The sequence below is a fragment of the Hyla sarda genome, chromosome 8 (genome assembly GCF_029499605.1).
Source record: "Hyla sarda isolate aHylSar1 chromosome 8, aHylSar1.hap1, whole genome shotgun sequence".
Classification (NCBI taxonomy): domain Eukaryota; kingdom Metazoa; phylum Chordata; class Amphibia; order Anura; family Hylidae; genus Hyla; species Hyla sarda.
The window spans coordinates 229781431-229848930 of NC_079196.1; the positions used below are offsets into that span (position 1 = coordinate 229781431).

At 45.2% G+C, this 67500-nt stretch overlaps 2 protein-coding genes across 2 annotated transcripts in view; both read right to left on the minus strand.

Moving 5' to 3' along the window:
* Positions 1-27297, minus strand: part of LOC130284679 (serine protease 27-like) — a 58494-nt gene extending 31197 nt beyond the window's left edge. The window contains exon 1 of the mRNA XM_056535304.1: positions 27253-27297. The gene's annotated coding sequence lies outside the window, so the exon portion shown is untranslated. The remainder of the gene's footprint in view (positions 1-27252) is intronic.
* A 12258-nt stretch (positions 27298-39555) lies between these two features.
* Positions 39556-48532, minus strand: LOC130285371 (serine protease 27-like). Its single transcript, XM_056536730.1, has 6 exons — positions 48490-48532; positions 48307-48402; positions 47245-47410; positions 42432-42706; positions 39891-40060; positions 39556-39753 (listed from the first exon to the last, which is right to left on the minus strand). The coding sequence occupies exons 1-6, from the start codon at positions 48530-48532 to the stop codon at positions 39556-39558; spliced, it is 948 nt and encodes a 315-aa protein (XP_056392705.1).
* Between the last annotated feature and the right edge of the window lie 18968 nt (positions 48533-67500).

Below are 67500 nucleotides of genomic sequence, written 5' to 3' on the forward strand. Positions count from 1 at the left end.
CCCCCAGTCACTATATACAATGTATCCAGAAAGTCTTCACCCCTGGTCACTATATACAATGTATCCAGAAAGTCTTCACCCCCCGGCCACTATATACAATGTATCCAGAAAGTCTTCACCCCCGGTCACTATATACAATGTATCCAGAAAGTCTTCACCACCGATCACTATATACAATGTATCCAGAAAGTCTTCACCCCCGGTCACTATATACAATGTATCCAGAAAGTCTTCACCCCCGGTCACTATATACAATGTATCCAGAAAAGTCTTCACCCCCGGTCACTGTATACAATGTATCCAGAAAGTTTTCACTCTCGATCACGATATACAATGTATCCAGAACGTCTTCACCCCCCGGTCACTATATACAATGTATCCAGAAAGTCTTCACCCCCAGGTCACTATATACAATGTATCCAGAAAGTCTTCACACTCGATCACTATATACAATGTATCCAGAAAGTCTTCACCCCCCGGTCACTATATACAATGTATCCAGAAAGTCTTCACCCCTGGCCACTATATACAATGTATCCAGAAAGTCTTCACCCCCCGGTCACTATATACAATGTATCCAGAAAGTCTTCACCCCCCAGTCACTATATACAATGTGTCCAGAAAGTCTTCACCCCCGGTCACTATATACAATGTATCCAGAAAGTCTTCACCCCTGGTCACTATATACAATGTATCCAGAAAATCTTCACACCCCCGGTCACTATTTACAATGTATCCAGAAAGCCTTCCCCCCCCCCCCGGTCACTATATTCAATGTATCCAGAAAGTCTTCACCCCTCGATCACTATATACAATGTATCCAGAAAGTCTTCACCCCCGGTCACTATATACAATGTATCAAGAAAGTCTTCACCCTTGATCACTATATACAATGTATCCAGAAAGTCTTCACCCCCGGTCACTATATACAATGTATCCAGAAAGTCTTCACCCCCAGTCACTATATACAATGTGTCCAGAAAGTCTTCACCCCCCGGTCACTATATACAATGTATCCAGAAAGTCTTCACCCCCTGGTCACTATATACAATGTATCCAGAAAAGACTCCCCCCCCCCCCCCCCGGTCCACTATATCCAATGTATCCAGAAAGTCTTCACCCTCGATCACTATATACAATGTATCCAGAAAGTCTTCACCCCTGATCACTATATACAATGTATCCAGAAAGTCTTCACCCTCGATCACTATATACAATGTATCCAGAAAGTCTTCACCCCCGGCCACTATATACAATGTATCCAGAAAGTCTTCACCCCCCGGCCACTATATACAATGTATCCAGAAAGTCTTCACCCCCAGTCACTATATACAATGTATCCAGGAAGTCTTCACACCCCCAGTCACTATATACAATGTACCCAGAAAGTCTTCACCCCCTGGTCACTATATACAATGTATCCAGAAAGTCTTCACCCCCCGGCCACTATATACAATGTATCCAGAAAGTCTTCACCCCCGGTCACTATATACAATGTATCCAGAAAGTCTTCACCGTCACTATATACAATGTATCCAGAAAGTCTTCACCCCTGGTCACTATATACAATGTATCCAGAAAGTCTTCACCCTCGATCACTATATACAATGTATCCAGAAAGTCTTCACCCCCGGTCACTATATACAATGTATCCAGAAAGTCTTCACCCTCGATCACTATATACAATGTATCCAGAAAGTCTTCACCCCCAGTCACTATATACAATGTATCCAGAAAGTCTTCACCCTCGATCACTATATACAATGTATCCAGAAAGTCTTCACCCCCGGTCACTATATACAATGTATCCAGAAAGTCTTCACCCCCGATCACTATATACAATGTATCCAGAAAGTCTTCACCCCCGGTCACTATATACAATGTATCCAGAAAGTCTTCACCCCCGGTCACTATATACAATGTATCCAGAAAGTCTTCACTCTCCATCACTATATACAATGTATCCAGAACGTCTTCACCCCCGGTCACTATATACAATGTATCCAGAAAGTCTTCACACTCGATCACTTTATACAATGTATCCAGAAAGTCTTCACGCCCGGTCACTATATACAATGTATCCAGAAAGTCTTCACCACCGATCACTATATACAATGTATCCAGAAAGTCTTCACCCCCGGTCACTATATACAATGTATCCAGAAAGTCTTCACCCCCGGTCACTATATACAATGTATCCAGAAAGTCTTCACCCCCGGTCACTGTATACAATGTATCCAGAAAGTTTTCACTCTCGATCACGATATACAATGTATCCAGAACGTCTTCACCCCCCGGTCACTATATACAATGTATCCAGAAAGTCTTCACCCCCGGTCACTATATACAATGTATCCAGAAAGTCTTCACACTCGATCACTATATACAATGTATCCAGAAAGTCTTCACCCCCGGTCACTATATACAATGTATCCAGAAAGTCTTCACCCCTGGCCACTATATACAATGTATCCAGAAAGTCTTCACCCCCGGTCACTATATACAATGTATCCAGAAAGTCTTCACCCCCAGTCACTATATACAATGTGTCCAGAAAGTCTTCACCCCCGGTCACTATATACAATGTATCCAGAAAGTCTTCACCCCTGGTCACTATATACAATGTATCCAGAAAATCTTCACACCCCGGTCACTATTTACAATGTATCCAGAAAGCCTTCCCCCCCCCCCCCCGGTCACTATATTCAATGTATCCAGAAAGTCTTCACCCTCGATCACTATATACAATGTATCCAGAAAGTCTTCACCCCCGGTCACTATATACAATGTATCAAGAAAGTCTTCACCCTTGATCACTATATACAATGTATCCAGAAAGTCTTCACCCCCGGTCACTATATACAATGTATCCAGAAAGTCTTCACCCCCAGTCACTATATACAATGTGTCCAGAAAGTCTTCACCCCCGGTCACTATATACAATGTATCCAGAAAGTCTTCACCCCCTGGTCACTATATACAATGTATCCAGAAAGACTCCCCCCCCCCCCCCCCCGGTCACTATATCCAATGTATCCAGAAAGTCTTCACCCTCGATCACTATATACAATGTATCCAGAAAGTCTTCACCCCTGATCACTATATACAATGTATCCAGAAAGTCTTCACCCTCGATCACTATATACAATGTATCCAGAAAGTCTTCACCCCCGGCCACTATATACAATGTATCCAGAAAGTCTTCACCCCCGGCCACTATATACAATGTATCCAGAAAGTCTTCACCCCCAGTCACTATATACAATGTATCCAGGAAGTCTTCACCCCCAGTCACTATATACAATGTACCCAGAAAGTCTTCACCCCTGGTCACTATATACAATGTATCCAGAAAGTCTTCACCCCCGGCCACTATATACAATGTATCCAGAAAGTCTTCACCCCCGGTCACTATATACAATGTATCCAGAAAGTCTTCACCCCCGATCACTATATACAATGTATCCAGAAAGTCTTCACCCCCGGTCACTATATACAATGTATCCAGAAAGTCTTCACCCCCGGTCACTATATACAATGTATCCAGAAAGTCTTCACTCTCCATCACTATATACAATGTATCCAGAACGTCTTCACCCCCGGTCACTATATACAATGTATCCAGAAAGTCTTCACACTCGATCACTTTATACAATGTATCCAGAAAGTCTTCACGCCCGGTCACTATATACAATGTATCCAGAAAGTCTTCACCCCCGGCCACTATATACAATGTATCCAGAAAGTCTTCACCCCCGGTCACTATATACAATGTATCCAGAAAGTCTTCACCCCCGATCACTATATACAATGTATCAAGAAAGTCTTCACCCTCGATCACTATATACAATGTATCCAGAAAGTCTTCACCCCCGGTCACTATATACAATGTATCCAGAAAGTCTTTACCCCCAGTCACTATATACAGTGTCCAGAAAGTCTTCACCCCCGGTCACTATATACAATGTATCCAGAAAGTCTTCACCCCCGGTCACTATACACAATGTATCCAGAAAATCTTCACACCCCGGTCACTATTTACAATGTATCCAGAAAGCCTCCCCCCCCGGTCACTATATACAATGTATCCAGAAAGTCTTCACCCTCGATCACTATATACAATGTATCCAGAAAGTCTTCACCCCTGGTCACTATATACAATGTATCCAGAAAGTCTTCACCCTCGATCACTATATACAATGTATCCAGAAAGTCTTCACCCCCAGTCACTATATACAATGTATCCAGGAAGTCTTCACCCCCAGTCACTATATACAATGTATCCAGAAAGTCTTCACCCCTGGTCACTATATACAATGTATCCAGAAAGTCTTCACCCCCGGCCACTATATACAATGTATCCAGAAAGTCTTCACCCCCGGTCACTATATACAATGTATCCAGAAAGTCTTCACCCCCGGTCACTATATACAATTCACTATATACAATGTATCCAGAAAGTCTTCACCCCGGTCACTGTATACAATGTATCCAGAAAGTTTTCACTCTCGATCACGATATACAATGTATCCAGACGTCTTCACCCCCGGTCACTATATACAATGTATCCAGAAAGTCTTCACCCCCGGTCACTATATACAATGTATCCAGAAAGTCTTCACACTCGATCACTATATACAATGTATCCAGAAAGTCTTCACCCCCCGGTCACTATATACAATGTATCCAGAAAGTCTTCACCCCTGGCCACTATATACAATGTATCCAGAAAGTCTTCACCCCCGGTCACTATATACAATGTATCCAGAAAGTCTTCACCCCCAGTCACTATATACAATGTGTCCAGAAGTCTTCACCCCCGGTCACTATATACAATGTATCCAGAAAGTCTTCACCCCTGGTCACTATATACAATGTATCCAGAAAATCTTCACACCCCGGTCACTATTTACAATGTATCCAGAAAGCCTTCCCCCCCCCCCCCGGTCACTATATTCAATGTATCCAGAAAGTCTTCACCCTCGATCACTATATACAATGTATCCAGAAAGTCTTCACCCCTGGTCACTATATACAATGTATCCAGAAAGTCTTCACCTTCGATCACTATATACAATGTATCCAGAAAGTCTTCACCCCCGGCCACTATATACAATGTATCCAGAAAGCCTTCCCCCCCCCCCCGGTCACTATATACAATGTATCCAGAAAGTCTTCACCCTCGATCACTATATACAATGTATCCAGAAAGTCTTCACCCCTGGTCACTATATACAATGTATCCAGAAAGTCTTCACACTCGATCACTATATACAATGTATCCAGAAAGTCTTCACCCCCGGCCACTATATACAATGTATCCAGAAAGCCTTCCCCCCCCCCCCCGGTCACTATATACAATGTATCCAGAAAGTCTTCACCCTCGATCACTATATACAATGTATCCAGAAAGTCTTCACCCTGGTCACTATATACAATGTATCCAGAAAGCCTCCCCCCCCCCCCCGGTCACTATATACAATGTATCCAGAAAGTCTTCACCCTCGATCACTATACACAATGTATCCAGAAAGTCTTCACCCCTGGTCACTATATACAATGTATCCAGAAAGTCTTCACCCACGATCACTATATACAATGTATCCAGAAAGTCTTCACCCCGGCCACTATATACAATGTATCCAGAAAGCCTTCCCCCCCCCCGGTCACTATATACAATGTATCCAGAAAGTCTTCACCCTCGATCACTATATACAATGTATCCAGAAAGTCTTCACCCTGGTCACTATATACAATGTATCCAGAAAGTCTTCACTCTCGATCACTATATACAATGTATCCAGAACGTCTTCACCCCCGGTCACTATATACAATGTATCCAGAAAGTCTTCACACTCGATCACTATATACAATGTATCCAGAAAGTCTTCACCCCCGGTCACTATATACAATGTATCCAGAAGTCTTCACCCCGGTCACTATAGACAATGTATCCAGAAAGTCTTCACCCCTGGTCACTATATACAATGTATCCAGAAAGTCTTCACCCCCCAGTCACTATATACAATGTATCCAGAAAGTCTTCACCCCCGGTCACTATATACAATGTATCCAGAAAGTCTTCACCCCTGGTCACTATATACAATGTATCCAGAAGTCTTCACCCTCGATCACTATATACAATGTATCCAGAAAGTCTTCACCCCCGGTCACTATATACAATGTATCCAGAAAGTCTTCACCCCCGGTCACTATATACAATGTATCCAGAAAGTCTTCACCCCCCGGTCACTATATACAATGTATCCAGAAAGTCTTCACCCTCGATCCCTATATACAATGTGTCCAGAAAGTCTTCACCCCCGGCCACTATATACAATGTATCCAGAAAGTCTTCACCCCCGGTTACTATATACAATGTATCCAGAAAGTCTTCACCCCTGATCACTATATACAATGTATTCAGAAACTCTTCACCCCCCCGGACACTATATACAATGTATCCAGAAAGTCTTCACCCCCGGTCACTATATACAATGTATCCAGAAAGTCTTCACCCACGGTCACTATATACAATGTATCCAGAAAGTCTTCGCCCACGGTCACTATATACAATGTATCCAGAAAGTCTTCACCCCTGGTCACTATATACAATGTATCCAGAAAGTCTTCACCCACGGTCACTATATAGAATGTATCCAGAAAGTCTTCACCCCCGGTCACTATATACAATGTATCCAGAAAGTCTTCACCCTGATCACTATATACAATGTATCCAGAAAGTCTTCACCCACGATCACTATATACAATGTATCCAGAAAGTCTTCACCCCCGGTCAATATATACAATGAATCCAGAAAGTCTTCACCCCTGGTCACTATATACAATGTATCCAGAAAGTCTTCACCCCCCGGTCACTATATACAATGTATCCAGAAAGTCTTCACCCCCGGTCACTATATACAATGTATCCAGAAAGTCTTCACCCCGGTCACTATATACAATGTATCCAGAAAGTCTTCACCCCCCGGTCACTATATACAATGTATCCAGAAAGTCTTCACCCTCGATCACTATATACAATGTATCCAGAAAGTCTTCACCCCCGGCCACTATATACAATGTATCCAGAAAGTCTTCACCCTCAGTCACTATATACAATGTATCCAGGAAGTCTTCACCCCAGTCACTATATACAATGTATCCAGAAAGTCTTCACCCCCCAGTCACTATATACAATGTATCCAGAAAATCTTCACCCCCGATCACTATATACAATGTATCCAGAAAGTCTTCATCCCCGATCACTATATCCAATGTATCCAGAAAGTCTTCACCCCAGTCACTATATACAATGTATCCAGAAAGTCTTCACCCCCGGTCACTATATACAATGTTTCCAGAAAGTCTTCACCCCCGGTCACTATATACAATGTATACAGAAAGTCTTCACCCCCCCGCTCACTATATACAATGTATCCAGAAAGTCTTCACCCACCGGTCACTATATACAATGTATCCAGAACGTCTTCACCCCCGGTCACTATATACAATGTATCCAGAAAGTCTTCACACTCGATCACTTTATACAATGTATCAAGAAAGTCTTCACCCTCGATCACTATATACAATGTATCCAGAAAGTCTTCACCCCCGGTCACTATATACAATGTATCCAGAAAGTCTTCACCCCCAGTCACTATATACAATGTGTCCAGAAAGTCTTCACCCCCGGTCACTATATACAATGTATCCAGAAAGTCTTCACCCCCTGGTCACTATATACAATGTATCCAGAAAGCCTCCCCCCCCCCCCCGGTCACTATATCCAATGTATCCAGAAAGTCTTCACCCTCGATCACTATATACAATGTATCCAGAAAGTCTTCACCCCCGGTCACTATATACAATGTATCCAGAAAGTCTTCACCCTCGATCACTATATACAATGTATCCAGAAAGTCTTCACCCCCGGTCACTATATACAATGTATCCAGAAAGTCTTCACCCTCGATCACTATATACAATGTATCCAGAAAGTCTTCACCCCCAGTCACTATATACAATGTATCCAGAAAGTCTTCACCCTCGATCTCTATATACAATGTATCCAGAAAGTCTTCACCCCCGGTCACTATATACAATGTATCCAGAAAGTCTTCACCCCCGGTCACTATATACAATGTATCCAGAAAGTCTTCACGCTCGGTCACTATATACAATGTATCCAGAAAGTCTTCACCCCCGGTCACTATATACAATGTATCAAGAAAGTCTTCACCCTCGATCACTATATACAATGTATCCAGAAAGTCTTCACCCCCGGTCACTATATACAATGTATCCAGAAAGTCTTCACCCCCAGTCACTATATACAATGTGTCCAGAAAGTCTTCACCCCCGGTCACTATATACAATGTATCCAGAAAGTCTTCACCCCCTGGTCACTATATACAATGTATCCAGAAAGCCTTCCCCCCCCCCCCCCCGGTCACTATATCCAATGTATCCAGAAAGTCTTCACCCTCGATCACTATATACAATGTATCCAGAAAGTCTTCACCCCTGGTCACTATATACAATGTATCCAGAAAGTCTTCACCCTCGATCACTATATACAATGTATCCAGAAAGTCTTCACCCCCGGCCACTATATACAATGTATCCAGAAAGTCTTCACCCCCGGCCACTATATACAATGTATCCAGAAAGTCTTCACCCCCAGTCACTATATACAATGTATCCAGGAAGTCTTCACCCCCAGTCACTATATACAATGTACCCAGAAAGTCTTCACCCCTGTTCACTATATACAATGTATCCAGAAAGTCTTCACCCCCGGCCACTATATACAATGTATCCAGAAAGTCTTCTCCCCCGGTCACTATATACAATGTATCCAGAAAGTCTTCACCCCCGATCACTATATACAATGTATCCAGAAAGTCTTCACCCCCGGTCACTATATACAATGTATCCAGAAAGTCTTCACCCCCGGTCACTATATACAATGTATCCAGAAAGTCTTCACTCTCCATCACTATATACAATGTATCCAGAACGTCTTCACCCCCGGTCACTATATACAATGTATCCAGAAAGTCTTCACACTCGATCACTTTATACAATGTATCCAGAAAGTCTTCACGCCCGGTCACTATATACAATGTATCCAGAAAGTCTTCACCCCCGGCCACTATATACAATGTATCCAGAAAGTCTTCACCCCCGGTCACTATATACAATGTATCCAGAAAGTCTTCACCCCCGATCACTATATACAATGTATCAAGAAAGTCTTCACCCTCGATCACTATATACAATGTATCCAGAAAGTCTTCACCCCCGGTCACTATATACAATGTATCCAGAAAGTCTTTACCCCCAGTCACTATATACAGTGTCCAGAAAGTCTTCACCCCCGGTCACTATATACAATGTATCCAGAAAGTCTTCACCCCCGGTCACTATATACAATGTATCCAGAAAATCTTCACACCCCGGTCACTATTTACAATGTATCCAGAAAGCCTCCCCCCCCCCCGGTCACTATATACAATGTATCCAGAAAGTCTTCACCCTCGATCACTATATACAATGTATCCAGAAAGTCTTCACCCTCGATCACTATATACAATGTATCCAGAAAGTCTTCACCCCCAGTCACTATATACAATGTATCCAGGAAGTCTTCACCCCCAGTCACTATATACAATGTATCCAGAAAGTCTTCACCCCTGGTCACTATATACAATGTATCCAGAAAGTCTTCACCCCCGGCCACTATATACAATGTATCCAGAAAGTCTTCACCCCCGGTCACTATATACAATGTATCCAGAAAGTCTTCACCACCGATCACTATATACAATGTATCCAGAAAGTCTTCACCCCCGGTCACTATATACAATGTATCCAGAAAGTCTTCACCCCCGGTCACTATATACAATGTATCCAGAAAGTCTTCACCCCCGGTCACTGTATACAATGTATCCAGAAACTCTTCACTCTCGATCACTATATACAATGTATCCAGAACGTCTTCACCCCCCGGTCACTATATACAATGTATCCAGAAAGTCTTCACCCCAGGTCACTATATACAATGTATCCAGAAAGTCTTCACACTCGATCACTATATACAATGTATCCAGAAAGTCTTCACCCCCGGTCACTATATACAATGTATCCAGAAAGTCTTCACCCCTGGCCACTATATACAATGTATCCAGAAAGTCTTCACCCCCGGTCACTATATACAATGTATCCAGAAAGTCTTCACCCCCAGTCACTATATACAATGTGTCCAGAAAGTCTTCACCCCCGGTCACTATATACAATGTATCCAGAAAGTCTTCACCCCTGGTCACTTTATACAATGTATCCAGAAAGTCTTCACCTTCGATCACTATATACAATGTATCCAGAAAGTCTTCACCCCCGGCCACTATATACAATGTATCCAGAAAGCCTTCCCCCCCCCGGTCACTATATACAATGTATCCAGAAAGTCTTCACCCTCGATCACTATATACAATGTATCCAGAAAGTCTTCACCCCTGGTCACTATATACAATGTATCCAGAAAGTCTTCACACTCGATCACTATATACAATGTATCCAGAAAGTCTTCACCCCCGGCCACTATATACAATGTATCCAGAAAGCCTTCCCCCCCCCCCCACGGTCACTATATACAATGTATCCAGAAAGTCTTCACCCTCGATCACTATATACAATGTATCCAGAAAGTCTTCACCCCTGGTCACTATATACAATGTATCCAGAAAGCCTTCCCCCCCCCGGTCACTATATACAATGTATCCAGAAAGTCTTCACCCTCGATCACTATATACAATGTATCCAGAAAGTCTTCACCCCTGGTCACTATATACAATGTATCCAGAAAGTCTTCACCCACGATCACTATATACAATGTATCCAGAAAGTCTTCACCCCCGGCCACTATATACAATGTATCCAGAAAGCCTTCCCCCCCCCCCCGGTCACTATATACAATGTATCCAGAAAGTCTTCACCCTCGATCACTATATACAATGTATCCAGAAAGTCTTCACCCCCGGCCACTATATACAATGTATCCAGAAAGCCTTCCCCCCCCCCCTGGTCACTATATACAATGTATCCAGAAAGTCATCACCCTCGATCACTATATACAATGTATCCAGAAAGTCTTCACCCCTGGTCACTATATACAATGTATCCAGAAAGTCTTCACTCTCGATCACTATATACAATGTATCCAGAACGTCTTCACCCCCGGTCACTATATACAATGTATCCAGAAAGTCTTCACACTCGATCACTATATACAATGTATCCAGAAAGTCTTCACCCCCGGTCACTATATACAATGTATCCAGAAAGTCTTCACCCCCGGTCACTATAGACAATGTATCCAGAAAGTCTTCACCCCTGGTCACTATATACAATGTATCCAGAAAGTCTTCACCCCCCAGTCACTATATACAATGTATCCAGAAAGTCTTCACCCCCGGTCACTATATACAATGTATCCAGAAAGTCTTCACCCCTGGTCACTATATACAATGTATCCAGAAAGTCTTCACCCTCGATCACTATATACAATGTATCCAGAAAGTCTTCACCCCCGGTCACTATATACAATGTATCCAGAAAGTCTTCACCCCCGGTCACTATATACAATGTATCCAGAAAGTCTTCACCCCCCGGTCACTATATACAATGTATCCAGAAAGTCTTCACCCTCGATCCCTATATACAATGTATCCAGAAAGTCTTCACCCCCGGCCACTATATACAATGTATCCAGAAAGTCTTCACCCCCGGTTACTATATACAATGTATCCAGAAAGTCTTCACCCCTGATCACTATATACAATGTATTCAGAAACTCTTCACCCCCCCGGACACTATATACAATGTATCCAGAAAGTCTTCACCCCCGGTCACTATATACAATGTATCCAGAAAGTCTTCACCCACGGTCACTATATACAATGTATCCAGAAAGTCTTCGCCCACGGTCACTATATACAATGTATCCAGAAAGTCTTCACCCCTGGTCACTATATACAATGTATCCAGAAAGTCTTCACCCACGGTCACTATATAGAATGTATCCAGAAAGTCTTCACCCCCGGTCACTATATACAATGTATCCAGAAAGTCTTCACCCTGATCACTATATACAATGTATCCAGAAAGTCTTCACCCACGATCACTATATACAATGTATCCAGAAAGTCTTCACCCCCGGTCACTATATACAATGAATCCAGAAAGTCTTCACCCCTGGTCACTATATACAATGTATCCAGAAAGTCTTCACCCCCGGTCACTATATACAATGTATCCAGAAAGTCTTCACCCCCGGTCACTATATACAATGTATCCAGAAAGTCTTCACCCCCGGTCACTATATACAATGTATCCAGAAAGTCTTCACCCCCCGGTCACTATATACAATGTATCCAGAAAGTCTTCACCCTCGATCACTATATACAATGTATCCAGAAAGTCTTCACCCCCGGCCACTATATACAATGTATCCAGAAAGTCTTCACCCTCAGTCACTATATACAATGTATCCAGGAAGTCTTCACCCCAGTCACTATATACAATGTATCCAGAAAGTCTTCACCCCCCAGTCACTATATACAATGTATCCAGAAAATCTTCACCCCCGATCACTATATACAATGTATCCAGAAAGTCTTCATCCCCGATCACTATATCCAATGTATCCAGAAAGTCTTCACCCCCAGTCACTATATACAATGTATCCAGAAAGTCTTCACCCCCGGTCACTATATACAATGTTTCCAGAAAGTCTTCACCCCCGGTCACTATATACAATGTATACAGAAAGTCTTCACCCCCCCGCTCACTATATACAATGTATCCAGAAAGTCTTCACCCCCGGTCACTATATACAATGTATCCAGAACGTTTTCACCCCCGGTCACTATATACAATGTATCCAGAAAGTCTTCACACTCGATCACTTTATACAATGTATCAAGAAAGTCTTCACCCTCGATCACTATATACAATGTATCCAGAAAGTCTTCACCCCCGGTCACTATATACAATGTATCCAGAAAGTCTTCACCCCCAGTCACTATATACAATGTGTCCAGAAAGTCTTCACCCCCGGTCACTATATACAATGTATCCAGAAAGTCTTCACCCCCTGGTCACTATATACAATGTATCCAGAAAGCCTCCCCCCCCCCCCCCCCCCCGGTCACTATATCCAATGTATCCAGAAAGTCTTCACCCTCGATCACTATATACAATGTATCCAGAAAGTCTTCACCCCCGGTCACTATATACAATGTATCCAGAAAGTCTTCACCCCCGGTCACTATATACAATGTATCCAGAAAGTCTTCACGCCCGGTCACTATATACAATGTATCCAGAAAGTCTTCACCCCCGGTCACTATATACAATGTATCAAGAAAGTCTTCACCCTCGATCACTATATACAATGTATCCAGAAAGTCTTCACCCCCGGTCACTATATACAATGTATCCAGAAAGTCTTCACCCCCAGTCACTATATACAATGTGTCCAGAAAGTCTTCACCCCCGGTCACTATATACAATGTATCCAGAAAGTCTTCACCCCCTGGTCACTATATACAATGTATCCAGAAAGCCTTCCCCCCCCCCCCCGGTCACTATATCCAATGTATCCAGAAAGTCTTCACCCTCGATCACTATATACAATGTATCCAGAAAGTCTTCACCCCTGGTCACTATATACAATGTATCCAGAAAGTCTTCAACCTCGATCACTATATACAATGTATCCAGAAAGTCTTCACCCCCGGCCACTATATACAATGTATCCAGAAAGTCTTCACCCCCGGCCACTATATACAATGTATCCAGAAAGTCTTCACCCCCAGTCACTATATACAATGTATCCAGGAAGTCTTCACCCCCAGTCACTATATACAATGTACCCCAGAAAGTCTTCACCCCTGGTCACTATATACAATGTATCCAGAAGTCTTCACCCCCGGTCACTATATACAATGTATCCAGAAAGTCTTCACCCCCGATCACTATATACAATGTATCCAGAAAGTCTTCACCCCCGGTCACTATATACATGTATCCAGAAAGTCTTCACCCCCGGTCACTATATACAATGTATCCAGAAAGTCTTCACTCTCCATCACTATATACAATGTATCCAGAACGTCTTCACCCCCTGGTCACTATATACAATGTATCCAGAAAGTCTTCACACTCGATCACTTTATACAATGTATCCCAGAAAGTCTTCACGCCCGGTCACTATATACAATGTATCCAGAAAGTCTTCACCCCCGGCCACTATATACAATGTATCCAGAAAGTCTTCACCCCCGGTCACTATATACAATGTATCCAGAAAGTCTTCACCCCCGATCACTATATACAATGTATCAAGAAAGTCTTCACCCTCGATCACTATATACAATGTATCCAGAAAGTCTTCACCCCCGGTCACTATATACAATGTATCCAGAAAGTCTTTACCCCCAGTCACTATATACAGTGTCCAGAAAGTCTTCACCCCCGGTCACTATATACAATGTATCCAGAAAGTCTTCACCCCCGGTCACTATATACAATGTATCCAGAAAATCTTCACACCCCGGTCACTATTTACAATGTATCCAGAAAGCCTCCCCCCCCCCCGGTCACTATATACAATGTATTCAGAAAGTCTTCACCCTCGATCACTATATACAATGTATCCAGAAAGTCTTCACCCCTGGTCACTATATACAATGTATCCAGAAAGTCTTCACCCTCGATCACTATATACAATGTATCCAGAAAGTCTTCACCCCCAGTCACTATATACAATGTATCCAGGAAGTCTTCACCCCCAGTCACTATATACAATGTATCCAGAAAGTCTTCACCCCTGGTCACTATATACAATGTATCCAGAAAGTCTTCACCCCCGCCACTATATACAATGTATCCAGAAAGTCTTTACCCCCCGGTCACTATATACAATGTATCCAGAAAGTCTTCACCACCGATCACTATATACAATGTATCCAGAAAGTCTTCACCCCCGGTCACTATATACAATGTATCCAGAAAGTCTTCACCCCCGGTCACTATATACAATGTATCCAGAAAGTCTTCACCCCCGGTCACTGTATACAATGTATCCAGAAAGTCTTCACTCTCGATCACTATATACAATGTATCCAGAACGTCTTCACCCCCCCGGTCACTATATACAATGTATCCAGAAAGTCTTCACCCCCGGTCACTATATACAATGTATCCAGAAAGTCTTCACACTCGATCACTATATACAATGTATCCAGAAAGTCTTCACCCCCGGTCACTATATACAATGTATCCAGAAAGTCTTCACCCCTGGCCACTATATACAATGTATCCAGAAAGTCTTCACCCCCGGTCACTATATACAATGTATCCAGAAAGTCTTCACCCCCAGTCACTATATACAATGTGTCCAGAAAGTCTTCACCCCCGGTCACTATATACAATGTATCCAGAAAGTCTTCACCCCTGGTCACTATATACAATGTATCCAGAAAATCTTCACACCCCGGTCACTATTTACAATGTATCCAGAAAGCCTTCCCCCCCCCCCGGTCCACTATATTCAATGTATCCAGAAGTCTTCACCCTCGATCACTATATACAATGTATCCAGAAAGTCTTCACCCCTGGTCACTATATACAATGTATCCAGAAAGTCTTCACCTTCGATCACTATATACAATGTATCCAGAAAGTCTTCACCCCCGGCCACTATATACAATGTATCCAAGAAAGCCTTCCCCCCCCCCGGTCACTATATACAATGTATCCAGAAAGTCTTCACCCTCGATCACTATATACAATGTATCCAGAAAGTCTTCACCCCTGGTCACTATATACAATGTATCCAGAAAGTCTTCACATTCGATCACTATATCCAATGTATCCAGAAAGTCTTCACCCCCGGCCACTATATACAATGTATCCAGAAAGCCTCCCCCCCCCCCCCCGGTCACTATATACAATGTATCCAGAAAGTCTTCACCCTCGATCACTATATACAATGTATCCAGAAAGTCTTCACCCCTGGTCACTATATACAATGTATCCAGAAAGCCTTCCCCCCCCCGGTCACTATATACAATGTATCCAGAAAGTCTTCACCCTCGATCACTATATACAATGTATCCAGAAAGTCTTCACCCCTGGTCACTATATACAATGTATCCAGAAAGTCTTCACCCACGATCACTATATACAATGTATCCAGAAAGTCTTCACCCCCGGCCACTATATACAATGTATCCAGAAAGCCTTCCCCCCCCCCCCCCGGTCACTATATACAATGTATCCAGAAAGTCTTCACCCACGATCACTATATACAATGTATCCAGAAAGTCTTCACCCCCGGTCACTATATACAATGTATCCAGAAAGTCTTCACCCCTGGTCACTATATACAATGTATCCAGAAAGTCTTCACCCTCGATCACTATATACAATGTATCCAGAAAGTCTTCACCCCCGGTCACTATATACAATGTATCCAGAAAGTCTTCACCCCCGGTCACTATATACAATGTATCCAGAAAGTCTTCACCCCCCGGTCACTATATACAATGTATCCAGAAAGTCTTCACCCTCGATCCCCTATATACAATGTATCCAGAAAGTCTTCACCCCCGGCCACTATATACAATGTATCCAGAAAGTCTTCACCCCCGGTTACTATATACAATGTATCCAGAAAGTCTTCACCCCTGATCACTATATACAATGTATTCAGAAACTCTTCACCCCCCCGGACACTATATACAATGTATCCAGAAAGTCTTCACCCCCGGTCACTATATACAATGTATCCAGAAAGTCTTCACCCACGGTCACTATATACAATGTATCCAGAAAGTCTTCGCCCACGGTCACTATATACAATGTATCCAGAAAGTCTTCACCCCTGGTCACTATATACAATGTATCCAGAAAGTCTTCACCCACGGTCACTATATAGAATGTATCCAGAAAGTCTTCACCCCCGGTCACTATATACAATGTATCCAGAAAGTCTTGACCCTGATCACTATATACAATGTATCCAGAAAGTCTTCACCCACGATCACTATATACAATGTATCCAGAAAGTCTTCACCCCCGGTCACTATATACAATGAATCCAGAAAGTCTTCCACCTGGTCACTATATACAATGTATCCAGAAAGTCTTCACCCCCGGTCACTATATACAATGTATCCAGAAAGTCTTCACCCCCGGTCACTATATACAATGTATCCAGAAAGTCTTCACCCCCAGTCACTATATACAATGTATCCAGAAAGTCTTCACCCCCCCGGTCACTATATACAATGTATCCAGAAAGTCTTCACCCTCGATCACTATATACAATGTATCCAGAAAGTCTTCACCCCGGCCACTATATACAATGTATCCAGAAAGTCTTCACCCTCAGTCACTATATACAATGTATCCAGGAAGTCTTCACCCCAGTCACTATATACAATGTATCCAGAAAGTCTTCACCCCCCAGTCACTATATACAATGTATCCAGAAAATCTTCACCCCCGATCACTATATCCAATGTATCCAGAAAAGTCTTCACCCCCAGTCACTATATACAATGTATCCAGAAAGTCTTCACCCCCGGTCACTATATACAATGTTTCCAGAAAGTCTTCACCCCCGGTCACTATATACAATGTATACAGAAAGTCTTCACCCCCCCGCCTCACTATATACAATGTATCCAGAAAGTCTTCATCCCCGATCACTATATCCAATGTATCCAGAAAGTCTTCACCCCCAGTCACTATATACAATGTATCCAGAAAGTCTTCACCCCCGGTCACTATATACAATGTTTCCAGAAAGTCTTCACCCCCGTCACTATATTACAATGTATACAGAAAGTCTTCACCCCCCCCGCTCACTATATACAATGTATCCAGAAAGTCTTCACCCCCGGTCACTATATACAATGTATCCAGAACGTCTTCACCCCCGGGTCACTATATACAATGTATCCAGAAAGTCTTCACACTCGATCACTTTATACAATGTATCAAGAAAGTCTTCACCCTCGATCACTATATACAATGTATCCAGAAAGTCTTCACCCCCCGGTCACTATATACAATGTATCCAGAAAGTCTTCACCCCCCAGTCACTATATACAATGTGTCCAGAAAGTCTTCACCCCCGGTCACTATATACAATGTATCCAGAAAGTCTTCACCCCCTGGTCACTATATACAATGTATCCAGAAAGCCTCCCCCCCCCCCCCCCCCGGTCACTATATCCAATGTATCCAGAAAGTCTTCACCCTCGATCACTATATACAATGTATCCAGAAAGTCTTCACCCCCGGTCACTATATACAATGTATCCAGAAAGTCTTCACCCTCGATCACTATATACAATGTATCCAGAAAGTCTTCACCCCCCGGTCACTATATACAATGTATCCAGAAAGTCTTCACCCTCGATCACTATATACAATGTATCCAGAAAGTCTTCACCCCCAGTCACTATATACAATGTATCCAGAAAGTCTTCACCCTCGATCTCTATATACAATGTATCCCAGAAAGTCTTCACCCCCGGGTCACTATATACAATGTATCCAGAAAGTCTTCACCGCCCGGTCACTATATACAATGTATCCAGAAAGTCTTCACGCCCGGTCACTATATACAATGTATCCAGAAAGTCTTCACCCCCGGTCACTATATACAATGTATCAAAGAAAGTCTTCACCCTCGATCACTATATACAATGTATCCAGAAAGTCTTCACCCCCCGGTCACTATATACAATGTATCCAGAAAGTCTTCACCCCCAGTCACTATATACAATGTGTCCAGAAAGTCTTCACCCCCCCCCCCCGGTCACTATATACAATGTATCCAGAAAGTCTTCACCCCCCTGGTCACTATATACAATGAATCCAGAAAGCCTTCCCCCCCCCCCCCCCGGTCACTATATCCAATGTATCCAGAAAGTCTTCACCCTCGATCACTATATACAATGTATCCAGAAAGTCTTCACCCCTGGTCACTATATACAATGTATCCAGAAAGTCTTCAACCTCGATCACTATATACAATGTATCCAGAAAGTCTTCACCCCCCGGCCACTATATACAATGTATCCAGAAAGTCTTCACCCCCAGTCACTATATACAATGTATCCAGGAAGTCTTCACCCCAGTCACTATATACAATGTACCCAGAAAGTCTTCACCCCCTGGTAACTATATACAATGTATCCAGAAAGTCTTCACCCCCGGTCACTATATACAATGTATCCAGAAAGTCTTCACCCCCCGATTCACTATATACAATGTATCCAGAAAGTCTTCACCCCCGGTCACTATATACAATGTATCCAGAAAGTCTTCACCCCCGGTCACTATATACAATGTATCCAGAAAGTCTTCACTCTCCATCACTATATACAATGTATCCAGAACGTCTTCACCCTCGGTCACTATATACAATGTATCCAGAAAGTCTTCACACTCGATCACTTTATACAATGTATCCAGAAAGTCTTCACGCCCGGTCACTATATACAATGTATCCAGAAAGTCTTCACCCCCGGCCACTATATACAATGTATCCAGAAAGTCTTCACCCCCGGTCACTATATACAATGTATCCAGAAAGTCTTCACCCCCGATCACTATATACAATGTATCAAGAAAGTCTTCACCCTCGATCACTATATACAATGTATCCAGAAAGTCTTCACCCCCCGGTCACTATATACAATGTATCCAGAAAGTCTTTACCCCCCCAGTCACTATATACAGTGTCCAGAAAGTCTTCACCCCCCGGTCACTATATACAATGTATCCAGAAAGTCTTCACCCTCGATCACTATATACAATGTATCCAGAAAGTCTTCACCCCTGGTCACTATATACAATGTATCCAGAAAGTCTCCACCCTCGGATCAATATATATAATGTATCCAGAAAGTCTTCACCCCCAGTCACTATATACAATGTATCCAGGAAGTCTTCACCCCCCAGTCACTATATACAATGTATCCAGAAAGTCTTCACCCCTGGTCACTATATACAATGTATCCAGAAAGTCTTCACCCCCGGCCCACTATATACAATGTATCCAGAAAGTCTTTACCCCCGGTCACTATATACAATGTATCCAGAAAGTCTTCACCACGATCACTATATACAATGTATCCAGAAAGTCTTCACCCCCCGATCACTATATACAATGTATCCAGAAAGTCTTCACCCCCGGTCACTGTATACAATGTATCCAGAAAGTCTTCACTCTCGATCACTATATACAATGTATCCAGAACGTCTTCACCCCCCGGTCACTATATACAATGTATCCAGAAAGTCTTCACCCCCGGTCACTATATACAATGTATCCAGAAAGTCTTCACACTCGATCACTATATACAATGTATCCAGAAAGTCTTCACCCCCGGTCACTATATACAATGTATCCAGAAAGTCTTCACCCCTGGCCACTATATACAATGTATCCAGAAAGTCTTCACCCCCGGTCACTATATACAATGTATCCAGAAAGTCTTCACCCCCAGTCACTATATACAATGTGTCCAGAAAGTCTTCACCCCCCGGTCACTATATACAATGTATCCAGAAAGTCTTCACCCCCTGGTCACTATATACAATGTATCCAGAAAATCTTCACACCCCGGTCACTATTTACAATGTATCCAGAAAGCCTTCCCCCCCCCCCCGGTCACTATATTCAATGTATCCAGAAAGTCTTCACCCTCGATCACTATATACAATGTATCCAGAAAGTCTTCACCCCTGGTCACTATATACAATGTATCCAGAAAGTCTTCACCTTCGATCACTATATACAATGTATCCAGAAAGTCTTCACCCCCGGCCACTATATACAATGTATCCAGAAAGCCTTCCCCCCCCCGGTCACTATATACAATGTATCCAGAAAGTCTTCACCCTCGATCACTATATACAATGTATCCAGAAAGTCTTCACCCCTGGTCACTATATACAATGTATCCAGAAAGTCTTCACATTCGATCACTATATACAATGTATCCAGAAAGTCTTCACCCCCCGGCACACTATATACAATGTATCCAGAAAGCCCTTCCCCCCCCCCCGGTCACTATATACAATGTATCCAGAAAGTCTTCACCCTCGATCACTATATACAATGTATCCAGAAAGTCTTCACCCCTGGTCACTATATACAATGTATCCAGAAAGCCTTCCCCCCCCCCCCCGGTCACTATATACAATGTATCCAGAAAGTCTTCACCCTCGATCACTATATACAATGTATCCAGAAAGTCTTCACCCCTGGTCACTATATACAATGTATCCAGAAAGTCTTCACCCACGATCACTATATACAATGTATCCAGAAAGTCTTCACCCCCGGCCACTATATACAATGTATCCAGAAAGCCTTCCCCCCCCCCCCCCCCGGTCACTATATACAATGTATCCAGAAAGTCTTCACCCTCGATCACTATATACAATGTATCCCAGAAAGTCTTCACCCCCGGCCACTATATACAATGTATCCAGAAAGCCTTCCCCCCCCCCCCCTGGTCACTATATACAATGTATCCAGAAAGTCTTCACCCTCGATCACTATATACAATGGTATCCAGAAAGTCTTCACCCCTGGTTACTATATACAATGTATCCAGAAAGTCTTCACTCTCGATCACTATATACAATGTATCCAGAAAGTCTTCACCCCCCCCCCCCAGTCACTATGTACAATGTATCCAGAAAGTCTTCACACTCGGATCACTATATACAATGTATCCAGAAAGTCTTCACCCCCGGTCACTATATACAATGTATCCAGAAAGTCTTCACCCCCCGGTCACTATAGACAATGTATCCAGAAAGTCTTCACCCCTGGTCACTATATACAATGTATCCAGAAAGTCTTCACCCCCCAGTCACTATATACAATGTATCCAGAAAGTCATTCACCCCCGGTCACTATATACAATGTATCCAGAAAGTCTTCACCCCTGGTCACTATATACAATGTATCCAGAAAGTCTTCACCCTCGATCACTATATACAATGTATTCAGAAAGTCTTCACCCCCGGTCCACTATATACAATGTATCCAGAAAGTCTTCACCCCCGGTCACTATATACAATGTATCCAGAAAGTCTTTACCCCCCCGGTCACTATATACAATGTATCCCAGAAAGTCTTCACCCTCGATCCCTATATACAATGTATCCAGAAAGTCTTCACCCCCCGGCCACTATATACAATGTATCCAGAAAGTCTTCACCCCCGGTTACTATATACAATGTATCCAGAAAGTCTTCACCCCTGATCACTATATACAATGTATTCAGAAACTCTTCACCCCCCCGGACACTATATACAATGTATCCAGAAAGTCTTCACCCCCGGTCACTATATACAATGTATCCAGAAAGTCTTCACCCACGGTCACTATATACAATGTATCCAGAAAGTCTTCGCCCACGGTCACTATATACAATGTATCCAGAAAGTCTTCACCCCTGGTCACTATATACAATGTATCCAGAAAGTCCTTCACCCACGGTCACTATATAGAATGTATCCAGAAAGTCTTCACCCCCGGTCACTATATACAATGTATCCAGAAAGTCTTCACCCTGATCACTATATACAATGTATCCAGAAAGTCTTCACCCACGATCACTATATACAATGTATCCAGAAAGTCTTCAACCCCCGATCACTATATACAATGAATCCAGAAAGTCTTCACCCCCTGGTCACTATATACAATGTATCCAGAAAGTCTTCACCCCCGGTCACTATATACAATGTATCCAGAAAGTCTTCACCCCCGGTCCACTATATACAATGTATCCAGAAAGTCTTCACCCCCCGGTCACTATATACAATGTATCCAGAAAGTCTTCACCCCCCGGTCACTATATACAATGTATCCAGAAAGTCTTCACCCTCGATCACTATATACAATGTATCCAGAAAGTCTTCACCCCCGGCCACTATATACAATGTATCCAGAAAGTCTTCACCCTCAGTCACTATATACAATGTATCCAGGAAGTCTTCACCCCCAGTCACTATATACAATGTATCCAGAAAGTCTTCACCCCCCCAGTCACTATATACAATGTATCCAGAAAATCTTCACCCCCGATCACTATATACAATGTATCCAGAAAGTCTTCATCCCCGATCACTATATCCAATGTATCCAGAAAAGTCTTCACCCCCAGTCACTATATACAATGTATCCAGAAAGTCTTCACCCCCGGTCACTATATACAATGTTTCCAGAAAGTCTTCACCCCCGGTCACTATATACAATGTATACAGAAAGTCTTCACCCCCCCGCTCACTATATACAATGTATCCAGAAAGTCTTCACCCCCCCGGTCACTATATACAATGTATCCAGAAAGTCTTCACCCCCAGTTACTATATACAGTGTATCCAGAAAGTCTTCACCCCTGATCACTATATACAATGTATCCAGAAAGTCTTCACCCTCGGTCACTATTTACAATGTATACAGAAATTCTTCACCCCCCCCGGACACTATATACAATGTATCCAGAAAGTCTTCACCCCCGGTCACTATATACAATGTATCCAGAAAGTCTTCACCCCGGTCACTATATACAATGTATCCAGAAAGTCTTCACCCTCGATCACTATATACAATGTATCCATAAAGTCTTCACCCCCGGTCACTATATACAATGTACCCAGAAAGTCTTCACCCCTGGTCACTACATACAATGTATCCAGAAAGTCTTCACCCCCCGGTCACTATATACAATGTATCCAGAAAGTCTTCACCCTCAATCACTATATACAATGTATCCAGAAAGTCTTCACCCCCGGCCACTATATACAATATATCCACAAAGTCTTCACCCCCAGTCACTATATACAATGTATCCAGGAAGTCTTCACCCCCAGTCACTATATACAATGTATCCAGAAAGTCTTCACCCCCCAGTCACTATATACAATGTATCCAGAAAGTCTTCACCCCCGGTCACTATATACAATGTATCCAGAAGTCGTCACCCCTGGTCACTATTTACTATGTATCCAGAAAGTCTTAACCCCCGATCACTATATACAATGTATCCAGAAAGTCTTCACCCCCGGCCACTATATACAATGTATCCAGAAAGTCTTCACCCCCGGCCACTATATACAATGTATCCAGAAAGTTTCACCCCCAATCACTATATACAATGTATCCAGAAAGTCTTCACCCCCGGTCACTATATACAATGTATCCAGAAAGTCTTCACCCCCGATCACTATATACAATGTATCCAGAAAGTCTTCACCCCCCCCCCCGTCACTATATACAATGTATCCAGAAAGTCTTCACCCCCAGGTCACTATATACAATGTATCCAGAAAGTCTTCACCCCCGGCCACTATATACAATGTATCCAGAAAGTTTTCACCCCCAATCACTATATACAATGAATCCAGAAAGTCTTCACCCCCGGTCACTATATACAATGTATCCAGAAGTCCTTCACCAGCCCCGAATCACTATATACAATGTATCCAGAAAGTCTTCACCCCCCCCCGTCACTATATACAATGTATCCAGAAAGTCTTCACCCCCGGTCACTATATACAATGTATCCAGAAAGTCTTCACCCCCGATCACTATATACAATGTATCCAGAAAGCCTTCCCCCCCCCCCCCCCGGTCACTATATACAATGTATCCAGAAAGTCTTCACCCCCGATCACTATATACAATGTATCCAGAAAGTCTTCACCCCCGGTCACTATATACAATGTATCCAGAAAGTCTTCACCCCCGATCACTATATTCAATGTATCCAGAAAGCCTTCCCCCCCCCCCCGGTCACTACATACAATGTATCCAGAAATTCTTCACCCCCGGTCACTATATACAATGTATCCAGAAAGTCTTCACCCCCGATCACTATATACAATGTATCCAGAAAGCCTTCCCCCCCCCCCCGGTCACTATATACAATGTATCCAGAAAGTCTTCACCCCCGATCACTATATACAATGTATCCATAAAGTCTCACCCCGATCACTATATACAATGTATCCAGAAAGCCTTCCCCCCCCCCCCCCCCGGTCACTATATACAATGTATCCAGAAAGTCTTAACCCCCGATCACTATATACAATGTATCCAGAAAGTCTTCACCCCCGGCCACTATATACAATATATCCAGAAAGTCTTCACCCCCGGCCACTATACACAATGTATCCAGAAGTTTCACCCCCAATCACTATATACAATGTATCCAGAAAGTCTTCACCCCCGGTCACTATATACAATGTATCCAGAAAGTCTTCACCCCCGATCACTATATACAATGTATCCAGAAAGTCTTCACCCCCCCCCGTCACTATATACAATGTATCCAGAAAGTCTTCACCCCCGGTCACTATATACAATGTATCCAGAAAGTCTTCACCCCCGGCCACTATATACAATGTATCCAGAAAGTTTTCACCCCAATCACTATATACAATGTATCCAGAAAGTCTTCACCCCCGGTCACTATATACAATGTATCCAGAAAGTCTTCACCCCCGATCACTATATACAATGTATCCAGAAAGTCTTCACCCCCCCCCCCCCCCCGTCACTATATACAATGTATCCCAGAAAGTCTTCACCCCCGGTCACTATATACAATGTATCCAGAAAGTCTTCACCCCCGGTCACTATATACAATGTATCCAGAAAGTCTTCATCCCCGATCACTATATACAATGTATCCAGAAAGTCTTCACCCCCGGTCACTATATACAATGTATCCAGAAAGTCTTCACCCCCGATCACTATATACAATTTATCCAGAAAGTCTTCACCCCCGGTCACTATATACAATGTATCCAGAAAGTCTTCACCCCCCGATCACTATATTCAATGTATCCAGAAAGCCTTCCCCCCCCCCCCCCCCGGTCACTATACACAATGTATCCAGAAATTCTTCACCCCCGGTCACTATATACAATGTATCCAGAAAGTCTTCACCCCCGATCACTATATACAATGTATCCAGAAAGCCTTCCCCCCCCCCCCCCCGGTCACTATATACAATGTATCCAGAAAGTCTTCACCCCCCGATCACTATATACAATGTATCCAGAAAGTCTTCACCCCCGATCACTATATACAATGTATCCATAAAGTCTTCACCCCCGGCCACTATATACAATGTATCCAGAAAGCCTTCCCCCCCCCCCGGTCACTATATACAATGTATCCAGAAAGTCTTCACCCCCGATCACTATATACAATGTATCCATAAAGTCTTCACCCCCGATCACTATATACAATGTATCCAGAAAGCCTTCCCCCCCCCCCCCCCGGTCACTATATACAATGTATCCAGAAAGTCTTCACCCCCGATCACTATATACAATGTATCCAGAAAGTCTTCACCCCGGTCACTATATACAATGTATCCAGAAAGTCTTCACCCCCGATCACTATATTCAATGTATCCAGAAAGCCTTCCCCCCCCCCCCCCCCCCGGTCACTACATACAATGTATCCAGAAATTCTTCACCCCCGGTCACTATATACAATGTATCCAGAAAGTCTTCACCCCCGATCACTATATACAATGTATCCAGAAAGCCTTCCCCCCCCCCCCCCGGTCACTATATACAATGTATCCAGAAAGTCTTCACCCCCGATCACTATATACAATGTATCCATAAAGTCTTCACCCCCGATCACTATATACAATGTATCCAGAAAGCCTTCCCCCCCCCCCCGGTCACTATATACAATGTATCCATAAAGTCTTCACCCCCGATCACTATATACAATTTATCCAGAAAGTCTTCACCCCCGGTCACTATATACAATGTATCCAGAAAGTCTTCACCCCCGATCACTATATACAATGTATCCAGAAAGCCTTCCCCCCCGGTCACTATATACAATGTATCCAGAAAGTCTTCACCCCGGTCATTTCACAGGAAATACTCATCATGGTGTCCAGCTTAAAGGAGAGAAAAGTTGTACTGTGCAGGAGAGATCAAGTTCACAGGAAATATGCAACATGGTGTCCAGCATACAGGGAAGAGAAGTTGTACTGTGCTAGGATCATGTTCACAGGAAAAACCTCAACATGGTGCCCAGCACACAGAAAAGAGAAGTGTTACTGTGCGGGCCTGCTAGAATGTTCTAAGAGTGACACCCAACATACCGGGCAGAAGTGATACTGTGCTAGTATCCAGTCCCAGGAGCTTCATTGTGATCTCTGCTCTGGATGTATTCAGTTTCATCCTCTTTTTACTTTTTCACTGTCATTTGTGACTTTATTTTCACAGTTGTATCGCCCTCTAGTGGTCTGTATAGGTGCTGCACATAAAAATGAATGAGGATTTTATAGAAAGTACCTTATGAAGGCTTCAGGTGGAAAAGAGCATGTAGTGCAGTGTTTCCCAACCAGGGTGCCTTAACTACATGCAAAGCTACATTTTCCAGCATGCTTGGACAGCCTTTGGAGAAGCTATGCAGCCAGTTTGCCATAACTTTTCAGCACTAAACACCTGATGAACGATGGTCCAGTATCCACCCTCCGCTGAGTCAATGCTCCACTCCCTCTGCCAGCACTACCGCTGCAAGAGGAAGGAGCAGCCGCATCTTCACACTGTAGTACATGATGACAATGTTTTTACATTCGGTATTCCACCCTGTCATATATCGTCACCAAAGAGATGTACTACTATTACCAGCCAGGCCTAAACGTAGACAACCCGCCGTGGTCCCAAAAGAAGGGATACATTTTTCAAATGTTTTAATGTTTACAAAAGCTATTTCTCCATCACTATTCCTGTTGCTACTCCCAAACAGGATAATATTTGGAACTCTAGGGAAAAAAATAATTTTCTTCCGATACCTCCGTGTACATTATAACACCAGCAGAATCTACCGAAAACCTGGGATACTTTATTTTAGTTTTAAAAAGCATTCAAAATCCACTCATCCACGCAAGCATTGGAAATGGTGCATTAGTTACCATGGGTTCCCACATGTCTCCGTGGATGAGAGAATATACAAAAAAGGAGGATAGCGCCTCGTGTAACTCGGTGTGATCAGTGGGTCCCTAGGTGACTTCGGATGGTATCATGCTCACCTTGGGTTCATTCGTATAACCCCTCCGTTTTGGGGTACAGATGTGCGATCAGGAGCTGCAGCCCGTTGGTAAAGGTCGATGTCTTCGAGGGGTCGGCAGGTCAGACGGCAGTGGAAGTAGAGGAAAAGGAAACCGATGATAGCGCTGCTCGATCAGGTAGAATTCACAAGGAGTCCAGATGTAAAGAGTATCAAATTTAATGGCACAAAATACAGTAGGACAGAATATGACAGAGAACAAGACGCGTTTCAGGAGTAACTTCTCCCTTCTTCAATTGTGTAGGGACAGACAGCTATTCCTCACAATTGAAAAAGGGAGACGTTACTCCTGAAACGCGTCTTGTTCTCTGTCCTATTCTGTCCTACTGTATTTTTTGTCATTACATTTGATACTCTTTACATCTGGACTTCTTGTGAATTATGAATACCAAAGTCCTAAAAAAATACACCATACACTCACATGTGCCCCAATGGCACCCATAGGGGAGTGTGTACTAATCCTGTCAAGGACAGGGGAACTCCATAAATGAATGTATACAGAGAAATTGGAGTTATAACACCACCTTAAGTATAAAACGTATAAATCTTTATTGAAAATGTTTTACATAAAAAACATATAGATGCAAAAAAGTGAAGTATTGCAATGGAAATCCAACACAAAAATATCTGGCGCAGAGTAAGAATAATACATACAAATGAGTACATAGAGATTGTCCACACCCTGTATATAGCAATCTATGGAATAATACAGTTTAGCCACTGTGGGCTATCCATACAAATGCTGCATAATAATGTATCAGGATTAGCTAGTAATATAACCCAGAGCTGGTATATAGCCAGGTCTGAGAGTGCATAGTGAAATACAATGATATTGGGGACAACATGTCTAAGTATTCAGTGTATTCACTGAATACTTAGACATGTTGTCCCCAATATCATTGTATTTCACTATGCACTCTCAGACCTGGCTATATACCAGCTCTGGGTTATATTACTAGCTAATCCTGATACATTATTATGCAGCATTTGTATGGATAGCCCACAGTGGCTAAACTGTATTATTCCATAGATTGCTATATACAGGGTGTGGACAATCTCTATGTACTCATTTGTATGTATTATTCTTACTCTGCGCCAGATATTTTTGTGTTGGATTTCCATTGCAATACTTCACTTTTTTGCATCTATATGTTTTTTATGTAAAACATTTTCAATAAAGATTTATACGTTTATACTTAAGGTGGTGTTATAACTCCAATTTCCTTGTGAATTATACCTGATCGAGCAGCGCCATCGCCAGTTTCCTTTTCCTCTACTTCCACTGCCCCATGTCTCCATCAGTGGCGTTGCGACCCGGGTGCGGGGGGTGCGGCCCGCACCGGGTGACACCAACCTAATGGGGGTGACACCAAGACGCTCTGCAGCAACCACCACCCCCTCTCCAGCTACACCGACACCCCCCATCTGTGCCGACCGGCCTCCCCGTCCATCAGCACCCCCCCCCCCCCGGCCTTCACCTGTGCGCCCGTCCTTCAGCACCCCTTGACCCCCCCCGGCTTTCACCTGCACTGTGCGCCCGTCCGTCATCACCCCCCCTCGCCTTCACCAGTACTGTGCCCGGCCTCCACGGCCTGACGTCCCACCGCAGGGCGCCCGGAGAGAAGGATCGCTGCGCTGGATGGGTGAGTGTGTGTGTCTTTCTCTGTCTGTCTCTATCTCTGTCTGTGTGTCTCTGTCTGTGTGTGACCATCCCGTGTGTGACCGTCTGTGTGTGACGCTGTGTGTGTGTGTGTGTATGTGACTCTTGTGTGTGTGACTGTGTGACTCTGTGTGTGTGACTCTGTGTGTTAGGTATGTGACTCTGTGTGTGTGTGACTCTGTGTGTGTGACTCTGTGTGTGTGTGTGTGACTCTGTGTGTGTGTGACTCTGTGTGTGTGTGACTCTGTGTGTGAGTATGTGACTCTGTGTGTGTATGTGACTCTGTGTGTGACTCTGTGTGTGTGTGACTCTGTGTGTGTGTGACTCTGTGTGTGAGTATGTGACTCTGTGTGTGTGTGTGACTCTGTGTGGTGTGTGTGTGTGACTGTGTGACTCTGTGTGTGAGTATGTGACTCTGTGTGTGTGTGACTCTGTGTGTGTGTGACCTCTGTGTGTGAGTATGTGACTCTGTGTGTGTATGTGACTTCTGTGTGTGACTCTGTGTGTGTGTGACTCTGTGTGTGTGTGTGACTCTGTGTGTTAGTATGTGACTCTGTGTGTGTGTGACTCTGTGTGTGTGACTCTGTGTGTGAGTATGTGACTCTGTGTGTGTGTGACTCTGTGTGTGTGTGACTCTGTGTGTGAGTATGTGACTCTGTGTGTGTATGTGACTCTGTGTGTGACTCTGTGTGTGTGTGACTCTGTGTGTGTATGTGACTCTGTGTGTGACTGTGTGACTCTGTGTGTGTGTGTTTGTGTGACTGTGTGTGACTCTGTATGTGTGTCTCTGTGTGTGTCTGTCTGTGAGCATGTGTCTCTCTGAAGGGGTGTGTCTGTCTGTGAGCGTGTGTCTCTCTGACTGTGTGTGTGTTTGTGTGTGTGTCTCTCTGTGTTGTATGTTTTTTTTTTTTTTTTTTTTTGTGGAGGGGGGGGGGGGGGGGGTTGAACCAGCGATCTAATGTGGGGAGACTTTGACCCATTGTGGGGAACCTGCAAGGGAACCTGCGGCCTAATGTGGGGAAACTACTACCAAATGTGCGGAGTCTATGCTACCTAATGTCGGGTGTCTATGCTAAATAATGTGCGGAGTCTATGCTACCTAATGTGGGGAAACTGCTACCTAATGTGGGGAATCTGTGCTACCAAATGTGGGGAATCTATGCTACCTAATGTGTCTGTGTCTGACCACAGTGCTCTGTGCTGACACCTCTGTCCATGTCAAGAACTGTCCATAGTAGGAGCAAATCCCCATAGCAAACCTATGCTGCTCTGGACAGTTCCTGACATGGACAGAGGTGTCAGCAAATAGCACTGTGGTCAGACTGGAAAGAACTAAACAACTTCCTGTGGAGCATACACCAGCTTATAAGTACTGTAAAGGTTAAGATTTTAAATAGAAGTAGTTTCAAAATCTGTTTAACTTTCTGGCACCAGTTGCACCAGTTGATATAAAAGTAAATGTTTTCCAGTGGAGTACCCCTTTAAGTAATTATGGGAGCTGTATATTTAAATGGTGAAAACTTCTTTAACACTTTCCTATTCTGTGGCAACTGGTATATCTGATTATTATACTGGAATTTCTCACAATGCGCTACAACAGTGGTGTCTGTCACAACAGGCTAAAAACTTACTGGGGGGAGGGGATAGGTATGGGGTGACACCATTTTCTACTGCACCGGGTGACACCAACCCTAGCAACGCCACTGCTCTCCATAACTTGGCCTTAAAACAATTCAAGACTACTTGGATACATTCATTGGTGATCCTAGTAGTGTTATACAGAGCTTTTTGCATTATGATTTGCGTAGAACTTATTTGTTGCAAAAAAATGTAAGGTGGACCTTGCACTATTATCCAATATGAATTAAAGGGGAACTCCACTCCTATGCATTTTATCCCCTATACAAAGGATAGGGAATAAGATGTCTGATCACGGGGGTCCCGTGAAAGAACCCACAATCTCGGCTGTGGCACCCCAGACATCAGGTGCACAGAGCGAATATCGCTGCATGCCGGATGACTGGAGATGCAGGGTGGAGGATCGTGACATCACGTCCACGCCCCCTCAATGCAAGTCTATGGGAGGGGGCGTGATGGCCTTCACACCCCCTTCTATTGACTTGCATTGAGGGAGCGTGGCTGTAATGTCACGAGCACCTGATGCTCTAAAGGAATGCCAGGTGCAGCGGGGAGATTGTGGGGGTCCCAGTGGTGGAACCCCTGAAATCAGACATCTTATCCCCTGTGCTTTGGATAGGAGATAAGATGTCTAGGGGCGGAGTACCCCTTTAACACCAACCAACAAGTCTGCAAATATTGCACATACTGCTAGAGTATAGACTAGTAAAGGAGCACTACTACGACTGCAACTATTGAAGGGACTCTACTACACCTGAAATTTGTAAAGGGGCACTTCTATACCTGAGAATAGTGAAGGGACACTACTACACCTGAGAATAGTGAAGAGACACTACTACATCTGAGACTAGTAAAGGGGCACTTCTATACCTGAGAATAGTGAAGGGGCACTACTACACCTGAGAATAGTGAAGAGGCACTACTACACCTGAGAATAGTGAAGAGGCACTACAACAATTGAGACTACTGAAGGGATACTACTACACCTGAGAATAGTGAAGGGATACTACTATACCTGAGACTACTGAAGGGACACTACTACACCTGAGAATAGTGAAGAGACACTACTACACCTGAGAATAGTGAAGAGGCACTACTACACTTGAGACTACTGAAGGGATACTACTACACCTGAGAATAGTGAAGAGGCACTACTACACTTGAGACTACTGAAGGGACACTACTACACCTGAGACTACTGATGGGATACTACTACACCTGAGACTACTGAAGGGAAACTACTACACCTGAGAATAGTGAAGGGACACTACTACACCTGAGAATAGTGAATGGACACTACTACACCTGAGACTACTGAAGGGATACTACTACACCTGAGAATAGTGAAGGGATACTACTATACCTGAGACTACTGAAGGGACACTACTACACCTGAGAATAGTGAAGAGACACTACTACACCTGAGAATAGTGAAGAGGCACTACTACACTTGAGACTACTGAAGGGATACTACTACACCTGAGAATAGTGAAGAGGCACTACTACACTTGAGACTACTGAAGGGACACTACTACACCTGAGACTACTGAAGGGATACTACTACACCTGAGACTACTGAAGGGAAACTACTACACCTGAGAATAGTGAAGGGACACTACTACACCTGAGAATAGTGAATGGACACTACTACACCTGAGACTACTGAAGGGATACTACTACACCTGAGAATAGTGAAGGGACACTACTACACCTGAGAATAGTGAAGAGACACTACTACACCTGAGAATAGTGAAGAGGCACTACTACACCTGAGAATAGTGAAGAGGCACTACTACATCGGAGACTACTGAAGGGACACTCCTACACCGGAGACTACTGAAGGGATACTACTACACCCGAGAATAGTGAAGAGCCACTACTACACATGAGAATAGTGAAGGGGCACTACTACACATGAGAATAGTGAAGAGGCACTACTACACCTGAGACTACTGAAGGGAAACTACTACACCGGAGACTACTGAAGGGACACTACTACACTCGAGAATAGTGAAGAGGCACTACTACACCTGAGAATAGTGAAGAGGCACTACTACACTTGAGACTACTGAAGGGATACTACTACACCTGAGAATAGTGAAGGGACACTACTACACCTGAGAATAGTGAAGGGACACTACTACACCTGAGACTACTGAAGGGATACTACTACACCTGAGAATAGTAAAGGGACACTACTACACCTGAGAATAGTGAAGAGACACTACTACACCTGAGAATAGTGAAGAGGCACTACTACACTTGAGACTACTGAAGGGATATTACTACACCTGAGAATAGTGAAGAGGCACTACTACACTTGAGACTACTGAAGGGATACTACTACACCTGAGAATAGTGAAGGGACACTACTACACCTGAGAATAGTGAAGGGACACTACTACACCTGAGACTACTGAAGGGATACTACTACACCTGAGAATAGTGAAGGGACACTACTACACCTGAGAATAGAGAAGAGACACTACTACACCTGAGAATAATGAAGAGGCACTACTACACCTGAGAATAGTGAAGAGGCACTACTACACCTGAGACTACTGAAGGGAAACTACTACACCTGATAATAGTGGAGAGGCATTACTACACCTGAGAATAGTGAAGAGGCACTACTACACCTGCGAATAGTGAAGAGGCACTACTACACCTGAGAATAGTGAAGAGGCACTACTACACCTGAGACTACTGAAGGGAAACTACTACACCTGATAATAGTGGAGACACTACTACCCCTGAGAATAGTGAAGAGGCATTACTACACCTGAGAATAGTGAAGAGGCATTACTAAACCTGAGAATAGGGAAGGGGCACTACTACACCTGAGAATAGTGAAGGGACACTACTACACCTGAGAATAGTGAAGAGGCACTACTACACCTGAGAATAGTGAAGAGGCACTACTACATTTGAGAATAGTAAAGGGACACTACAACACCAGAGACTACTGTAGGGGCACTACTACACCTGAGACTACTGAAGGGGCACCACTACACCTGAGACTACTGAAGGGGCACTACTACACCTGAGAATAGTGAAGGGACACTACAACACCGGAGACTACTGAAGGGGCACTACTACACCTGAGACTACTGAAGGGACACTACTACACCTGAGACTACTGAAGGGATACTACTACACCTGAGACTACTGAAGGGATACCACTACACCTGAGAATAGTGAAGGGACACTACTACACCTGAGAATAGTGAAGGGACACTACTACACCTGAGACTACTGGAGGGATACTACTACACCTGAGAATAGTGAAGGGACACTACTACACCTGAGAATAGTGAAGAGACACTACTACACCTGAGAATAGTGAAGAGGCACTACTACACCTGAGAATAGTGAAGGGACACTACTACACCTGAGACTACTGGAGGGATACTACTACACCTGAGAATAGTGAAGGGACACTACTACACCTGAGAATAGTGAAGAGACACTACTACACCTGAGAATAGTGAAGAGGCATTACTGCACCTGAGAATAGTGAAGAGGCACTACTACACTTGAGACTACTGAAGGGATACTACTACACCTGAGAATAGTGAAGAGGCACTATTACACTTGAGACTACTGAAGGGATACTACTACACCTGAGAATAGTGAAGGAACACTACTACACCTGAGAATAGTGAAGGGACACTACTACACCTGGGACTACTGAAGGGATACTACTACACCTGAGAATAGTGAAGGGACACTACTACACCTGAGAATAGAGAAGAGACACTACTACACCTGAGAATAGTGAAGAGGCACTACTACACCTGAGAATAGTGAAGAGGCACTACTACACCTGAGAATAGTGAAGAGGCACTACTACACCTGAGAATAGTGAAGAGGCACTACTACACCTGAGACTACTGAAGGGAAACTACTACACCTGATAATAGTGGAGAGGCATTACTACACCTGAGAATAGTGAAGAGGCATTACTAAACCCGAGAATAGGGAAGGGGCACTACTACACCTGAGAATAGTGAAGGGACACTACTACACCTGAGAATAGTGAAGAGGCACTACTACACCTGAGAATAGTGAAGATGCACTACTACATTTGAGAATAGTAAAGGGACACTACAACACCAGAGACTACTGTAGGGGCACTACTACACCTGAGACTACTGAAGGGGCACTACTACACCTGAGACTACTGAAGGGGCACTACTACACCTGAGAATAGTGAAGGGACACTACAACACCGGAGACTACTGAAGGGGCACTACTACACCTGAGACTACTGAAGGGACACTACTACACCTGAGACTACTGAAGGGATACTACTACACCTGAGACTACTGAAGGGATACTACTACACCTGAGAATAGTGAAGGGACACTACTACACCTGAGAATAGTGAAGGGGCACTACTACACCTGAGACTACTGAAGGGATACTACTACACCTGAGAATAGTGAAGAGACACTACTACACCTGAGAATAGTGAAGAGGCACTACTACACCTGAGAATAGTGAAGAGGCACTACTACACTTGAGACTACTGAAGGGATACTACTACACCTGAGAATAGTGAAGGGACACTACTACACCTGAGACTACTGAAGGGATACTACTACACCTGAGACTACTGAAGGGATACTACTACACCTGAGAATAGTTAGTGGGACACTACTACACCTGAGAATAGTGAAGGGACACTACTACACCTGAGACTACTGAAGGGATACTACTACACCTGAGAATAGTGAAGAGACACTAGTACACCTGAGAATAGTGAAGAGACACTACTACACCTGAGAATAGTGAAGAGGCACTACTACACTTGAGACTACTGAAGGGATACTACTACACCTGAGAATAGTGAAGGGACACTACTACACCTGAGAATAGTGAAGGGATACTACTACACCTGAGACTACTGAAGGGATACTACTACACCTGAGAATAGTGAAGAGGCATTACTACACCTGAGAATAGTGAAGAGGCATTACTAAACTCGAGAATAGGGAAGGGGCACTACTACACCTGAGAATAGTGAAGGGGCACTACTACACCTGAGAATAGTGAAGAGGCACTACTACACCTGAGAATAGTGAAGAGGCACTACTACATTTGAGAATAGTGAAGGGACACTAGAACACCAGAGACTACTGTAGGGGCACTACTACACCTGAGACTACTGTAGGGGCACTACTACACCTGAGACTACTGTAGGGGCACTACTACACCTGAGACTACTGAAGGGGCACTACTACACCTGAGAATAGTGAATGGACACTACAACACCGGAGACTACTGAAGGGGCACTACTACACCTGAGACTACTGAAGGGGCACTACTACACCTGAGACTACTGAAGGGGCACTATTACACCTGAGACTACTGAAGGTACAGGGCTCAGTCTTTGTAGACTTCAAGACATCCCAAAATCACACAAGCTCAAGGATTTCTGTTGGTGGAGATTATGGTGGAATCTAGGTGAGACCTCGGTGAAGAACACTCCGGTCAAGGGTTCCATCCTTTCGGTAGCATTGGATACAGTGGTGGATTATTTTATGACTTTCATTGTACTAGTGATGATGTTAGTAGAATTATGGGAGAAGTATAAGACCGAGGAGGATCAGCAGGAAACGATCCATTAGTAAAAAGATGCAAATGGCTTCATAGTTGACCAGAAGTTTCATCTTGGACTCGGTAGCGTTACCAGTTATAATCCTACTCTCTATAAGGTTTGAACACATAGACTATAAGACTACTATTTTCTGGATACAATGTTGTATCAAACTTTTGCAACAGGTGAACACTCTTCAGACTATCCTTGTCCCTAAAACAATTTCTGTTCTGTTAAAGGGGTACTCCAGGAAAGTATATTATATCATCCTAACTGATATGCCGGGCTTCTGTGGCCTCTTACATTTTCTGGCTGCTTGATGTTCTTTGCCATCCTTCCCTTCCCTTCGGCATGAAAACTACATTTCCCGGCAGCCATTGCAGCTCTTACTGTCAGCCAGCTTCCTCTCTGAGAGCAGTCCCCACCCTCTTAGTCTGAGAAGCAGAGAGCTGTTCAGTGTGTGATTAGCTGAGGCTGCACACATCTCACAGTTCTCAGCACTAGAGGAATCATGACTCTCAAGAGAGTGGGGGCTGCTTTCAGAGAGGGACTTGGACAGAGACACGTTGGATGGCTGGATGACTATTTTCCTAACTCCCTGCATATAAGTGAAAATTAAAGTGGGGGAACTAAACTGCTCTATATAGATAATGAATGATATTTAGACAATTAAATAGGTTGGCGAGAGGGAAAGGATGGGCTATGGGCTTAGTTCCCTTGGTGTACCCCATGGAAGATCTCAGAGACCTGATGGCAGCATCTTTGGAGTAGATTTCTTAGATGCTGAAATGCAGCAGAAGTCCTTGGGACAAATTCACACATGTTCAATGTGTCAAAGATAATTATGTATGATCCTACACCCTTCTGATTTTTTTTTTTTAATAATTAACAATGTTGAGCAAGCGAACGATGTGGATGTCACAGGAGTCTTGTAGTCCAGTTGTGTAGTCCAGTTGTGTGTCTGGTACCTGGTACAATGGACATTTTAACGTGTCTCTGGTGGAGACTCTCCCATTTGAGGATTCGATCAGCAGATTTTCAATACAGTTATGTCTGTATAGTGTTGTTTTGTATTCTCACAGTGGTGTTCAGAAACTTTATATCTTTATATAAATAGATCATTCTTAGGTTTATGGTGGGATCAGATGTATTGAATCTGTCATGGAACAGTGTAAAAGAAAAAAAAAAGGCATTTCTTGTTGGTGGAGGATCACAACACATTAGGTAAGAGAACGATAAGAACCGCTTACCCAATTCAGTTGTGTCGCCATATTATACACAACAATGGAATGCGTGTGTGTGGAATAATAATTCCCATCTGCAGGCTTCCTGCGCGAACATGGATGGCAGCAATAACACTACGAAGGGAACAAGGATCTGAACGTCGCTGAACAGGAACAGGACTTCAACGATAAAAAAGACATGTAGCTTTATTGACCAACATCAATCTATTATTCATCAATTATTGAGTGATTATCGGTTGGAGACCTTTATATTACTCACAGTACTTTTTGAAGCACTGTTTTTTCTGCAATTAACTATTTGAACCTCATGTGCTTTTGTGTGCTGCTATATTTCACACCATTGTTTGTACATTGTATCCGTCTGGTTGACCCCTGAAGAATCCTCCTACGTGGCGGAAACGCACTGTGTATATGGTTGTACCAGTGAAAGGGTGTGCTTGCACTTTAGGGATTTTGTAGGTTGAGTCCAAGGGGTAGCTCGTGGCAGGGGTTGCCCATTTTAGGGCGAGTGCCCCGACGGTTCCCTGTAGGAGTAGGGGTAGTCACAGTCCATCTTCCTGTTATGGTGTTCAAGGGATAACATTGCACACCCTAGGCCCTGCTACGCCACATACTCCTCCCCACTACGTTATCCCAAGGTAAACATCATGGATGTGTAACATTCACCATCATCATTCACTGTTTTGATGATCTAACCTGTGTTAAGTAGAGGTTCTATTTATGATCACTAGGGCCCTACACTGTTGTCCTGGCTTTTTTTTTTATTAATATGAGTGGGATTATTATGGTATTTTAAGTGCCTTTTATTAAAATCTAAGTTTTAATTGAGTACCTCTCGCATGCGTTGCATGTTGGTCAATAAAGCTCCACGTCTGTTTTATCGTTAAAGTCCTGTTCAGTGTGGTTTGAATCCTGGTTCCTTTCAAAGTTTTGTTGCTGCTATGGAACATAGTTAGTCCAAATGCAAAAGATGTCGTCTATGTAGCGGAGGTAAAGTAGGCCAAGAGTTTGATGTTTTTACCGAAAGAGAAATAATTGTGCATAAGGCTAAATGTAGTGACTTGTTGTAAAGTTTCAGAAGCAATACCAGCAGACAGGCAGTCAAGATGCCATATCAGATTTTAGAATTGCAAGATGCCATATCCACGGTGGCTAGGAAGTCACTATTGTTGAGAAGGTCTATGGTTATCATATGGTATCATCAATGCAGGATTGTGTCTCTGACAGCAAGGAGGTTACATGTTCCTGGATCCAGGGCAAGTAATATGTGACTCTTGTATAGACACCAGGACGGTTGGGCTCGGCACATCCAAAACCCCAGCTGCTAATGCCTATCTGCACCCAGACACAATCCACATTGCATACAAGTGGTCCACCGGAGTCACCCTGTAAAGAACACATTTTTTTTTTGTTGAATACATACATTAACATTATATGAGAAGATTTTTTTTAGGATAAACCTTTGTTCATTTCTCCATAGGACGAGAAGATGACTCACACAGTAGTAATATATCTCCACATACCATGCATGAATCTTTCTTTCCTTCCTTGTAACCAGCACAAAGCATGTCCTCCTGAATTAAAGTCAATTTGGATTTGTAGCCCAAGCTGGATTGGTACATGGATTCACAGTTCTTGCTGTCTATCAGAGCGAGTTGGACCTCCTGGAGAGTCTTGGGGTTGGCCAGTGGCTCTGTTAGGAGAGGATATCTTTATTACAGCCTGATAAATGTCTAATGGTGCCCCATAGGATGATGCTGCCCCCTCCCCCCGCATAGAATTCCTACCTAATTGCTTATATTTCCCTTTCCTTTGAAATATTAAATGGGCACTGTCAGATATAAAGCATGCAAAACCAATAGGTTTTGCAATTGCTTTCATAAAAAAAAAGTATTGCATACTGGAAAAGCCAGCAAAAAACTTCCTCCCTGCCTCCTGGGATACATACCAGCCTGGCTGTGTCCACTAGTCATCACCTACATCATGGACCCACTTCATGATTGACAGGTCTGCAGATCTAAAGCTGCAGTGATTAGCTCCCTCACTGTCTGTGTTTACTTCACAGTCTCCTTGTGTGAGGAGAAGACGGGAGGGGCGGGAGTACACTGCTGCCTGTGAGGAGAATGCGGGAGGGGCAGGAGTACATGGCTGCCTGTAAGGACAAGGCGGGAGGGGCGAGAGTACATGGCTGCCTGTAAGGACAAGGCGGGAGGGGCGGGAGTACACTGCTGCCTGTGAGGAGAAGGCGAGAGGGGTGGGAGTATACTGTTGCCTCTGTGCAGACAATGAAAGATGCTGGTGAATGAAGATGGGGACTGAATGGAGGATTTTTAGTTTAAATAGTGAGTGTCCCTGCAGGTATATATGTGTGTGTGTGTGTGTGTGTGCGTGTGTGTATATATATATGTATGTGTGTAAATCTGTGCTGTCTAGGTAATCTGCATGTGTATGAATAAATGAAGTCAATGTGTGTGTCTGCTGTAAATCTGAGTTTTACCAATCATAAGCCTCCAGCTGTTGCAAAACTACAACTCAAAGGATGTGTGGACATGCTGGGAGCTGTAGTTTTGCAAAAGCTGTAAGCACACAGTGTGTGTTTATAGCATAAAACCAGAAAGGAAAGGGTTACAGATGCTCACTCCTCAGACCAGTGACTGAGGAGAGTGAGGGAGGGGGGGGGGGAGTGGTTATCTCCTGAGGAGAAAAAAGGGACCCGCCACCCTGCTTCTGGTCGACAAAACTAAGGTAATTCAGAAATAAAGCTAATTCTGAGAGAAATATAGGCCATAGACACATAAAAATGATATGTACATGATCAGAATGATTTTTGGGTGATCTGACAGGTACGCTTTAAGCCTTTATGCTTAGATGACTTGATATCTTAACATGCCAGTGACCATTAATACAATGTGATCTGATTGTCCTCAAATGCACAATTATAGGCAAGCGCAAACTAATAACACACAGACAGATGGGCTGTTTATGTCTGATATTGAGCACACTGAGTATACATCCACAGTGCAGGGAGAAACAATAAGTAAACCCTTGAACTTAGTAACCTATAGATCACCAATCAGCAGCAAACACTTCCGTCAAATGTTTCATTTAGCTTCACATAAGATATGAAAAACATTGAGGAGCAGGTCTTTTGTTCTATTTCACCTCTTTCAGGATCACCCGTTGGGATCTTAACTGGACCTTCGCTCCTTAGGAAGAGCAGCCATAGTGCTGAATTTCCTCCATTCGCAGACAATTAAAAGACATCTGCAGCAAAATACAACTTATCCCCTATACACAGGATAGGGGATAAGTGTCTGATCGTGGGGGATCCGACCGCTGGGATCCCCCGCGATCTCCCAATGGTACGCTCCCTCCCCATACAGTTTTATGGGAGAGGCAGGGAGGCACGAAGCCTCCCCGCCTCTCCCATAGAGATACATGTAGGTGGCGTGTCGACCGTGGCATCACACTGTGGCCGACACGCCTCCAACACAGGAGAGCCGCGGCAGAGCCGTGGCCCCGTGCAGTAGATCGCAGTAGTTCCATCGGTCAGACCCCCCGCGATCAAACACTTATCCCCCCTGTGGATAGGGGATACATTGTATTTTGCTGCAGATGTCCTTTAAAGTAACTAGATATAATTGACGTACCCCCAGTGTTGATCTCTTGTAGCCTTTGCATTGAAAGTGTTTTGCCTTGAGGTACGATTCACACTAATCATTCTTTCTTGAGTAGAACAGATTTGTCAGTAACCAGTCTTTGTGTATCTGGAGTAAAGTCCCAATGATCCCCTTACTCCACATCTCATCTCCTTCATGGATTAACCATTTACCATTAGTTCTTGGAGAAGTTCACCTACTTTTTCTCCCTGCACATTGAATATTTTCTCTCTTACTTTTTGTACAATTGTATGATGATTATGATGCTGTATCTGTAGATGATCAGCTATGCTACCCAATACCCAGTCTGTCTGTCTACTGATCCTCAACACCTAGATCACAACTCGTGTCAGTCATTCATCTATATATCCTGATGACTACGTTATAACCTCAGAACGTTCTTACCTCCATCTTTGACTTCACCCCAGCCTGTTGCCCAGCACAGTGTTCCCTCTGGAAGATCCCCAGAGTCCAATGGCAGAGAGACAGGAACTATAGAAGAGGTAAAAATGACCGGTTCCTCCAACTCCACCAAGGCAATGTCTCTGCCGGATAGTTCTTCATTGAACTCGGGGTGCACTTTGATTTGTTTCACTCCTGAGACCACAATTCCAAGCTGCTGTAGGTCTGATAGCTGATGAACGCCAAGGTATATGGTATAGTCTGAGATAGTCATCGAACTGTAGAAGAAGTGATCATAAAACATGTCACTCATAGTCCTACAACGCTGGGATATTCCAACGTGGCTTTTCCTTGTATCTCCATGATGGACATTTGGTAAACGTTATGGTGGCTGGTGAGAGCTTGGAGGTACAGCATGGGGTACAAGAACCATTCTCTTTGGTCTCAGGTCTCATCATCAGTTGGGTTATACTAGCAACGAGGGCCAGGATGGGCCTGAAGGAGGAGTTTAGTTCAAGTTATGGTCTTAAAATTAATGGTACTAAAAAGAGGGAAGTTTCACGAGGAAGAATGCCCACCTGATGGATGATTAAGAGTGCTATTGACTGGTCAACTGGGAAATTACAATCAACAAGAATCATAGTTAAAGAGTACCTGTCATCAAACCATATTTTCTAAACTAACTCAGATTATATTCCATAACTACTCCTAACACCCCCCCCCCCCCTTGCCCTTAAAAAATAAAATTCTGAGCTTTAAAAATCTGTGTATCATACCTTTCCCCTTGCTCACATTGTGTGAGCTCCCAGCAGGAGAGAGTGGGCGTTCCCCAGCAGGCACAAGGTCACTGAAGCCTGTGATAGTTGTGCCTCTCCATACCTCATGAAACACAATCACTCCAGAGCACTGGGCCTGGAGTACAGATATCCCTATATGACAGGATTCCCTAAAGCTTAACTTTTATTAGTATGTCTTAAAGGAAAACAAAACAAAATATTGGTGCTCAAAGTGAGTTTAAAATTACATGCCCTTCATGCCTATTCATATCATGTTGACAGGTGGAACACCACATTAGTGGAAGACCAGGTACAGTCCCACATTGATGGGCATATATGGCATGAGCTAAAAACGTTTGATGCCTCCCCTACATGTTTTGGTGAAACATCACCGTCATCAGGAGGTGTGGCAACAACCCGACCACGTGGATCGCCCCTTATTTATAGATCACAGGCACTGTGTCACAATCCTGCGCCCATCTGAATAACCAATAGAATCTCCATTAATAAATGGCCTATTACAGTAGATTACTTGTGCCATCCCATTGGAACTCACTACAATGACGTAGTGTAATGCCAGGTGTACAATTACCTGTGCAGGTCACGTCACTGGGGTCTGTCATTGCCAGTGTGCCGTGCGCAGGAACCGCGATACTACCATATCTCGCGCCTGCGCGAGTACTTTAACACTGGCCGGCCGTAAGCACGATACTGCGCATGCACCAGAAACCAGCGCATGCGCGAGAACTTAGTCTGAGACCATGATCACTGCCCATACAAAGTCGCCTACACATAGTTATTCAAGGCAGCAAGTAAAAGAATAGCAACTAAAATAGATGGTAGGTATGATGTTGTGAATGCCACTTAGTAGCATGAGTGCATATAAAGAATATACTCAAGATATAATAGAGTCTATATAATAAAATAATGAGAAACCTCTTAATATAGGAGTATATGCAGGTATCCCATGTATTATATATATTAGAGACCACTGAATATAAGAATTTATACAGGGACATGAATTTATTCAGATGTAATATATATGAAAAACAGAATAAATATAGAGACATGTGATAAACATGGGAACAGTTCACCACATTTAACTAAAATGATACAAAATAAAAATAGAAATAAGAAAGTGCACCGTGAGATACAGTTATTCACACTACAAATATTAAGGATGAAAATTGGAGAAGAAAGTGATATACGTACCAACCTAAGGGCTAAGTCTATTCATACCAATAGATCAAGGTAAGTATGTGAATAGTGTAAATAGATGAGTGAACTGTGTGTAGTTTCACATCAATTCAGAACAAATGTAAAAATGATAAAAGTGATTATGAAATAATCTATAATCTAATACTGTCCTCAGTCTCACATCCCCAATTACTCACAATATACTAACTATCACTACAATCAAAATGCCAATAGGCAAGAAAAGTGGACTGCATAAGTTCTATCGAAAAAATGGTAAACATCAATTATGTTAACATACTATTAAAGCACAACCTAAATGATGGATTAAAGGAGGGAAATACAACCCCCCAAAGAGTTAGAACCTGCACTCTCTTATTTTTTATTTTTATTTTGTATCATTTTAGTTAAATGTGGTGAACTGTTCCCATGTTATCACTTGTCTCTATATTTATTCTGTTTTTCATATATATTACATCTGAATAAATTCATGTCCCTGTATAAATTCTTATATTCAGTGGTCTCTTATATATATAATACATGGGATACCTGCATATACTCCTATATTAAAAGGTTTCTCGTTATTTTATTATATAGACTCTATTATATCTTGAATATATTCTTTATATGCACTCATGCTACTAAGTGGCATTCACAACATCATACCTACCATCTATTTTAGTTGCTATTCTTTTACTTGCTGCCTTGAATAACTATGTCTAGGCGACTTTGTATGGGCAGTCATCATGGTCTCAGAGTAAGTTCTCGTGCATGCGCTTGTTTTTGGTGCATGCGCAGTATTGTGCTTACGGCCGGCCAGTGTTAAAGTACTCGCGCAGGCGCGAGATATGGTAGTATCGCGGTTCCTGCGCACGGCGCACTGGCAATGACGGACCCCAGTGACGTGACCTGCACAGGTAATTGTACACCTGGCATTACACTACGTCATTGTAGTGAGTTCCAATGGGATGGCGCAAGTAATCTACTGTGATAGGCCATTTATTAATGGCGATTCTATTGGTTATTCAGATGGGCGCAGGATTGTGACATAGTGCCTGTGATCTATAAATAAGGGGCGATCCACGTGGTTGGGTTGTTGCCACACCTCCTGATGACGGTGATGTTTCACCGAAACATGTAGGGGAGGCATCAAACGTTTTTAGCTCATGCCATATATGCCCATCAATGTGGGACTGTACCTGGTCTCCCACTAATAGTATTCTAGCGAGTGGTGTTCCACCTGTCAACATGATATGAATAGGCATGAAGGGCATGTAATTTTAAACTCACTTTGAGCACCATTATTTTGCTTTGTTTTCCTTTAATACATACTAATAAAAGTTAAGTTTTAGGGAATCCTGTCATATAGGGATATCTGTACTCCAGGCCCAGTGCTCTGGAGTGATTGTGTTTCATAGTTTATCAGATCCCTGGATTGCCCTTTGGGGTAATTGTGAATAGTCTCCATACCTCGCACGCACTTCCTGAGTTTGGTCTCCCACTTGCGCAGTGAACAGAACAGAGCCACCTAGTGGCTGTTTTTTCAATCACATTAAAAACATATAAAGGTTGAGTATACATTTTAACAGCAAGTAAAGCAAGAAAAGTGTCTTATAATTACATAAAATATATTAAAAGTTTAGTTTGGTGACAGGTACTCTTTAAATCCTTACTCATATAGGAGGTACAGTCTTTAAAGGAGTACTCTGCCCCTAGAGATCTTATCCCTTATCCAAAGCATAGGGGATAAGATGTCTGATCGTGGTGGTCCCCAGCAGAGGGTGGATCTCCTTGCTGCACTTGGCATTGGTTTAGAGCCTCGGGTGCAGCACTGGAGGCTGAAGACATCACGGCCCTGCCCCCCTCAATACAAGTCTATGGGAGGGGGGTGACGGCAGTTATGCCCCCTCCCATAGACTTGCATTAAGGGGGCATGGATGTCACATCACAATCCTCCGCCCCGTATCGCCAGTCATCTGCCACAGAGCGGATGTCTGGGGTGCCGCAGCCGAGACCCCAAGCAATCAGACATCTTATCCCCTATCCTTTGGATAGGGGATAAGATGTATAGAGGGGAGTGCTGCTTTGGTACCGCGGTCTCAACACTTACTCCTTTTGGTTGAGACCAAAGATGCTCCAAGCCGGGTGGGTCTCTACAGAAAAGCCCCTAAATTTGTAAGTGAACTCCCCTCTCATAACATTTCACATTGTCCTTTTGTGGTGTTTTTTATTCTGACCTTTTATCAATTAGAATGCCCCTCCGGTGGAAAAGGAGCACAACTGATCCCCAGCCCCATCAATTAGCATTATGATCCAGTGTTGACCCCCAGCATCATGACTCCGCAGACAGACATGAGCTCCAAAAGGTTCAAACACTACCAGAATACGTAGATGAAGAAGACACAATAACATAGAGCGAGCAGCAACCAACCAAGTCAAGTCAGACTTAAGCGGGTATAGTATCGCAATTCTGTACTAACACCTTGTAACTGAATGCTGGTGAGGGTCTTATTGTCATCTGTACACAGGAACCTCACAATGTCTACATGGAGGTCAGTTATCTTCATCACCATCATCTGGACTAACAGCTGGACTTGTAGGACTGTAGAACTTGTAGGACTGTGCCTCAAAGCATACCAGTGAACCGATCTTAGATACGTAAAAATACATAGGGATCCTGCCATATACCATGATCTCCTCAGTTCCCATTGAGAAGCTCATGGTCTTCCATACATCAAGCAGATCCAGTGCATTGTGATTTTACTTATATATTACTTGAAAACACAACCTCTGTGGTAAAATTTTTACAATATGTCTAAATTCTAAAGTATAAGATAAAAACGCACGTCCTAAAGCAATGAGCTGCGGTCAACACCCAGGAGTCTGCGATCAGCGAGCCCCCGCAGGTGAGAAGGCCATTCTTCAGCAGGCAGACCTGCCACGGCCACTGTCCAGGTGTCGAATCCGCTCCTCCTACGATTCTTTGACCATCCAAACAGAAGCCATCAGATACTGAAACAGCAGGACAGAGGTCACAAACAATGATGGGACACCAAGAATTGACCAGTTACAATATCAACTACTGCCATTTAGGGGAATCAGAAAGGAAAACCTCCAAGTTATAACCTTCCTTAAAGGGGTACTCCACTCCAAAGGATAGGGAATAAGATGTCTGATCCCTGTGCTGCACCTGGCGTTCGTGTAGAGCATCGTGTGCAGCAATGGAGGCTTATGACATCACGGCCACACCCCTCAATGCAAGTCTATGGGAGGGGGCGTGACAACCATCACGCCCCCTCCCATAGACTTGCATTGAGAGAGCGTGGTCGAGACGCAACAAGCGGGGCGTGACAGTGACTTCCCAAGCCTCTGCCCCGCATCGCCAGTCATCGAGCATGGAGCGAAGTTCGCTCCGTGCACTGGAGGCAGGGGTGCCGCAGCTGAGATTGCGGGAGTCCCCAGTGGCAGGACCCCCGTGATCAGACATCTTATCCCCGTTACATTGCATAGGGGATAACATGTCTAGGGGTGGAGTACCCCTTTAAAGGGGGAACTACGCCCCAAGGGGTTCTGAACCAAAATAATATGTCTGATCGTGGGGGGGCCACGTCGCATCTATTCATGTCTATGGAGGGGGCATGACGGCTGTAGTCAGCCATTATCCATCACGAAACAGAGTTTGCTCTGTGCATTGGATGACTGGGATAAGATGTCTAGGGGCGAAGTACCCCTTTAAGGCCTTCGTATACATTTTTTGGGCTGCATTTTCTGATTTTGGTAGGCAGGCCTTCCAGTGCTCCACCCAATAGATGATATTGAATAGAAGTATCTGACATGGTGAATGTAAACTGCCCAACCTGTGTTCTCAAGAAGGTAGGTGCCCCCACAGCTGTCTGGACGTGACTAACCCCCCACAACTGAGCATTCATGGGGTTGGGGGTCAAGACCAGGCCTAAAACCATCATAAACATCAGCCAGGATGTAGTCAGAACATGGTGAACATCCTATTGATCCATAACACAAGAATCAACCTTAAAACATGTAAAAAGCATCCAACTTTGTGCATTAGATGAGGGGTCAGAGGTTCTTACCGTGCTGGGAGAGAAGCGTGAGGAGCACCAGAAGCTCCAGCATGGTCCTTTTGTCATCGAGGTTCTGTGCATCCGGCTGAGGATATTACTGAATTGAGGCCTGAAAGCTGCCGGACCGGTTCTTGCCCTTTGAGTCAAACAGGTGACATTGTGGAGGAACACTCAGCCACACACTAACATGAACTTCTCTGCTGCTCCTCTGATTTATGGATCCATCGCTCTCTGTTCTGCTTGGAAAATTTTATTATATTTTAAATAAACAAGAAAGATTTTAACCCACAACTTGTGTTGGATATCTCCTTAGGTTGGTTTACACTCAGACATTAAATATATTTGCCTGTTACTAGCCTCTGCACTAGGGGGCAGTATTGTTCCTTATTTGCTAATACCTGCTATTGAGAGGATAAAAACTAAATGTAACTAAACTACAAGAACAACACAAACTTCAACAGAGCACAAGAGGCAACTCAAAACATGACATAACATAAAATACAACACAAATACAACCTGAAATGCATCATAAATAAAACACAAGATACCACAAATCATAGAAAATACAACACAAGAAAATACTAAATAAAACAGGACACAAAATACAACAAATGATAGAAAATACAACACAAGAAAATACTAAATAAAACAGGACATAAAATATAACAAATCATAGAAAATACAACACAAGAAAATACTATATAAAACATAACACAAAATACAACAAAGATGAAATATATCCCAATAAATGGCATAAAATGCTACATGAAATACACCACAAAATCTAACACAACACAAAATACAAAAAATACAAGAACTAATAATTGAAAATAGAAAACAAAACAATAAAAATATAACACAACAGCAGGCACAGCACAGCAGAGCGCTGTCATGTGGCAAGACTTCTTGCTATTGTTTTACCACATTCTGCTTATTGTGGGCGTGGTCTGGAGAGAAGAGTGAGCGTGGAATTGTGGAAACGAGAAAAATGTGAAAATCATCATTGAGCGAAACATATGTTAGGGTTTATGCAGACGGTGCAAGGGTGCATTTTCGTCGTACGATTTTGCCGTACTGTTTAGCATCAGTTTTTTTTTTTTTGCAGAACTTATGCCCTAAAAACTGACAAAATTGTATGCAAATGTGTTCTCTGAACCGTATGCGGTTTTAATTTAGAGGTCCGATTGCATCAGTTTTTGTAAGGCTGCATTTACACTACTTTTGCAGCCTACGGACCCGTGCAGTTTCTCATTCACTTAAATGATCCGTCTGAAATCAGACAGTGACTCCAGTCGGCTCATTTTTGCCCCTTATTCGGTTTTGGTCACAAAACCAGATACAGGGAAAAAATGAGCCGACCGGAGTCCCTATTTGACTCTGGTCGGCTCATTAAAGTGAAAGAGTTTTGGTGCTGGGGTACAGGAGCGCCTGGTTTTGAAATTTTCCATCCATGAGCGTGCATAGAGGCCATAGCAGTGCGTGGTAAACCTGCCTACAGGCCATGGTGATGTGTGGTGAGTGTGCATACAGGCCAAGGTGATGTGGGGTGAGCGTGCATACAGGGCATGGTGGTGTGTGGTAAGCGTGCATACAGGCCATGATGATGTGTGGTGAGTGTGCATACAGGCCAAGGTGATGTGGGGTGAGTGTGCATACAGGCCATGATGATGTGTGGTGAGTGTGCATACAGGCCATGGTGATGTGTGGTGAGCGTGCATACAGGCCATGGTGATGTGGGGTGAGTGTGCAAACAGGCCATGGCAATTTGTGGTGAGTGTGCATACAGGCCATGGCAGTGTGTGGCGAGCGTGCATACAGGGCATGGTGGTGTGTGGTGAGCGTGCATACAGGCCATGGTGATGTGTGGTGAGTGTGCATACAGGCCATGGTGATGTGTCATGAGTGTGCATATAGGCCATGGTGATGTGTGGTGAGCGTGCATACAGGCCATGGTGGTGTGTAGTGAGCGTGCATACAGGCCATGGTGATGGTTGGTGCGTGTGCATACAGGCCATGGTGATGGTTGGTGAGCGTGCATACAGGCCATAGTGGAGTCTTGTGGGGTGAGCGTGCATACAGGCCATAGTAGAGTCTTGTGGGGTGAGCGTGCATACAGGCCATAGTGGAGTCTTGTGTGGTGAGCGTACATCAGTGGCGGATCCAGGGGGGGAACGGGGCAATTGCCCCCCCCCCCCGAGATTGCTGCCCTCCCCGCTCCCTAGCATGGTGGAGCCGAAGCTGTAAGCTCCGGCTCCACCATTCACTAACCTTACACACACGCTGTGCACAGTGTGTGAGCTGCGGGGACGAGATCCACTAAAGGCCGGCGCGATGACGTCACATCATCGTGCCGGTGCATTGCCATAGAATGAGATTTGCCATAGAATGAGATTTGCCATAGAATGAGATTTGCCATAGAATGAGATGGTCCGCCTCCATCACATCCTATTGGCTCACTCTTGTCACGTGACATATTTAAACGTCACGCATCGATGCGCACAGTAGTGTCAGTTTGGCTATGACAGGGTGAGGATCTCCTCTCCCTGTGATAGCTGAACGGAGCTCTCATGGCCTCTGTGGCCCGACAGAAGTTCACACATGTACGCAGCTCATATACATTTACTCTATTATTACATGTACTGTTGATCCACAGCGCTATTGGGATCCCTATGCCCGATGGCGCTGTCATCAGTGTACGTCCCCGCGAGCGCCCCACGCCCGCAGCTGTACTCCCCATCCTCCGCCCCCCGCAGCTCTACTCCCCGTCCCGTTAAGGCTCAGGGAGCGGGTAACAGAAAGTAGAGCATCGGGCGCAGGTTAAGTTATTCGCGTAGTGCTGCGCATGCGCAGTACTACTTTACCTGCGCCCGATGCCTTAACGGGACTGGGAGTAGAGCTGCGGGCGTGGGGCGCTCGCGGGGACACACACTGATGACAGCGCCATAGGGATCCCCATAGCGCTGTTGTCACGATTCGGCTGGCAGGAGGTGGATCCTCTGTGCCAGAGAGGGATTGGCGTGGACCGTGCTAGTGGAAAGGTTCTAAGTTGCTACTGGTATTCACCAGAGCCCGCCGCAAAGCGGGATGGTCTTGCAGCGGCGGTAGCAACCAGGTCGTATCCACTAGCAATGGCTCAACCTCTCTGACTGCTGAAGATAGGCGCGGTACAAGGGAGTAGACAAGAGCAAGGTCGGACGTAGCAGAAGGTCCGGGCAGGCAGCAAGGATCGTAGTCAGGGGCAACGGCAGGAGGTCTGGAACACAGGCTAGGAACACACAAGGAAACGCTTTCACTGGCACAATGGCAACAAGATCCGGCGAGGGAGTGCAGGGGAAGTGAGGTATACATAGGGAGTGCACAGGTGAAGACACTAATTAAGCCAACTGCGCCAATCAGTGGCGCAGTGGCCCTTTAAATCGCAGAGACCCGGCGCGCGCGCGCCCTAAGGAGCGGGGCCGCGCGCGCCGGGACAGGACCGACGGAGAGCGAGTCAGGTACGGGAGCCGGGGTGCGCATCGCGAGCGGGCGCCACCCGCATCGCGAATCGCATCCCGGCTGGGAGCGGTATCGCAGCGCACCCGGTCAGCAGATCTGACCGGGGCGCTGCAGTTGCGAGGATGTTGCGAGCGCTCCGGGGAGGAGCGGGGACCCGGAGCGCTCGGCGTAACAGTACCCCCCCCCCTTGGGTCTCCCCCTCTTCTTGGAGCCTGAGAACCTGAGGACCAGACTTTTGTCTAGGATGTTGTCCTCAGGTTCCCAGGATCTCTCTTCAGGACCACAGCCTTCCCAATCAACCCAAAAAAATTTTTTCCCTCTGACCGTCTTGGAGGCCAGTATCTCCTTCACGGAGAAGATGTCAGAAGAACCGGAAACAGGAGTGGGAGAAACAAGTTTGGGAGAGAAACGGTTGATGATGAGTGGTTTAAGGAGAGAGACATGAAAGGCATTGGGAATACGAAGAGAAGGAGGAAGAAGAAGTTTGTAAGAGACAGGATTAATCTGGCACAAGACTTTGAAAGGACCAAGATAGCGTGGTCCCAGTTTGTAACTGGGGACACGAAAGCGGACATATTTAGCGGAGAGCCATACCTTGTCTCCGGGAGCAAAAATGGGGGGAGTTCTTCTTTTCTTATCGGCAAACCTTTTCATGCGAGATGAAGCCTGTAAAAGAGAATTTTGGGTCTCTTTCCATATGGTGGAAAGATCACGAGTCACTTCATCCACAGCGGGCAAACCAGAGGGCAAGGGAGTAGGGAGGGGGGGAAGAGGGTGACGGCCGTACACCACAAAAAATGGGGATTTAGCAGAAGATTCAGAGACTCTGAAGTTGTATGAGAATTCGGCCCATGGTAGAAGATCTGCCCAGTCATCCTGGCGGGAGGAAACAAAATGCCGTAAATAGTCACCCAGGACCTGGTTAATTCTTTCTACTTGCCCATTGGATTGAGGATGGTAAGCAGAAGAGAAGTTTAATTTAATCTTGAGTTGTTTACAGAGAGCCCTCCAGAATTTAGACACGAATTGGACACCTCTATCCGAGACGATCAGCGTGGGCAAACCGTGAAGACGAAAAATGTGTACAAAAAATTGTTTTGCCAACTGAGGCGCTGAAGGAAGACCAGGAAGAGGAATAAAATGTGCCATCTTGGAAAATCGATCAACGACCACCCAAACAACAGTGTTGCCACGGGATGGGGGTAGGTCTGTAATAAAGTCCATACCAATCAGAGACCAAGGCTGTTCGGGGACAGGCAGAGGATGAAGGAGACCAGCAGGCTTCTGGCGAGGAGTCTTATCCCGGGCACAGACAGTACAGGCCCGCACAAAATCAACAACATCCGTCTCCAGAGTCGGCCACCAATAGAAACGAGAGATGAGTTGCAAGGACTTTTTGATGCCCGCATGGCCTGCGAGGTGGGAGGAGTGACCCCATTTGAGAATCCCGAGGCGTTGGCGTGGAGAAACGAAGGTCTTCCCTGGAGGAGTTTGCCTGATGGAGGCTGGAGAAGTGGAGATCAGACAGTCCGGAGGAATGATGTGTTGCGGAGAGACCTCTACTTCCGAGGCATCCGAGGAACGAGAGAGAGCATCGGCCCTAATGTTCTTGTCGGCAGGGCGAAAATGAATTTCAAAGTTAAAACGGGCAAAGAACAACGACCACCTGGCCTGGCGAGGGTTCAGCCGTTGGGCAGACTGGAGATAGGAGAGATTCTTGTGATCGGTGTAAATGATAACTGGAAATTTTGATCCCTCCAGCAGATGCCTCCATTCCTCAAGTGCCAATTTAATGGCCAGTAGTTCTCGATCCCCGATGGAGTAGTTTCTCTCCGCCGGAGAGAAGGTCCTAGAAAAAAAACCACAAGTAACAGCATGCCCGGAAGATTTTTTTTGTAGAAGGACCGCTCCAGTTCCCACTGAGGAGGCATCAACCTCCAATAGGAAGGGTTTAGATGGGTCAGGTCTGGAGAGCACGGGAGCAGAAGAAAAGGCAGACTTGAGCCGTTTAAATGCGTCTTCCGCTTGGGGAGACCAGGACTTGGGAATGGCATTCTTCTTGGTTAAAGCCACGATAGGAGCCACAATAGTGGAAAAGTGTGGAATAAATTGTCTGTAATAATTGGCGAACCCCAAAAAACGTTGGATAGCACGGAGTCCGGAGGGGCGTGGCCAATCTAAGACGGCAGAGAGTTTATCCGGGTCCATTTGTAATCCCTGGCCAGAGACCAAGTATCCTAGGAAAGGAAGAGATTGACATTCAAACAGACATTTCTCCATTTGGGCATAAAGTTGATTGTCTCGAAGTCTCTGAAGAACCATGCGGACATGCTGGCGGTGTTCTTCTAAGTTGGCAGAAAAAATTAGAATATCGTCCAGATACACAACAACACAGGAATATAAGAGATCACGAAAAATTTCATTAACAAAGTCTTGGAAGACGGCAGGGGCGTTGCACAGGCCAAAGGGCATGACCAGATACTCAAAGTGTCCATCTCTGGTGTTGAATGCAGTTTTCCATTCGTCCCCCTCCCTGATGCGGATGAGATTATAAGCACCTCTTAAGTCCAGCTTGGTAAAGATATGGGCACCTTGAAGGCGATCAAAGAGTTCTGAGATAAGAGGTAGGGGGTAGCGGTTCTTTACCGTGATTTTATTAAGTCCGCGGTAATCAATGCAAGGACGTAGGGAGCCATCTTTTTTGGACACAAAAAAAAATCCAGCTCCGGCAGGAGAGGAGGATTTGCGGATAAACCCCTTTTTTAAATTTTCCTGGATGTATTCAGACATAGCAAGAGTCTCTGGGGCGGACAGAGGATAAATTCTGCCCCGGGGTGGAGTAGTGCCCGGGAGGAGGTCAATAGGACAGTCATAAGGCCTGTGAGGAGGTAAAGTCTCAGCTTGCTTTTTGCAAAACACGTCAGCATAGTCCATATAAGCCTTAGGGAGACCGGTTACAGGAGGGACCACAGGGTCACGGCAGGGAGTACTGGGAACCGGTTTAAGACAGTCCTTGAAACAAGAAGTACCCCAGCTCTTGATCTCTCCTGTGGACCAATCAAGGGTTGGGGAATGGCGTTGAAGCCACGGTAATCCAAGGAGAATTTCGGAAGTGCAATTGGAGAGGACCAAAATTTTTTCGTGATGAGGTCCGATGCACATTAGGAGGGGTTCCGTGCGGTAACGCACGGCACAGTCCAATCTTTCATTGTTAACACAATTGATGTAGAGGGCTCTGGCGAGACTGGTCACCGGGATGTTGAACCTGTTGATGAGAGAGGCCAAAATAAAATTTCCTGCAGATCCGGAATCCAAGAAGGCCATAGTAGAGAAGGAGAAGGTAGAGGCAGATATCCGCACAGGCACAGTAAGGCGTGGAGAAGCAGAGTTGACACCAAGAACTGTCTCACCTTTGTGCGGAGTCAGCGTACGTCTTTCCAGGCGGGGAGGACGGATAGGACAATCCTTCAGGAAGTGTTCGGTACCGGCACAGTACAGGCAAAGATTCTCCATGCGGCGTCGTGTCCTCTCTTGAGGTGTCAAGCGAGACCGGTCAACTTGCATAGCCTCCACGGCGGGAGGCACAGGAACGGATTGCAGAGGACCAGAGGAGAGAGGAGCCGGGGAGAAAAAACGCCTCGTACGAACAAAGTCCATATCCTGGCGGAGCTCCTGACGCCTTTCGGAAAAACGCATGTCAATGCGAGTGGCTAGATGAATAAGTTCATGCAGGTTAGCAGGAATTTCTCGTGCGGCCAGAACATCTTTAATGTTGCTGGATAGGCCTTTTTTAAAGGTCGCGCAGAGGGCCTCATTATTCCAGGAAAGTTCTGAAGCAAGAGTACGGAATTGTATGGCGTACTCGCCAACGGAAGAATTACCCTGGACCAGGTTCAGCAGGGCAGTCTCAGCAGAAGAGGCTCGGGCAGGTTCCTCAAAGACACTTCGAATTTCCGAGAAGAAGGAGTGTACAGAGGCAGTGACGGGGTCATTGCGGTCCCAGAGCGGTGTGGCCCATGACAGAGCTTTCCCACACAGAAGGCTGACTACGAAAGCCACCTTAGACCTTTCAGTAGGAAACTGGTCCGACATCATCTCCAGGTGCAGGGAACATTGTGAAAGAAAGCCACGGCAAAACTTAGAGTCCCCATTAAATTTATCCGGCAAGGATAGTCGTAGGCCGGAAGCGGCCACTCGCTGCGGAGGAGGTGCAGGAGCTGGCGGAGGAGATGATTGCTGAAGCTGTGGTAGTAGCTGCTGTAGCATCACGGTCAGTTGAGACAGCTGGTGGCCTTGTTGCGCTATCTGTTGCGACTGCTGGGCGACCACCGTGGTGAGGTCGGCGACAACTGGCAGTGGAACTTCAGCGGGATCCATGGCCGGATCTACTGTCACGATTCGGCTGGCAGGAGGTGGATCCTCTGTGCCAGAGAGGGATTGGCGTGGACTGTGCTAGTGGACCGGTTCTAAGTTGCTACTGGTATTCACCAGAGCCCGCCGCAAAGCGGGATGGTCTTGCAGCGGCGGTAGCAACCAGGTCGTATCCACTAGCAACGGCTCAACCTCTCTGACTGCTGAAGATAGAAGCGGTACAAGGGAGTAAACAAGAGCAAGGTCGGACGTAGCAGAAGGTCGGGGCAGGCAGCAAGGATCGTAGTCAGGGGCAACGGCAGGAGGTCTGGAACACAGGCTAGGAACACACAAGGAAACGCTTTCACTGGCACAATGGCAACAAGATCCGGCGAGGGAGTGCAGGGGAAGTGAGGTATACATAGGGAGTGCACAGGTGAAGACACTAATTAAGCCAACTGCGCCAATCAGTGGCGCAGTGGCCCTTTAAATCGCAGAGACCCGGCGCGCGCGCGCCCTAAGGAGCGGGGCCGCGCGCGCCGGGACAGGACCGACGGAGAGCGAGTCAGGTACGGGAGCCGGGGTGCGCATCGCGAGCGGGCGCCACCCGCATCGCGAATCGCATCCCGGCTGGGAGCGGTATCGCAGCGCACCCGGTCAGCAGATCTGACCGGGGCACTGCAGTTGCGAGGATGTTGCGAGCGCTCCGGGGAGGAGCGGGGACCCAGAGCGCTCGGCGTAACAGCTGTGGATCGCTCCCTGAGCGTTAACAGGGGACGGGGAGTAGACCTACGGGGGACGGGGAGTACAGCTGCGGGGGACGGGGAGTACAGCTGCGTGGGACGGTGAGTAGAGCTGCGGGGGACGGGGAGTAGAGCTGCGGGCGTGGGGCGCTCGCGGGGACGCACACTGATGACAGCGCCATCGGGCATAGGGATCCCGATAGTGCTGTGGATCAACAGTACATGTAATAATAGAGTAAATGTATATGAGCTGTGTACATGTGTGAACTTCTGTTGGGCCACAGAGGCCATGAGAGCTCCGTACAGCTTTAGCTATCACAGGGAGAGGAGATCCTCACCCTGTCATAGCCAAACTGAGACTGCTGTGTGCGTCTATGCGTGACGTTTAAATATGTCACGTGACAAGTCTGAGCCAATAGGATGTGATGGAGGCGGACCATCTCATTCTATGGCAAATCTCATTCTACGGCAATGCATCGGCGCCTGGAGGACCCGTCCCCACGGCCTGCATACTGTGAGTAAGGGTATGCTCAGGGTCCAGGGGATTAGGGAAAGAGGATATGCGCCACTGTTAGAAGGAGGGGGGGGGGTCAGAGAAAAGGGAATATTTAATGAGGGTCTGCAGGGCAAAGCACAGGGGGCATGATATGTGAAGAGCACATGACAGGGGGGGCCCCTGTCCTGTGCACTTCACATATAATGCCCCCTGTGCTGTGCCCCTCACATAATGCCCCCTGTGCTGTGCCACACATATAAATTATATGTGTGGGGCACAGCACAGGGGGCATTATATGTGTGGGGCACAGCACAGGGGGCATTATATGTGAGGGGCACAGCACAGCGGGGCATTATATGTGAGGGGCACAGGACAGGGGGGCATTATATCATATAATGCCCCCCTGTCCTGTGCCCCTCACATATAATGCCCCGCTGTGCTGTGCCCCTCACATATAATGCCCCCTGTGCTGTGCCACACATATAAATTATATGTGTGGGGCAAAGCACAGGGGGCATTATATGTGTGGGGCACAGCACAGGGGGGCATTATATGATATAATGCCCCCTGTTCTGTGCCCCACACTTATAATGCCCCCTGTGCTGTCCCCCTCCCATATATTGCCCCCTGTGCTGTGCCCCTCACATATTATTCCCCATCATGCGCCCCTCATATATAATGCCCCCATCATGCGTCCCTCACATATAATGCCCCTCACATATATGTGCTGTGCCCCTCACATATATGCTCCTGTCATGTGCCCCTCACATATAATGCCCCCATTCTTTGCCCCTCACATATAATGCCCCCATCATGTGCCCCTCATATATAATGCCCCCTGTGCTGTGCCCTTCACATATAATGCCCCCATCATGCGCCCCTCACATATAATGCCCCCTGTGCTGTGCTCCTCACATATAATGCCCCTTGTGCTGTGCCCCTCACATATAATGTTCCTGTCATGTGCTCCAAACATATTATGCCCCCTGTGCTGTGCCCTTCACACAAAATGCCCCCTGAGGGGACAGGACATGGGGCTTTATATGTGAAGGGCACAGCACAGGGGGCATTATATGTGCGGGACGCATGATGGGGGCATTATATGTGCGGGACGCATGATGGGGGCTTTATATATGAGGGGCGCATGATGGAGGCATTATATGTGAGGGGCAAAGAATGGGGGCATTATATGTGAAGGGCACAGCACAGGGGGCATTAAATGTGTGGGGCACATGACAGGAGCATTATATGTGAGGGGCACAGCACAGAGGGCATTATTATGTGGGGGGAACAGGACGGGTCATATTATATGTAGGGGCACAAGATGGGGCATTATTACTATATGTGAAGGCACAGAGTGTTTTGCCTTTCAGAAGTATAGTGTATATTATGAGGAATTTCTGGGGTGGTAAGTTTTTTAGGGGCCACAATACATTACGGTATTTTACTGTGCCCTGCACAGCAAGTTATATTCAGAGAATGCACTGTGTGGTAGTATTAGATTTAGAGGGCACAGTGTGTGGTAGTATTATATTCAGAGGGTGCAGTGTGTGATAGTATTATATTTAGAGGGTGCAGTGTGTGATAATATTATATTTAGAGGGTGCAGTGTGTGATAGTATTATATTCAGAGAGCGCAGTGTGTGATAGTATTATATTTAGAAGGTGCAGTGTGTGATAGTATTATATTCAGTGGGTACAGTGTGTGATAGTATTATATTTAGAGGGTGCAGTGTGTGATAGTATTATATTTAGAGGGTGCAGTGTGTTATAGTATTATATTTAGAGGGTGCAGTGTCGAATAGTATTATATTTAGAAGGTGCAGTGTGTGATAATATTATATTCAGAGAGTGCAGTGTGTGATAGTATTATATTTAGAGGGTGCAGTGTGTGATAGTATTATATTTAGAGGGTGCAGTGTGTGATAGTATTATATTTAGAGGGTGCAGTGTGTGATAATATATTTAGAAGGTGCAGTGTGTGATAGTATTATATTCAGAGGGTGCAGTGTGTTATAGTATTATATTTAGAGGGTGCAGTGTGTGATAGTATTATATTTAGAGGGTGCAGTGTGTGATAGTATTATATTTAGAGGGTGCAGTGTGTGATAGTATTATATTTAGAAGGTGCAGTGTGTGATAGTATTATATTCAGTGGGTACAGTGTGTGATAGTATTATATTTAGAAGGTGCAGTGTGTGATAGTATTATATTTAGAGGGTGCAGTGTGTGATAGTATTTTATTTAGAGGGTGCAGTGTGTGATAGTATTATATTTAGAGGGTGCAGTGTGTGATAGTATTATATTTAGAGGGTGCAGTGTGGAATAGTATTATATTCAGAGGGTGCAGTGTGTGATAGTATTATATTTAGAGGGTGCAGTGTGTGATAGTATTATATTTAGAGGATACAGTGTGTGATAGTATTATATTTAGAAGGTGCAGTGTGTGATAGTATTATATTCAGAGAGCGCAGTGTGTGATAGTATTATATTCAGAGAGCGCAGTGTGTGATAATATTATATTTAGAAGGTGCAGTGTGTGATAGTATTATATTCAGAGGGTGCAGTGTTTGGTAGTATTAAATTTAGAGGGCACAGTGTGTGGTAGTATTAAATTCAGAGGGTGCAGTGTGTGGTAGTATTAAATTCATAGGGTGCAGTGTGTGGTAGTATTATATTCAGAGAGTGCAGTGTGTGATAGTATTATATTTAGAGGGCACAGTGTGTGATAGTATTATATTCAGAGGGTGCAGTGTGTGGTAGTATTAAATTCAGAGGGTGCAGTGTGTGGTAGTATTATATTCAGAGAGTGCAGTGTGTGGTAGTATTATATTTAGAGGGCACAGTGTGTGATAGTATTATATTCAGAGGGTGCAGTGTGTGATAGTATTATATTCAGAGGGTGCAGTGTGTGATAGTATTATATTCAGAGGGTACAGTGTGTTGTATATTCAGGGGGTACAGTGTGTCAGAATTATAGTCAGAGGGTGTGTGCCAGTATTATATTCAAAGAATACAGTGTTTGGCAGTATTATAATAATTATTGTTTTCATATAGAGGATCAGAATGCGCTGACATAGTGAGGAGACGTCTGGGCATCAAGTTCTGCAGAGAGAAGATTTAGCTGGAACAAATCCTGGCGGTATGTACCAGCTGAATTAGATAAGGAAAGACTATAGAGAAGACGTCACCTGTAATCACTGATATCATTGTGTATTCTCCTCACTATAGAGAAGACGTCACCTGTAGTCACTGATATCATTGTGTATTCTCCTCACTATAGAGAAGACGTCACTGTAGTCACTGATATCATTGTATATTCTCCTCACTATAGAGAAGACGTCACCTGTAATCACTGATATCATTGTGTATTCTCCTCACTATAGAGAAGGCGTCACCTGTAATCACTGATCTCTATAGTGAGGAGAATACACAATGATATCAGTGATTACAGGTGACGTCTTCTCTATAGTGAGGAGAATACACAATGATATCAGTGACTACAGGTGACATCTTCTCTATAGTGAGGAGAATAAACAATGATATCAGTGATTACAGGTGACATCTTCTCTATAGTGAGGAGAATACACAATGATAAGACGTCAACTGTAGTCACTGATATCACTGTGTATTCTCCTCACTATAGAGGAGACGTCACCTGTAATCACTGATATCATTCTGTATTCTCCTCACTATGTCCCATCAGAGCTGGAGTTACTTGTAAGTTCTGCAGTTATGATGGGTGAAACAACAACTCCCAGCATCCCCTCACCACTACTTAGGTCATGCTGGGAGCTGTAGTTTTAAATGGTAAAAATTTCTTTAGCACTTTCCCATTCTGTGGCAATTGGTATATTTGATAATTATTCTGACATATGAGCATGGCCTAAGAGTCTTAAACAAGGTTAGAACTGTATGATACATTTAATAATATTGTAAGTTCCGTAATCTTATTTTCTGTCCGCCAACACAAAATACTCTAATAGTGCCCCTCCCGAGACTCGACTCTGGATCCGCCCCTGGCGTACATACAGGCCATGGTGATGGTTGTTGCGTATGCATACAGGCCATGGTTATGGTTGGTGAGCGTGCATACAGGCCCTAGTGGTGTCTTGTGGGGTGAGCGGGCATACAGGCCATAGTGGAGTCTTGTGGGGTGAGCGTACATACAGGCCATGGTGATGGTTGGTGAGCGTGCATACAGGCCATAGTGGAGTCTTGTGGGGTGAGCGTGCATACAGACCATGGCAGTGGAGTGCATCACTTACTGTTTTCTTGGAAACACTAGTACTTGCTCCAGGTCTCTTTGAAGTCTCCAAAAGTGTCCTCCGCACCGGGTCGAATTTAAGGTTAAATGATTTGTCTTTCCTCTTCTGTATTATGGCCGAACAGAAATCCCTGGGACAATCAGAAGATTAGAAATGTCCCTGTAACCAACCCCACTGTTATGTTGTGTCAAGATCTGCAGACGGCTCTTTGCTTTTCCCCATCATATTGTCTGATAGTAATTGTCACTGACAGGGGGCTGAATTGCTTTTAAATATCTGATAGATTTAAGCTGTTGTCTTGGAATTCCAGGCCTTTTTGCATCTCTCTTTCTTCATGTGCTCAATGCTTTTTTCCTGTGTCATTATTACGCACAACATAATTTCTGATCTTGTTTGTTTTGGTTTCTTTGTATTTATGGTTTGTATATATGTATGTATTGTGAGAAGGTGAAAGGCATTGTGGTTGATGGGCAATATGTGTCCCCGAGGCTCCTGGCCTTGGTTAAGTAAGAGCCGATAATTGTCCAGTGTCTGTGCTGCGATGCAGACTGATGGGACGGCTCTTACTGGGAATTGCCAAATGCAGGGGGGGGGGGGCATTACCCACAATCCAGGCCGCCTTTTGTTGGCCTTAAAGCTAGACTGCCTCTCCAGCTGAGGGGGATTTGCCAGTTGCAGCTGAATGTGGAGTCTTCCCTGAGAGTTTGGAAACTGGTGAACAGCCTGACAGGAGGCCTGGAAAAGACTTGTGTTACGCCGAGCGCTCCGGGTCCCCGCTCCTCCCCGGAGCGCTCGCTTCACTCTCCCCGCGGCAGCGCTCCGGTCACGTCCTCTGACCCGGGGCGCTGCGATTCCGCTGCCAGCCGGGATGCGATTCGCGATGCGGGTAGCGCCCGCTCGCGATGCGCACCCCGGCTCCCCTACCTGACTCGCTCTCCGTCTGTTCTGTCCCGGCGCGCGCGGCCCCGCTCCCTAGGGCGCGCGCGCGCCGGGTCTCTGCGATTTAAAGGGCCACTGCGCCGCTGATTGGTGCAGTGGTTCCAATCAGTGTGTTCACCTGTGCACTTCCCTATATCACCTCACTTCCCCTGCACTCCCTTGCCGGATCTTGTTGCCTTAGTGCCAGTGAAAGCGTTCCTTGTGTGTTCCTTGCCTGTGTTTCCAGACCTTCTGCCGTTGCCCCTGACTACGATCCTTGCTGCCTGCCCCGACCTTCTGCTACGTCCGACCTTGCTTTTGCCTACTCCCTTGTACCGCGCCTATCTTCAGCAGCCAGAGAGGTGAGCCGTTGCTAGTGGATACGACCTGGTCACTACCGCCGCAGCAAGACCATCCCGCTTTGCGGCGGGCTCTGGTGAAAACCAGTAGTGGCTTAGAACCGGTCCACTAGCACGGTCCACGCCAATCCCTCTCTGGCACAGAGGATCCACTACCTGCCAGCCGGCATCGTGACAGTAGATCCGGCCATGGATCCCGCTGAAGTTCCTCTGCCAGTTGTCGCTGACCTCACCACGGTGGTCGCCCAGCAGTCACAACAGATAGCGCAACAAGGCCAACAGCTGTCTCAACTGACCGTTATGCTACAACAGTTACTACCACAGCTTCAGCAGTCATCTCCTCCGCCAGCTCCTGCACCTCCTCCGCAGCGAGTGGCCGCTCCTGGGATACGCTTATCCTTGCCGGATAAATTTGATGGGGACTCTAAGTTTTGCCGTGGCTTTCTTTCCCAATGTTCCCTGCATCTGGAGATGATGTCGGACCTGTTTCCCACCGAAAGGTCTAAGGTGGCTTTCGTAGTCAGCCTTCTGTCCGGAAAAGCCCTGTCATGGGCCACACCGCTCTGGGACCGCAATGACCCCGTCACTGCCTCTGTACACTCCTTCTTCTCGGAAATCCGAAGTGTCTTTGAGGAACCTGCCCGAGCCTCTTCTGCTGAGACTGCCCTGTTGAACCTGGTCCAGGGTAATTCTTCCGTTGGCGAGTATGCCGTACAATTCCGTACTCTTGCTTCAGAATTGTCCTGGAATAATGAGGCCCTCTGCGCGACCTTCAAAAAAGGCCTATCCAGCAACATTAAAGATGTTCTGGCCGCACGAGAAATTCCTGCTAATCTACATGAACTTATTCACCTAGCCACTCGCATTGACATGCGTTTTTCCGAAAGGCGTCAGGAACTCCGCCAAGATATGGACTCTGTTCGCACGAGGCGTTTCTTCTCCTCGGCTCCTCTCTCCTCTGGTCCCCTGCAATCTGTTCCTGTGCCTCCCGCCGTGGAGGCTATGCAGGTCGACCGGTCTCGCCTGACACCTCAAGAGAGGACACGACGCCGTATGGAGAACCTCTGCCTGTACTGTGCTAGTACCGAACACTTCCTGAGAGATTGTCCTATCCGTCCTCCCCGCCTGGAAAGACGTACGCTGACTCCGCACAAAGATGAGACAGTCCTTGATGTCTACTCTGCTTCTCCACGTCTTACTGTGCCTGTGCGGATGTCTGCCTCTGCCTTCTCCTTCTCTACAGTGGCCTTCTTGGACTCTGGATCTGCAGGAAATTTTATTTTGGCCTCTCTCGTCAACAGGTTCAACATCCCGGTGACCAGTCTCGCCAGACCCCTCTACATCAATTGTGTAAATAATGAAAGATTGGACTGTACCATACGTTTCCGCACGGAGCCCCTTCTTATGAGCATCGGATCTCATCATGAGAGGATTGAACTTTTGGTCCTCCCCAATTGCACCTCGGAAATTCTCCTTGGACTTCCCTGGCTTCAACTTCATTCCCCTACCCTGGATTGGTCCACTGGGGAGATCAAGAGTTGGGGGTCCTCTTGTTCCAAGAACTGTCTAAAACCGGTTCCCAGTAACCCTTGCCGTAACTCTGTGGTTCCTCCAGTAACCGGTCTCCCTAAGGCCTATATGGACTTCGCGGATGTTTTCTGCAAAAAACAAGCTGAGACTCTACCTCCTCACAGGCCTTATGATTGCCCTATCGACCTCCTCCCGGGCACTACTCCACCCCGGGGCAGAATTTATCCTCTCTCTGCCCCAGAGACTCTTGCTATGTCCGAATATGTCCAGGAGAATCTAAAAAAGGGCTTTATCCGTAAATCCTCCTCTCCTGCCGGAGCCGGATTTTTCTTTGTGTCCAAAAAAGATGGCTCCCTACGTCCATGCATTGACTACCGCGGTCTTAATAAAATCACGGTTAAGAACCGCTACCCCTTACCCCTCATCTCTGAACTCTTTGATCGCCTCCAAGGTGCCCACATCTTCACTAAATTGGACTTAAGAGGCGCCTATAACCTCATCCGCATCAGAGAGGGGGACGAGTGGAAAACGGCATTTAACACCAGAGATGGACACTTTGAGTATCTGGTCATGCCCTTTGGACTGTGCAACGCCCCTGCCGTCTTCCAAGACTTTGTCAATGAAATTTTTCGTGATCTGTTATACTCCTGTGTTGTTGTATATCTGGACGATATCCTAATTTTTTCTGCCAATCTAGAAGAACACCGCCAGCATGTCCGTATGGTTCTTCAGAGACTTCGTGACAACCAACTCTATGCCAAAATTGAGAAATGTCTGTTTGAATGCCAATCTCTTCCTTTTCTAGGATATTTGGTCTCTGGCCAGGGACTACAGATGGATCCAGACAAACTCTCTGCCGTCTTAGATTGGCCACGCCCCTCCGGACTCCGTGCTATCCAACGCTTTTTGGGGTTCGCCAATTATTACAGGCAATTTATTCCACATTTTTCTACCATTGTGGCTCCTATCGTGGCTTTAACCAAAAAAAATGCTGATCCCAAGTCCTGGCCCCCTCAAGCAGAAGACGCCTTTAAACGACTCAAGTCTGCCTTTTCTTCGGCTCCCGTCCTCTCCAGACCTGACCCTTCCAAACCCTTCCTATTGGAGGTTGATGCCTCCTCAGTGGGAGCTGGAGCTGTTCTTCTACAAAAAAATTCTTCCGGGCATGCTGTCACTTGTGGTTTTTTCTCTAGGACCTTCTCTCCAGCGGAGAGGAACTACTCCATCGGGGATCGAGAGCTTCTAGCCATTAAATTAGCACTTGAGGAATGGAGGCATCTGCTGGAGGGATCAAGTTCTCCTGTTATTATCTACACCGACCACAAGAACCTCTCCTACCTCCAGTCTGCCCAACGGCTGAATCCTCGCCAGGCCCGGTGGTCTCTGTTCTTTGCCCGATTTAATTTTGAGATTCACTTTCGTCCTGCCGATAAGAACATTAGGGCCGATGCTCTCTCTCGTTCCTCGGATGCCTCAGAAGTTGAACTCTCTCCGCAACACATCATTCCACCTGACTGCCTGATCTCCACTTCTCCTGCCTCCATCAGGCAGACTCCTCCAGGAAAGACCTTTGTTTCTCCTCGCCAACGCCTCGGAATCCTCAAATGGGGTCACTCCTCCCATCTCGCAGGTCATGCGGGTATCAAGAAATCTGTGCAACTCATCTCCCGCTTCTATTGGTGGCCGACTCTGGAGACGGATGTTGTGGACTTTGTGCGAGCCTGCACTATCTGTGCCCGGGATAAGACTCCTCGCCAGAAGCCCGCTGGTTTTCTTCATCCTCTGCCTGTCCCCGAACAGCCTTGGTCTCTGATTGGTATGGATTTTATTACTGACTTACCCCCATCCCATGGCAACACTGTTATTTGGGTGGTCGTTGATCGATTCTCCAAAATGGCACATTTCATCCCTCTTCCTGGTCTTCCTTCTGCGCCTCAGTTGGCTAAACAATTTTTTGTACACATTTTTCGTCTTCACGGGTTGCCTACGCAGATTGTCTCGGATAGAGGCGTCCAATTCGTGTCTAAATTCTGGAGGGCTCTCTGTAAACAACTCAAGATTAAATTACATTTTTCTTCTGCATATCATCCCCAGTCCAATGGACAAGTAGAAAGGATTAACCAGATCTTGGGTGATTATTTGCGACATTTTGTTTCCTCCCGCCAGGATGACTGGGCAGATCTCCTCCCATGGGCCGAATTCTCGTATAACTTCAGGGTCTCTGAGTCTTCCTCCAAATCCCCATTTTTCGTGGTGTACGGCCGTCACCCTCTTCCCCCCCTCCCTACTCCCTTGCCCTCTGGTCTGCCCGCTGTGGATGAAATTTCTCGTGACCTTTCCATCATATGGAGAGAGACCCAAAATTCTCTCTTACAGGCTTCATCACGCATGAAGAAGTTCGCGGATAAGAAAAGAAGAGCTCCCCCCGTTTTTTCCCCTGGAGACAAGGTATGGCTCTCCGCTAAATATGTCCGCTTCCGTGTCCCTAGCTACAAGTTGGGACCACGCTATCTTGGTCCTTTCAAAATTTTGTGTCAAATTAATCCTGTCTCTTATAAACTTCTTCTTCCTCCCTCTCTTCGTATCCCTAATGCCTTTCACGTCTCTCTTCTCAAACCACTCATCCTCAACCGTTTTTCTCCCAAATCTGTTCCTCCCACTCCTGTTTCCGGCTCCTCGGACATCTTCTCGGTCAAAGAAATTTTAGCTGCCAAAAAGGTCAGAGGGAAAAAATTTTTTTTTAGTGGACTGGGAGGGTTGTGGTCCTGAAGAGAGATCCTGGGAACCTGAGGACAACATCCTAGACAAAAGTCTGCTCCTCAGGTTCTCAGGCTCTAAGAAGAGGGGGAGACCCAAGGGGG

Coding starts and splice junctions, on each gene's coding strand:
- LOC130285371 (XM_056536730.1), bottom strand. CDS start 48,532: ATGCTGGAGCTTCTGGTGCTCCTCACGCTTCTCTCCCAGCACG. Junction 40,061..42,431: donor GGGTGAAGTCAAAGATGGAG/GTAAGAACGTTC, acceptor CTCTCCTAACAG/AGCCACTGGCCAACCCCAAG. Junction 39,754..39,890: donor GAAAGAAAGATTCATGCATG/GTATGTGGAGAT, acceptor TGTTCTTTACAG/GGTGACTCCGGTGGACCACT.